This window comes from Nelumbo nucifera, chromosome 4, assembly GCF_055504915.1.
Source record: "Nelumbo nucifera cultivar China Antique chromosome 4, China Antique-T2T, whole genome shotgun sequence".
NCBI lineage: Eukaryota > Viridiplantae > Streptophyta > Magnoliopsida > Proteales > Nelumbonaceae > Nelumbo > Nelumbo nucifera.
Genome location: NC_142652.1, coordinates 3,831,692 through 3,903,780, shown reverse-complemented (window position 1 = coordinate 3,903,780; position 72,089 = coordinate 3,831,692). Strand labels below are relative to the sequence as shown.

The window sequence follows — 72,089 nt, the reverse complement described above, 5'->3', positions numbered from 1 at the left end:
TGCTTCTCAAGAGTTCCTTCAGGGAATTGGAGAAAGTGCCTCCTGAATATTGGTGCTTGGCCTCCAGTAAAATCCGAAGCATGCTGCCAGAGAGTATGCTTTCGAGGCTGAGGATTTGTTTCCTTGAAGAAGAGTGGGGGATGATTCAACTCAATTTCTAGAACCCCGGGCTGTTTCTCGCGAAAGACTGCTTTGATCATAGAAATCTCCGCCCATTGGATCTCAATCTTGCTCTTTACCCCATTTTCCAACACTTCCCACACCAATTTTCGTTTTCCATAGTAACGTTTCGCTACCAAGTCACCTTTGTATTTTGACTTTCTCTCCCAATTGCCAATTCTAATAAAGGATGCTGGGAAATTTGAAGCCTTCATTTTTTCTGCAACTAGTTGGGTAACAAGTTGATCTGTAATCGTCCTTGTATCCTTAGAGCATATGGTTATATTCAAAGTGGTAGTGGATATAGCAGAATTGCACTTTGCTGATACAGTCTTACTCTGTAGAGGTTCTTTTTTCTGATTAACTGCCATTGTTACAAGGTCTAATAATGATGCAGTCTTGCCCAGTCTCAATCCAAGAGGGCTAACTTGGTGAGAAACATTCGACAGGTCAAGTGATCCACGCTGTTGTTGGTTGTATTCCGTTAATTTAATACACTTCGGATCAGTTCCTAAAGATTTCAACCCATCAATAGCATCGCCTATATCAACATTTAATAGACTTTGGATGAAAGATGCATTAATTGGGACAGGTGTCACACAGTTATTAGATGCTTACTCATTGTGCTTACCTAACGTGCCTAATACATCCGGACCCTTTTTTTTACCCTATGTTATGCCACTTCATCCAATTTAAGGTGGGGCCGATTTGATGAGGAGAATAAAAAATAGTAGAAAAGTTCATTGGGAACAATGGTCATTTATGAGTAGAAATAAATAGAATGGGGGGCTTAAATTATGGGACCCCCATTGCTTTAATCTTGCTTTCCTTGCAAAGCACGCTTAGAGGCTTATTTCAGGGGGAGAAAATATGTGGGTAAAGATCATACAAGCAATGTATATCAAAGGAAAGGGTTTTTTTGCCAAAAAAAGGGTCCTTGGATTGGCAAAGTCTATCGTGCGAGAGAGATTCTGAGGGAGGGTGCTTGTTGGGTTGTGAATTTAGGCACAAAAGTCAGAATTTAGGATAGTGGGCGCATAGACCAAGTAGTCCAGGTTTGATATGGGTTAAGGATTTATTTAATGCTGCAGGGGGAAGGGAATGGAAGGAAAGTCTCATTAAAGAAAACTTTGAGGAGCCAATTACAAACAACATCCTAAGTATTAATCTAGCTATGGGTCCTTGGGAAGATAAATTGTTGTGGAATCTAACACCAAATGGGAGATATTCAATGTTAAATCAGCCTATTTTGTAGTTAAAGCTCAATTTGGAAGGAGTACAAATATAAATCTTGTATTTTGTATGTATTTACACTGTACATATTTGTATTTGTACTCCTTCCAAACTGAGCCTAAAAGACTCCAACAACTGGAGTGTAATCCTTGAACAAGCATTGTGGCATGGACTACTTTGAATAAATAATAGTGGAGAGAAATTTGAAAAGTTAAAATTGACCCAAATATCAAGAACTTTGTGGGGAGGTTAGTTGAAAGTGGTGTGTGCCCCAATTTGTAATAAAGCTCCAAAACCAATCATGCATTATGCATTGCTTGTTCATTTGTAGTTTTGCCAAAGCAATCTGGTTTGGAAGCCACTTGACTTGTCATCCAGCAATGATTGCAAATGTTTCCTCATTCTTTGAGTGACTAGCATGGTTTGTAGAATGTGGAGGGAGAGGATGAAGACTTTCCCAAAAAAATGGCAAAATTCTTTACCAGCTCTTAAACTGAAGAAGTTTCTACTATTTTTTTGGGAGTGCCTCCCTAGAATTTTCTCAAGCTAAATGTTGACGGAAGCTTTAAGGGTTCAGGTTTGAGAGGTTTTGGCGTTGTTGTTAGAAATAGCTTAGGCTCTGTTGTCGCAACAAGTTTTGGGTCTTTAAAAGGTTCATCTCCAATTCAAGTAGCTAGGAGCCTTGGCCCTGTACAGGGGACTGATTTTTGGTTAAGGACATGAACTTCTCGAATCGGATTGCCTTCCTCTAATCCAAGCGGTGTTTAGCAAAAAATATGAGCTAGTTACGGGTGTTATGTTATTTTGCAAGGATATAATTGATTTGACAAACTCTCTTAAGTGTCTCCTTTGTTCATATTAGCAGGTTGGGTAATCAGGTTGCCCATTTGTTGGCAAATAGAGGTCTAAAAAGAGTCTATCCTGTTTGTGGGTTGGAGAATGAAGTGGCTTCAAGCTTGGGGGGACCAAGACTCATATAAATCCACAGCTGATGGCTTTGTGTAATCTCTATGTGTTGGAGACTCTCAGCTTACGTATCAGGTATCACTTGGGTAATCAACCAAAGATCTAATGTTGTTATTGTTAACAACAAGATAATCACTAGCTGTAACTATCTTATATAGATACAAGGCCTACACAACTCTGGCACTTATGTATATATTCAACTATGAATCAATGTGAATTATCGCTTTTACTCATCCCATTAAAATTATCTTGGTATCAAAGCCCAAAGAAAATGGCATCCCCCATCTCTTTGACTTCTTCATCTTCCCCAATTCAAACTCCCTTTGGAAACCTCTCCAATCTGATTTGTTAAGCTCGACAAACATAACTTCCTACTTTGGCGAGCACAATACCAACCTCTATAGGGCCTTCATCTTTTTGAGTATCTAGATGGGTCTATCCCCTATCCGCCCATGAAAATCACTACTGGCACAGATAATGCAACCACCACTGTCACAAATCCAGATTACCTCTCATGGCGTACTCAAGGTAAGCTACTTCTCAGCTGGCTTCTTGCCACACTGAAAGAAGAAGCCCTGGCCCAAGTTGTAGGTTGCAACACTTCACATGATGCCTGATGAGGGCGGATTTGGCCCTCCAGTGAAATTATGACACCTGGCACCTCATGCCAACTAAGTGCAGCCTCTTGACAACTAGACAGCTCGAGCTAGCTACAGGCAGCTCGTCACTCACAGGTAGTTCGCCACTTACAAGTAGCTTGGCATAGGCAGCTCGCCACTTACAGGCAACTCGGCATAGGCAGCTAGACACAGGTAGCTCGCCTCCTATTAGGCCACGAAGACCTACCTCGGCACATTACCAGCAGCTCGATGAAAAGTAGCTCGGTGCAAGGTAGCTCGTTGCAGAGCAGCTCGACGTATCGCAGGAAGACTTCCTACCTGACAACCGTACCTGCCAAATCTGGAGACCTGCACTCATGTCTCTCATTGTGCCTACCAGCCTTGAGAGGTGTCCCTTGTCTGGCAAGGTTGTACTCTGCAACGGTTACCTGCGCCCACCAGCTCAGCCCTGGCAAGTAACGACTGCGGCAAAGAATCAGAGGCGGTTACGCCAGATCTGTCAGAACACCGCTATATAAGAGCTCTGACACCCCAGGGGGGAGGAGGAGGAAGAATGGAGGTAACCCCTGCTCTCAAGCTCTCTCATTTCTCTAATATCATCTTCAAGCTCTCTACTATCAGAGTGCTAACTTAGCCATCGGAGTGGCCCTGCCGGGTAAACACCCCCGTGTCCTCTGATTCAGTTCTCACAGGTTCCTCAGCTCCCGCCATCTACAAAGAGGAGCAGATCATCTCATGCAAAGAGCAGTCGGGTTACACTACACCGTGAAGCTCACCACCAAGCCAGCGCACCCAACAGCTCATCAAGTTAGCTCACCACCAGGGAGCTCGCCACCAAGTAGCTCATCACCAGGAAGTTCGCCACCAGGGAGCTCCATCATCCTCTGAGTCACAGGCCACCTGGGAGCAGGTCAAATGACGAGGTACTTAGCCAAAAAATTGATACATCACAAAAAATTGGTGTGTGACCGGAAACGGTCGCATCAATTGGCGTCGTCTTTGGGAACACGCTACAAAAAGCTAAGTTTTCATCCTACAAAAAGCTGTCCTCTCCTCCCAAAAAGCTAAGCCCTCACTTTTTAGAAACTGAAGCTCTCGCTTTATAATTTCCATTTTGTATGAACTCAAAGACTATGCAGGGAGGTAACAGGCTAAGCAGCTCTACCAACTTTACTTTCAATTCAGATAAAACCTCATCAGTCATCTTTGTGAGGTCCCCTCTACTAAGATGAGCTCTTCGTGGCTTCCGCGGGAGTTGGCGGCCATAGACTGCATGGGCGCCCTTGCTGGTCGAGCCTTCCAAGGCTCCCGTGTGAGCTGGCGACCTAAAGTTAGTAGTGTTGCCCCCGAAGGTCGAGCTCCTAGTAGCTTCTTGTAGGAGTGGGTGACCGGCATTACGAGGCTGATGCAGCGCAATCATAGCTCTAAGGCACCCACCCGGTCAACCTGACACCTCACAGGTAGCTTGGCACCCGGTTAGCCCGACACCTCACAGGCAGCTCGACACCTGGTTAGCTCAGCACCTCACAGGTAGCTCGGCACCTGGTCAGCTCGACACCTCACAGGTAGCTCGACACCTGGTCAGCTCGACACCTCATAGGTAGCTCGGCACCCGGTCAGCCCGACACCTCACAAGCAGCTCGGCACCTGGTCAACTCGACACCTCACAGGTAGCTCGGCACCCGTCAGCTCAACACCTCACAGGCAAAGACCTCGGGACCACATAAGTCCCAGTCGCCTCTACGGCATGGGCAAAGTCAAGAAGAGTGGACTACAAGTCGCTCCCAAAGCCTATGGGCAACATTACTGCTGAAAAACCCAGTCGCCTCTACGGCATGGGTAACACAACTACTTAAGACCCAGTCGCCTCTTCGGCATGGGCAAAGTCAAGAAGAGTGGACTACAAGTTGCTCTCAAAGCCTACGGGCAACATTACTGCTGAAAAACCCAGTCGCCTCTACGGCATGGGTAACACAACTGCTTAAGAACCAGTCGCCTCTTCGCATGGGCAAAATCAGCAAAAGTGGACTATAAGTTGCCCCTAGAGCCTAAGGGCTACAGCACTGAACTGGCGAAGACCTCCTCACCTTATAGGCAGTTCGCCACTTACAGGCAGCTCCCAGAGCCTAAGAAATTGGATCAACGCTTACTAGCTCATCGACTTACGGGCCAAAAGGAGAAATCTACTCCCTTCGCCGAGTTACTCTCAACTCGGGAGTGGGGGGCAAATGATGAGGGCGGATTGGCCCTCTAGTGAAATTATGACACCCGGCACCTCATGCCAACTAAGTGCAGCCTCTTGACAAATAGACAGCTCGAGCTAGCTACAGGCAGCTCGTCACCTACAGGCTGCTCGCCACTCACAGGCAGCTCGTCACCTACAGGCTGCTCACCACTCACAGGCAGCTCACCACTTACAGGCAGCTCGTCACCTACAGGCTGCTCACCACTCACAGGCAGCTCGCCAGTTACAGGTAGCTCGGCATAGGCAGCTCGCCACTTACAGGCAGCTCGCCACTTACAGGTAGCTCGCCATAGGCAACTCGCCACAGGTAGCTCGCCTCCTATTAGGCCACGAAGACCTGCCTCGGGTAGAAGCACCTCGGCACATTACCGACAGCTCGGTGAAAAGTAGCTCGGTGCAAGGTAGCTCGTTGTAGAGCAGCTCGGCGTATCGCAGGAAGATTTCCCACCTGACAACCGTACCTGCCAAATCTGGAGACCTGCACTCACGTTTCTCATCGTGCCTGCCAGCCCTGAGAGGTGTCCCTTGTCTGGCAAGGTCGTACTCTGCAATGGTTACCTGCGCCCACAAGCTCAGCCCTAGCAAGTAACGGCTACGGAAGAGAATCAGAGGCGGTTACGCCAGATCTGTCAGAACACCGCTATATAAGAGCTCCGACCCCCTAGAGGGGAGGAGGAGGAGGTAACCCCTGCTCTCTAGCTCTCTCATTTCTCTAATATCATCTTCAAGCTCTCTACTACCAGAGTGCTAACTTAGCCATTGGAGTGGCCCCGCCGGGTAAACACCCCCAGGTCCTCTGATTCAGTTCTCGCAGGTTCCTCAGCTCCCGCCGTCTACAAAGAGGAGCAGATCATCTCATGCAGAGAGCGGTCGGGTTACACTACACCGGGAAGCTCGCCACCAAGGCAGCGCACCCAGCAGCTCATCAAGGTAGCTCACCACCAGGGAGCTTGCCACCAAGTAGCTCACCACCAGGTAGTTCGCCACTAGGGAGCTCCATCATCCTCTGAGTCACAGGCCACCTGAGAGCAAGTCAAATGACGAGATACTTAGCCAAAAAATCGATACATCACAAAAAATTGGTACGTGGCCAGAAACGATTACATCAATGCCTGAACCACTTTGTGTCGAATTTATGCTTCTCCTCTCGTGCCCGTCTCATGCAAATCAAGCATGATCTGCACCACTTGCAAAAAGGCTCCAAATCCATAGCTAAATATTTACATAAAGAAAAGAATCTCACTGACTCTCTTGCAACAACCGGTCATCCTCTCTCCATTGACGATATTATTTATATACCATTGGAGGTTTGGGTTTCGATTATGACTCCATAGTCACTGCTATCACCACCAAATCTGATGAAATCACCATCGACGAACTACATGGCCTTCTTCTTCGATATGAGCATCGTCTCGAACGATAACATGCCACACGTCCTGTTGTCTCCATGCAAGCAAATGTAGCTGTCCACAAATCTAAACATCAGATTTCTGGTGGTAATCGTGGTCGCACCTCTGTTTCTTCCTCCTCCGCTCCCAAGGTTACTTATCAAGCATGTGGTAAGGACAAAGCTCAGAAGACACCCCTGTTTTCTGGGCAAATTAAGGATGGCCTATATCACCCCACTTCAGCTTCTTTAGGATCTAATAAGGCTCCCAATAATGGACTTGTGGCCATGTTGGGCAAACACACTACTCTTGATCATTGGCATTCTAGACTTGGGCACCTTCATGAAGGTATTCTTCATCAGTTGGCTCGAGATGGACTCATTCATGTCACCTCTAATGGTAGATTATCGTTTTACTTTTCTTGTACCCGTGGCAAAGCACACAATCTTCCTTATCAACTATCTCCTACTGTTATTAATGAGCCATTACAGTTAATTTATTTAGACATTTGGGGACTAGTCCCTCTTCTTTCAAGTGTTGGACATCGATATTATATTATTTTTATTGATGCCTTTAGTCGCTTCACTTGGCTTTATCCAATTGTTGCTAAATCTGATGCTCTTCCTATATTTATCTCATTTTTGCACTATGATTGAAAAATTATTGGGCTGTCCCATTAAGATCCTTCAAACTGATGAAGGTGGGTGGTGAGTACAAAAAGTTCAAATCCTATCTTGTATCTTATTGATGCTGGCATCGTTCACCGCTTCAGCTGCTCCCACACTCATGCCCATAATGGGGTCGTTGAACGGAAACATCACCATAGTGTGGATTCTGCACTTACATCACTTGATCATGCTCAATTGTCCCATCACTTCTGGCATGAAGCAGTTTCCACCGCTACTTATTTAATAAATCTCTCGCCCTCAAAAACATTAAGCCACAAGTCTCCATTTGAAGTTCTCTTTGGCCGTCGCCCAAATTATGATTTTCTTCATGTTTTAGGTGTGATTGTTACCCAAAGCTAAATTTGAATTTCGCGCTAGTTTATGCACCTTTATTGGCTATAGTCCATTTCATAAAGGTTATAGATGTCTTCATGTACCCATTGGAGGAATCTTCATGTCTCGTGATGTTGTTGTTTTCAATGAGAGTTCTTTCTCTTACCCTGAACAGGTGCTTCCTTCACCTTCTCATAGCACATCACCTGCTCTCATGGGCCCATCTCCATGCCTGTATCCTGTTTAGCCCACGTTTGATACGTCCGATCATCATATAACTTCTGGCGCCTCTACTGAACTTGCTAACAGGTGTGCCTTTGACTCTGCACTCACTAATAGGCCCGCTACTGGCCCACCTGAATGCACGACCACACTTACTATTGGACCTATTACTACTGCGCCTTCAACCATTCCTACAACTTCTGATGGGCCCTCCACTGTGAATGCTGAACCTACAACTACTATTGCACTTGTTCACCATATGCAAACTAGGAGTAAGTTAGGGATTGTTCGCCCCAATCCTCGCAATGCATTGACTACCACCCCACTACCTGAAGAGGAGCCTAGGTCCTACACTATTGCTTCACGGGATCCCCAATGGCGTGCTGCCATGAACTCTAAGTTTCATGCCTTATTATCAACTGGCACATGGTCTCTTGTGCCTCTTCCTCCTAGCAAAACTGTTATTCCTTGCAAATGGGTTTTCAAAATAAAACGAAAAGCGGATGGCTTGGTTAAGCGATTCAAAGCTCGATTGGTGGCTAAGGGATTTCATCAATAGGATGGCGTGGATTTTGATGAAATGTTTAGCCCCGTAGTAAAGCCTTCAACTATTCAGATAGCTTTATCCTTGGCTATTTTTCATGATTGGACCATGAATCAACTTGACATCAGCAATGCGTTCCTTCATGATACGCTCTTTGAAGAAGTCTACATATTCCAACCACCTGGATTTCTTGATCTCTCTAGGCCATCTCATGTTTGCAAGCTTGTATGGGCTTAAACAAGCCCCACATGCTTGATTTCAACGCTTCTCTCTGTTTGTCATACACCATCCAATATTAATTGTGTTCATTTTGGGGTATGTCGATGACATTATTGTTACCGGTTCCAGTCAAAGTGAAGTTTCTGCTGTGATTGCTCATCTTTCTGCACACTTCTCTCTCCGTGACCTCAGTATCCTTCACTACTTCCTTTGTATTGAATATCATCTTACTTCTCATGGCCTACATCTTTCTCAAGAAAACTATGCTCTTGAGCTTCTCAAACGAACCAACATGCTGGATGTTAAGCCTTGCTCCACTCCCATGGCTACAACCACTAAGCTGTAGATGGATTCTACCGATTTGTTCCATGATCCCTCTTTGATGGAGGACCAGCTCACCAACCGACGCCAGTTCATGCCTCTCACGTCTAGAGACCTTACGTGATCCAACAACCATAGGATAATGGTGACAGCTCCATGCATTGATAAACATTGGAAGATGGTGGCTATCGGATGGTGGATATCAAAGGCAGATTTCGAAGATGTCTAGAAGTGTAGTTCCCAATTGTTTTAGTTGTTTTACAAGTTTAACTCTCCTAGTTACTCTACAAGTCTATCATATGTATTATAAATAATCATGTTCTGAGTTAATAAACACACACAAGAATTTTCGCCAACTTTTCTCTCTCTTCCAAGGCATATGCCTAGTTACAACAGGCTTCACGAACGAAGCCTCGTGTTCATCCGGTGCTTGCGTAGTCAGCCCGATTTATTGCTTCCACGCTGCATCACTCTTTATATCGCCAGGTAGTGGGCGCTCTCCAATACCTCACTGTGACCAGGCCCGATCTCTCATTCTCCATTAACAAGGTGTCTCGGTTCATGGCCAGCCCATATTTTACACTACGTTAAACACATTGTTTCTCTTGGTATCACATTCAAACGCTCCTCTTATCATCAGCTTCATGCTTTTAGTGATTCCGATTGGACTGGAAATTATGATGATAGGAGATCACATGGGGGATTTTTTGTCTACCTTGGCGAGAATCTTGTTTCCTGGTCCTCCAAGAAACACTCTACCTTGTCTCGTTTCAGCACCGAAGTGGAATACCGCTCTCTCGCCATCTTGGCAGCTGAACTTACTTGGATTCAAATGTTGTTCACCGAAATTGGGTTTCCTCCAACCTCTTCTCTAGTTATCTCTATGTACTTTGGTTTCCTGGTTTTAATACACATATTGGGGTCACAACAATACATCTTGGGAGCTGTCGCTGTGGTCAGGGCTACTCCAACGGGCATAGCTAAATTATGAGAAATTGAGATTTGGATGTGCAGTTAAACTTGATTCGTTGATTAAAAGAAGACAATGATGAGCTTGTTGCACAAGGTACAGAAAAACACATTTGCTCCATTTATTAAAATCAATCAAATAGATTGAAATGCAAAATAGACACCTATCGGAAAAGTTAATAAATAGGTGGCTACTCCAATTTTAAATCTTCTCTCCCACCAAAAACAAAGTGAAGTTGCAAAATGAACAACAATACAGGAGAAATCACATTTCTAATAGTATCTTACATGGGCTTTCACTGAAAATAATAAAGAGAAAAAGAAAACCTAAAACTTATTGCCACCTTTCTTCAAAAAATAAAAAATAAAAAATAAAAGAAAAGAAAAGAAAAATACTAATATTTTCAATTTTCCCCAACCTTCTTCTGCAACAGGTTTTGACAACCTCCACTATCAATGTGGCAATTCTAATTCCTAAAAGCTTGTTGAACTCCTTTCTTATTACAAGCTATAAGTCTTGGCAAAATATAATTATCTTTTGCCATATGTCCATATTAGGGTATTCAAGTTAAATAAAGAGAAATAGGCTGGAACACAGTCACCATGTGACATGCTCTTTAGCTACGAGCAATCTTTCTTTTCTTTCAACAGAATTGCAAACTTGCCTTTGAAATCTTGAGCCTTTGGCTTTCCTCTCCAACCATTTGTGGAAGCTGTTAGAATTCATCCTCAAAGAATCGTAGCTGTGGATACTTAATTTATTAGTAAGTGATTATATTGTGTTTTAATTTATTGATATTGGTTTTTGGGGAAAGCAAATTGATATTTTTATTTTGGATAAATTGAAAGGTGTTTACCTTCTTTACCTTCTGTCTAGCTTATACCAAAGTAAGTGGAAAATATCCCATTATTGATGTTAAAGAGAGGAAAAGATACTGAGAAGTTGCAATCAAGCTATTAATACCTACGTGATTTGTATTAATTGCCTAATGTGTTTTTAGGGCCCCATTTTCATTAACAGGAATAGGGGTTTGGAATCGGAATCAAAATGAGCTATTTCGATTTCAATTGTTTGATTGGGTGGAATTGAAATCTCATTCCCATTTCTGCTGGATTGGCATTCCCTGCCTCTCCCCTGGGAATGAAATTTCATTCTTGTTGATTTTAATTTTCATTCCTATTCCTATCTGAACCAAACAGACTATGGGAATAGAGTATTCCAATTCCAATTCTGACTGTGGACCAAACGGACCCTAAGTGTTATTCCTTATGCAATCACTTAAATGATAAGTACCACAAGAGTATCAATAGTAGGGTGATCATTTCCGGCCCGCAATATATTATTCACATGTTAAATATATACTTATATACATGTCTATATTATATACATATTAAATATATTATTCTCATGATAAGATGCACAATGGGCTTTATTATCCACCATTAAGAGGAGCATTCCCTCCTTTCTAGAAGGAGTAAATATGAACTTAATTTTCTACTTTGAAAAGCATATAAAGAAGTAGCAAGAAACACAAAAACACAAAACCCAAAACCAATTTCTGTGCAAATGTATAACCAAACCACCAAACACAATCTCTGTATATGTACATAAAATTGTGATGCACTTTTGGTCAAATTCTCAAACTTATCCTCAGGATTACCTGTTTTTCAGTTTGGTCAAATGCCTAGCCTGCCCGGCGTAACTTACAATATATTTATATATTACATACATAGATATATATGTACATATGAACATAATATATTGTATATCATATAAAATAAAATAAAACACACACATACATATATATATATATATATATTATAAGTATTACAAAATGACACCTATTATATAAAATATTTTATTATTCATAATAAATTAAAGCATATATTATGGCATATAATAATAGTTTATTTTATATATATATATTATTAAATATAATGTACTTAATACCATAGGCCCAAAACTTAGGTCTGCATAGATCCAAGCCCAGGCTATACTCCTAATCATATGTGCTAAGCCTGGCCTGCCCTGGTCCATGATCACCCCTAACTCCACCCCTCCTTTAACATTAGGGGTGTTCATGGTCCCGTTTGGTTTGATTTAGAGAAAATCTCAGACCAAACTAGTAAATTATGATTTGAAAAATTCTAAAACCAAACGAATAGTATATAAACCAAACTAGATCAAACCATTCTATTACGACTTGAACTGGTTTCAAATACAATTTGGGCCATTCTACTGGGCATAACCCAATTAGAAAGCCCAAATAACATGCATACTTAAAGGTCAGTTTGGAAGAAGTACAAATACAAATATGTAGAGTGCAAAATCTTGTATTTTATATTATTTTGTATGTATTTGTACTGCACACATTTGTATTTGTGCTCCTTCTTTCAAACTGAGCCTAAATAACAAATGAATTCAAATATCAAGTTGAAATGATAACAAGTGTCACTTAATACTATTATATAAATTACATTCACACTTTCTCAAACATAAATAACTCATTGGGTATCAAATTATAAGTTAAAAATTGAAACAAAAACAATAATGTATGGAATGTTAAATGGATATATATACAGAATATGCTTAAATATATATTATATATTATATGCATTAATAAATAATTAATAATTCAGTGTAATATGGTTTACGGTTTGGTCTGATTTCTAAACTTTAGAAACCAAAAATTATAATTTGAAGAATTTTTAGACCAAACCAAACCATTGTAAGTCCAAACCAAACCGAAATGTCAATTAAGGTTTGATTCTGTGCGGTTTCATGATTACACCCCTATCTAACATGCCCCCACTTTCAGTGATAAAAGTGCTAACTTTACATCTAAAGCTTTTCAAATTAAACACCATTTATCTTTTCTTTTAGCATCTTGGAACAAATTCAGGAAAATTTAAAATAAAACAAAATTTGAGATGCTAAAACTGTTTTTAGTGTTTGTAAACATGGGCATTTTTAACTATCTCAAAATATATATTTTAGAGATACATTAATATTTTATCATTAAAAGTATAATTCCACCATCTCTTCATTAACAAACCCTTACGTATTATTAAGCAAACCGAGGGGCGGTACAAGTATTAGACCAAAACATACTAGCTCTTGGAAATTATACTTTACAAAACTACTTACACATGCAGTACAAAAATGCATTTTTTTTGCTTTTAAATTTACAAAAAAAAAAAAAAGCATGCATGCATTTGCTTTTAAATTAAACAAAACGCAAAAAGTAAAGGCAAATTGAAAGTTGAAACAAACTCGGCCTAGATTTGGTTAATTTAATGAATAACGTAAGGACACCCAAAAACGAAGCAGATGAGGAAAAATAGAAATAAGAAAAGCTCACCACGTCTCATGTAGTGTTGCTGTTCCATTGATCACGTCATCTCCTCTTCACCATTGATGACGGATTCCCTTCGAACAACTCATTAATGTAGGTCTCAACATCTTCAGGTCCAAACTTTATATACTTCTCAGTCTGCCTACCGGGGGAAAAGTATTGTGAGTACCTCCCTATGAAGGATCGATATGCCGGAATCATAATCGCTGATATGGAGACCCTTAGCTCCGATTGAAGCTGTTCATCGCTTACTACCCACGAGGCCTGTGTCTTGTGTATCTCTTCGAACATGGCGTTGAAGCTCTTGAACCTCTCCTTTAGCACTGGTTTCATTACTTTCCCATTCACCTGCAATCCCTCGTCTCTAAGACATCCCAAGACTTTATTCCACGTTTCTCTTTGGTAATTCTTATGATACTGTCGAAGATCATAGGATCTTTTCCGACACCATGTGTCGGCAATCAAGTGATATATCTCAGTGGATCCCTTGATCTTCTGCATGATGTACCGCCCGTTGTTCATCAAGAAAATGTAGCTTAAAGAGAGGTCCTTGTAGAGTTTGGATTTTGCATCAAGATTGGAGGTCAGAAGATCCAGAACCTTCACTAGTTGTGCTGCAAACGGTGATGGCTTTTCCGTCTGATCAGCGGAGTTTGGTGTCTCTCTATCCGCATTATCTGACCCAGTTGATGCGTCGGATTGCTCCATCTTCTGGTGTTCTCGAAATACCTGTTCCAAGGTATCCTTATAATCGCAGATGTATTTGATATAATTCATGGTGTAGCGTGTTAATGGATGAATCGCACCACCAGGAACCGGAGTTTTCACGTTATCGCTCCTGATTGAGTTCTCAAGGTCGAAAAAAATGCTAACCGCCAATACACCGAGTCGACACCGAATATCTGAAGTATCACTTAAGAACTCATCGGAGAGTAAGCCATCCATGCATGGAGCTAAATCGCGAAAAGTTTCGTACATGTCCAGGAACTTGAATAACTTTTCCGTCGACCTCTTCGTTACTGTTACAGCATCGGCGAATGTAAGGAGCTGTATGAGAACACCACGCGTGAGGTTGGTAAAGAGGCTGTCGGCAATGGAGGGATTGCAGGAAAATACTGACTCGCAGAGCTTCCTTTCACCAGGGAAATAGACCGTATTGCATTGCTTGAAGGCCTTTATCCACGTGGGTATTTCTCTTTCGAGCGTTTCCCATTGCATCTTCTGTACATCGTCAATGCTCATCTTCTCCAATCCCAGCTTGCTCAATTTCTCCTCAAAAGTATTTTGCCTCGCGATGATATAGGCTTGAAGGCATTCGGCCTCATAACCTACTGAGATCATTGCCGTCGCAATCCTATTCAAATTGAACAAAGCATACGGCGTGTAGCCCGGGAAGTTGTCGTTTCTAGCGGAGTCGGGCTCGGGAGGGACAGAACTCGAAGTATCTTGATTATTAGCAGTACTGTTTGTGTTAAAGCTGCCAGACGTTTGCCTTAAACTTGTACTTCTCAACTCCATCGCATCCGAAGTGCATGCTTTAGAATCTTCAAGAAAGCAACGAAATTCCTCCTCCAAGGATGACACTGCTCGATGTAAAACCATGCTAGTAAGGTTGATAGATGAAGTATATTTCGCGTCAGGTGGGAATTCGCTGAGGGCGTTTGTTAGCTTTGAGATTCTATCAACAGCTTCAATCAGAGGAGACGGGCCTTCACCAGGATCCTGGCTCCACTTGGAGAAAGAGCCGCCTGACTCATTGATCTCTTCTTCAACGAGCTTCGCGAGCTTCTCCACAGAGCTGGGAACTTCTGGCGGATTGGGGGCAGATTTAGAATCAAGGAGAAGGGAGATGAATCGATCAACGTCTTGAGTGAGTTTGGCGAGACAAGAGGAATCGAGATCAGAAGAAGATTCGTCCTTGTTCTCGCACACCTCCTCTTCCTTCTTAATTCCGTTCTCGGTGTCGGGACCCTCTGGATTCACATCAACATTCATGGATTCTGAATCCGGAGAACAGTCAATCTTGCCAGAACGGCAGGAAAAGCTGCCGGACTTTTTAGGAGAATCTTTCTCCATCCGGTGCGTCTCTAAACCTTTTTTTCTTTCTTTTTCCTCTTTGTCTCTGTTTTGATTTTCTCTTACAAGGAGAAGAGGGTTTGAAGAAGTGAGGAGGGAGATGTTAAGGCATGCACGGCAATGAAGGAGGATTATTCAATTTTCTTTTTATGTATTTATTTGGAGGGGATTGAAATGGTCTTCATCTGCGTTTGGAAGTGAGAAGAGAGAGGAGAGAGAAGAGAGAAAGAGAGATGAGGGTGGGACGTAGGGACGAGGATAGACGGAGCTTTGTCCATTATCGGTTTTTTTGGGGATTGGGAGATTTGACGGTTGACCGGTTTAAAACTAGGCTAAATTACTTATTCCTCTTCTTGGGTTTTCTTAAATACTAAAACCTCCCCTCAGCGGCTCGGCCCTCGGGTTTACCTATTAACTCGCTCATCCTTTTTGATAGGAGGTTATAGTTTTTTGTTCCACACTCCACTATTAATGAATGTGTTAATTAATTGGGTAACATGTAAAATTTTTTCCAAGTTTCTTTTGTCTTAATTAGCCATCTTAGGGGCAAAAAAATGTACTCATTTATATGTTTTGAAGGGACAAACCTTTTCCACCTTGGCTTTAGGGTGTAGTGTTAACAAAATTTGAAAGCTAGGTTAAAAAATAAAATAAAAAGTTGATGTGATAAAATAATATTTAATGTTTATAATGAGAGTATTTTTATTAATCCTATAATAAAAAATAATTATATGTTGAAGGGAAGTTAATACTTTTGTTGTTAACAGCAATTTACTAAAAATACCAATTTTCATCTTTAATTCTCTCCTTTATTGAGAAATCCCGTATACTTTTGTATAAGTAATTCCGTTCATTTTTGGATTTTGATTGGGGAAAATCGTAAATGGGATTTTGGTTTTCATTGACTAAGATATTGGGCTTCATGAAAATTTTATTTTCTTTGGGGGTAAGTGATACCATCTCCCAACCTATGTGGGTTGTCAATACTTACTTAAATGGAAAAAAATGACGTTTTTAATAATATTTTTTATGGCTAAAATGGTTACTGTCTTATTTAATTAGGAAATAAAAGAGCATTGATAAATGCACTATTTGGGTGATTGCCGAACTGGCCTAAGGGTGTCATGTAGTAGACTCCGTGACCGCCCTCTTTGGGCTGCGTCAGCATCAGCTGCATAACAGAAGATAATGACCAGGAAGGAGTGTCCACGCAGACAAGGAAGCAGACTTTGTCGACAAAGAGGGAACCCCTTGAAGACTTTGGCAGACAACCTCATCCCAACAACCCCAAAAGCCCTATCCGATCAAAACATGGATATTCAACTATAAATAGGCATTCCCCACTCGATGTAAGGGACTTTGTCTCAACCTGCTCGTCCTAACCAACCCTTTTTAACCTATTGACTTAAGTGTCAAAGTGCCTACCTAGGGAATAACTCTTCGAGCCTCTAACTCTTCTTATGGTTGCAAATCTCGATGTGTGACTTCGTCCTTCCACCTCGGCCTTGGTAGGATTATCTAACTTCGCCCTCGGTTTGGACAATATTAGATTTGTGTTATTTGTGGGAACCATACAAAAATTCAGTTCCCTAACCTCTTATTTTACACCAAACGCAACCATGCCAAGGAACACATCCAACTGCTTTGCAACTCAGTTCACTCCACATCTCGAGGATCCCATTCATTCCATACGTATCCACCTTGAGAACTTGATTAGCCATAGACAACAATCGGCCCTGCCCAGTTTTAAGCCATGCAGTAGAAGGTCAATTGTATCCTAACGATGATGGAGACATTAGGACAGCCACTCACCCTGTCATGTAGGCGCCTACCACGGCTGATCCACAAACTGAGGACCACAAAAAGGCACCACACAGATCGACAAAGGACCCAATCAGATCGCGCACATCCCCAGCCATCCCAGAAGTCTAGTTCGCAGTCACGACATCACACACACGACACCCGTAGTAGATCCTGCCACTCCGGTGTTAGGATTTCGGCCCGAGAACAGCTTGGTGAGCGCTTGCAGCAACCCCCAATATTGATAGCCATATCTAGCTCGATTCGAGACCATCATGCGTCTCCAAAAGAAGAGAAGAGCATGAATGCAATGCCAACGGACCGGGAATCCAAGATCCAGGATCTACGAGAAAGGCTGGCCAAATTGGAACATAGCCAAGCAGACCGCAATGCGACTCCTTCGACAACTAGACCAGCAGAACCATGTCACGACCAACATCTCACCAAAGAGCCCATCTTCGTGTAGGAAATCGAAAACAAGCCCCCATCTAGATGGTGGCCACCTCAGTTCGAGAAGTATGACGGGACATCAGACCCCAATAACCACCTCAAAGGGTTCAAGACAATAATGATGTTGCACGGCTTGTCTGTAGGTCTCATGTGCAAGGCCTTAGTCACAACCCTATACAGTGTCACCAGAACCTAGTACGCTTCGCTCCCACCATGATCCATAGCCCCCTAGGAGCAGATGGGGACACAATTCCTAGTACAGTTCACTGTTCACCACCAGCCAGAGACACTGAAAGACCTCAGCCAGCCTCATGCAAGTGCACTAAAAGAGAGGAGAGACTCTACGGGACTATTTGGCGAGATTCAATGTCAAAGCCCTTCAAGTCTGATCCCTAAACCATGTCATATCCGCCATCATGAATGGGATGCACTTGTCAATGTTCAACTTTTCTTTGTAGAAGAATCCTCTGCCCATTCTGACCACACTCATGTAGTATGCGCATAAATATATGAACGCCGAATAAGCTCAAGCGTTGTGCAAGGAGGTGGAGGACCAGCACGGCCGGAAGCGGAGAGACCACGACAGCCGAAAGCTAGACTGAGAAGGTAAGAGACAAGACAGTTGAGATGACTGCAGGCCAAGAACCCTGTTGCCGATCTATCGTAACTTCACTCCACTCAACGCATCACGGGCCGAGATATTGATACAAATCCACAACCATAGCTTCGTCAAGTGGCCTGAAAAGATGAAAACTCAAGCCAACAAGAGGGGTTGGGCAAATACTACAAATTCCACCAGGACTACGACCACGAAACCAAAAACTGTCACGACCTTCACCACCACCACCAAGAAGACCTCATCCGACGTAAATACCTCTGTGGGTTCATCGACATCAAAGAGCATAAGCCCAGAGAAGAGTCACACTGCGTTGATGCGCCCCTAACCTGAACTCCCCCTGTCGGGGTCATCACTGCCATCTCGGTTGGGATGGCCTATGGGAAAAAGAACATCTAGGCACGGATGACCCGCACCCAGGAGTTGGAACGACTAGAACTTAGAAATGCATTGGCAACAACCCGCGCCGAGCTCTAATTGTGATTGAATAGCATTTTATAAACTCAAAATAAAAAAAAAAGATTTTCTTCGAAGAACAAGCAAATGCCTCCACACAATCCGACCAAATTATAAACGACTGGGAACACCAATCTATTGCACATGCGCGCCAGCACGACCGAGATCCAATGGTCGAGGCCAATGACCCACTACACGCACGGTCGAGTCTAGGACAAGCCCTCAATGGGCACTATAGGAATGACGTCCCCGCCACATAATGGTAAGAGAACGACCATCGAACTCCGTGCACCCAACCAACTGGCAAGCGGAACAGAGCTAGCCGAGGACTATGGCTAGCCCAATCAAAGAGCGTGAAGCTCTCCAATACTAGGTGCCACTGAACTCCCCGGCAACATTGAGAGTTAAAAAGCACCTCGGCCAGCATAACACTGAGGCCACAAAGCCGAAGACCATGATCATTTAGTGTCAAGACTGAGACATCAGTCAACATGAGACAAAAACCATGAAGCCGAGAGCCCAACTAACCTAAGAGCAAGTCCACAATGACCATGGCCTCGACCACCAAGACCGAGACCTCACCCCACCCAAGGACTTCCCAACCATGAAGACTGACACCGAGGAGGTAGAGCCCCTCAGCGATCGAGCCCAAAAACACTTTGACGATCGACCTGCCAAACAACAAGTCCATAGGACGGTCTCCGGTCGGTGTGGACGTGTGGTACTTTTGAAAAACTGGACCCTACACTTTTTTTTTGCGAAGACACATTTGAATTTGTACTCTGTAATATTGCAGATTTATCATCGTCAAATTAGCATCTGTTTGTGAGACAACCATGGTTTAAAGTTTAACGTTTTTTTTTTTTTTGGTAAAAAAAGTTTACAAGTTTAAACTGCTTTTTTTTTCTAATTTGGAAAGAAAAATGCATTTATTTTTAAAAGAGGCGACCTTTATTTATGTTTCTGAATTGGTTAATATAGGTCTGTCAACACCTTTTGCATCTATCTCTTTTCAAAACTACGTAAAAACAAAAATAACCTCTCAACTACCACCATAGCGCTAGCGGGTTATATCTGGGCTGACGATCCATTTGTCTCACTTCAAAGAATTTCAATTACATTATGCTCAGGTTAGGCTTTAAGCTTGGGCTCATTCAAAATTTAACATTTGTTCAACCAGCCCAAATTGCACTCTTACCGTCTTATCCCCCACTCCTAATTTCCGAACATTCACCTCTCATATGAGTTGCATGTATGGTTCAATGTGGTTGTGATCCAGTCATCCAACCAACTTAGACCCTAAAGAGAGAGAAAGAGCGATCTTTTGATTATTAACAATTTACTCAGGATGATCTGGAGACAAAATAATGTACACCTGGTTGAATTATTTATCACGGTTGAATACATCAGTGCTCACTGTGGATTTCATCTGGGATCCAGCTGTACTGAATACGGGCTTGTTCAACCGTGATAGGTAGTTCAGCCGGGTGTGTATGTTTTTGTCTCCAACTAATCCGCTCCCCAAGTTACTATATTTCTATCTAAAGTTTAAATCTTACTTTTTTTATACTAAAAGCTTTTCAACTTTCTAGCTTTTCAGTCTATTTCTATGCTAAGGAGCTTATTGTTCAATCTTAAAGTGATAATCTCGTCCTACTTTATAACTTAATCTATACTACCTATAAAAGAGTGAATGCCCATTCTTTCTGGAATTTTCATTGGACATTTTCTATCCCCTTGTCTAAACATATAATAGGCATAAAGATGGCATATATGTTCTTTATTCTCATTTTAGAAACTGTCCACTTATAACTGTTCAGAAACTATCCATGAATTTATAAATAATTTTATCTTAGATATACTTTATACATAAAAGAAACCATATGTATATATGCTTTAGATTTTTCTCAAAATATATAAGTTAGAAGAATATTCCAGAATATATAATTAAGGCTCGGTTTGGAAGGAGTGTCAATACAAATATGTATCGTATAAATACAAATATGCAGAATGCAAAACCTTGTATATTATATTATTTTATATGTATTTGTAATATACATATTTGTATTTGTATGCTTTCCAAACAGAGCCCAAGGGAAAACACCCCACTATATTGGGTGCAAGAGTGATAGATGTCCTTTAATAAAAATATTTTCATAAAAGTGCTTTTATAAAAACACTTTATTGAAAGTACTTCAGAAAAGTGCTTTTGTAAAAGTACTTTTTCGAAAAGTACTTCCATAGACTTTTATAAAAGTACTTTTGTAGAAGTGCTTTTGTAAAAGTACTTTCGTAAAAGTATGTTTATAAAAGTACTTTCATAGAAGTGTTTTTATAAAAGTACTTTTATAAAAGTGCTTTCGTAAAAGTTCTTTCATAAAAGTGGTTTTCTAAAAGTGCTTCCATAAAATTGCTTTCGTAATAGTGCTTTTATAAAAGTACTTCTATAAAAGTATTTTCATAAAAGTGCTTCTGTAAAAGTTTTTTTGTAAAAGTGATTTCATAAAAGTGTTTTCGTGTAAAAGTACTTTTGTAAAAGTGCTTTTATTAAAGTGATTTTGTAAAAGTCCTTTTATAAAACTTCTGTAAAAGTGTTTTCATAAAAGTACTTTTGTAAAAATGCTTCTGTAAAAGTATTTCCATAAAAGTGCTTTCGTAAAAATACTTTTCATAAAAGTACTTTTATAAAAGTGTTTTTATAAAAATGTTTTCGTAAAAATGCTTTCGTAAAAGTACTTTCATAAAAGTGATTTTATGTTGTTTTCAGTTTTGATTGATTTCAAATTGGACAAGGGTTTGGCCTTATGATCAAATTATTGGAAATTTGGTTTAGGTCTAATTCAAACCAATAAAAATATGAACCGAATTTATTTTGGATCGATCCAATCCAATAATTATAATGGACCGTCCAAATCCGATTTGATAAGGTTTGGATCTATTGAATCCAAACCAAAATCGACCGATTAACACCCTTAATTGTAGCAGAGACTTGGGATCAATTCTTGGCGACACCAAGGTTAGGAGGATTATGGGTATGGGAGATATACTACTTCCAAACACAAAAAAAAAGGAGAATCCACTGCTGTTATCCGAGTTCAGATCTCCTACCCACATGATATTAGGTAGGGTTCTTGTGGGTATGAGATCCCAACTCCTGCTATCCTCTATGTCTTCACAACAATTTCTGTGGGTGGCCAAGTAACTATCTAATATAACTCTATGTACTCACAACCATGTTTATATATACTCATGAATGAAGCTGCTGTACTTTTTTTTCCAAAAGAAAACATTTCTCTGTACGGAAATTTTGCAAAACCAGATTTACCTTAATGATGTACCAACCTTGATTGGGCCAAGTTCTCCACAGGTGACCTATTTAGAAAATAAGCCCAGGGGTGACAATTTCTGACTCTATCCACTCACTTAAAACCTATTTAAGCAAGTCCACCCATTTGGGGGCTGTTTGGTGGTGTTGGTGTTTTTTGCAAAAACTGGGCCCTTTACGTTTCCCTTTTAAGGTCTTTTTCTTCTAGACCCATTTGAACCATGATAGAGTGTTGGTTGTGAGACCTCCGTGGTTTAAACTGCCTTTTTTTTATAATTTCAAAAAATAAATTTATTTTTTTTTAAAGAGGAAACCTGATAAATATAGGTTTGTCAATAACTTTTGCATCTTTCTCTTTTCAAAACTCTTTGGAAAAATAAAGGAACCTCTCAACTAAACATCACCTAGTGGGTTATGCATTATCTATAAAAAAAAAAAAATCATTTATATGAGTTTAAGTGGATATGGGTTAAGCAGTGGATAGCTATTGGGTGGGTTACACAAGGTGTGAGTTGGGTGCGAACCAGGTTCTCTGGTTCGAAGAATTTAAATTACGCTGGGCTCAGGTTCAGGCTTGGCCCATTCAAAATTTAACAATGTTCAACTTAGTCCAACTTGTACCCAAATAGGATAAGGCGGTGAGTAATTCGATCCAGCTTTAAAACGAGGCGAAGTCTAATCATATATTCATGTGTGTGAAATGCAAATTATGTACAGTACATACATATGCACCAAAAGTTCTAAATTCAAGGGCTGAGATTTTTTAGTGTGACATAATCATAACACTTGTAAAGCAGCATAAATTTGTCCCCGAATATATGGATAATGCTAAAGCTAACCCAAGAAAGGTAACCCTTAATGCCAAGTGAAAACATTTTTCTAGAACAAAAATAAGTGAAAGTATTATCGCAACCTGAACCCAAACTGTATATGGTTTGTAATTCACTGAACTTGTTAATTTTATCAACTCCTTGGCGTCGTTATAGCAAACCCCCAAAATTAATTCTATTATTCTAACCATCCCACGTTCATGGAAGATAATAAGAATAGGGTAAATTGCTGAAATTTCCCCTGAAGATTTTAACCATTGCTGAAATCTACCTGAATTTTGGTAATTGCAGACTTGCAGTCACTTCCCTTGAACTTTCTGGCATAGTTGCAAGTAAATTCTCTTTTAAGAGGTATGGAAATATCTAAAATATTCGTGCAGTTATTCTTGAATAAAATGTTTATTTTTCTAAATTTGCCCTTTATATCAATCACTAAACCAGTCTCAATAATTGTATGGGTATTTTAGACATATTCAAGCATCTTTTTAGAGGATATTAACAAAGGGGGTCTACGTGCAAATATGTCATAAAGTTCAGGGGAGATTTCTACAATTTACCCTAAAAAACAATCCTGGTGGTAAATATTGTTTGTAGGGTAATTATTGTGGAATCGTTAAGGCTCAGTTTAGAAGAAGTACAATATGTACAATGCAAATATATGCAAAACAATAGAAAACATAAGGTTTTGCTGTGACCGGGATATGCCAGTGTTTCGTATATATGAAATCCATATTAATATTGATGACTTGTGATTGGTCATGGGTAGATGCATAACGGTGCGAGCAGTATGATGTTTTCAATACGAAAACGGGTGCCATATCAGATACAATTGTTTTTCTTTTCAAGATTTCACTACTTTGTATTTCCTTGATTTCATCTCTTAATTTCTTTCATTTGTACCACCAAAGCTGATGCACGACATACATCATAAATTGTTGGACATTAATTCGCGTCTATCATACTTATATATATATATTGATTACATGAGAGAGAACAGTAAATTAAGGGTGGAATAAACTTTGAGTGGAGACTCTGAACTAGGATTTACTTTAGATATGTGTGTAAATAATGAGACGGAGCAGGGAGGGAATTATAAACGATGGATCGTCATGATACTTTGGTGCGAGCTCAACTTCAATTTTCACTTTTTAACTCAATTAATTGTGCTGGTTCTGGGCTTCATTTGGCGCTCCTCCTCCCAGTCCATGGTCAAGGTCATGGTCAGTTTGTTCATGCTCCTTATTCCCCAGGCCCAGATTACTTACGTCCACAATCTTTGTCAACTCGACGGGACATACCTCCGGGCTTGCCACCGAGTTTAGCTTAATGACATCGATGACATGCTCATTCACCTTCTGCTGCTGTTCCTCTATATTACTTCTGTTGGCGTCCTTGTATATTGCATATAGCACCATCTGAGCGACCCCGAAGATGAATCCCAAGATGTTCGGGAGCTATATCATCACCAAATTAAAGTTAATTAACGAAGGAATTTGTTAACAACATTGAATATGAATTCAAGTTATTGCCAGAGAGAGTCTTAATTTACTTACAGCAATGTAGAAGTCTTTAAGTAGAAAGCCGTAGGAGAACCACATAACAGCGCTCAAAGTGAGGAAGAAGGAGAGCGAAAACGGCATGAATTCAACGCTCTTGCTACGTATAACAAGTCTCTGCGGGTAGAATAAACAAGCATATATAATATGAAAAATGTTGCCAAATGAAAGGATTCTCCAATGCTGGCAATGGTTGGTTTGCTTTTAATTTATAGCCAATAACCCATAAAAGAATTAATTAATATCTAAGCACTTAATTACCCAAAAAAATATATCTATATCTATATCTATATATATATATATATATATATATATATCTATCTGCAATTCGGCAGTCCACAGTCCTGACTTGCTTGGGGTTAAATACCATGCGTAGCAGTAAATATATATATATCAACATGGAAAGCCAAAACGAAAAAAAAAAAAAAAAGTAGTTGTTGCGCCTTTCAAATATGCATGCGTCTCGAATTGGGTTGGCATGCACTTGGACATATATACACTTTTACCTAATGTTCAAATCTTTCTTTTCTTTATACTGAAAGCTTTTCTACTCCTTGGCTTTCTAGCCAATTAATAATAAATCATATACACCTCCCTCTGTTAAGGAGCTTTCACTTACGGGTGGCAATTTCTGAACCAGCCTTCTTTTCCCACCCAACCCAACCCATCCATCTAGTTAATGGGTTGTACATGGGTTGACAACCCATTGGGTCAAAGCTTCAGTGGATGGATATGGTCAGTCAAACTTAAGTGGATGGGCATTGTTGGGTGATGGTTACTAACTTGTCTTCTTATGGTTTAGGTAAGACCTAACTATAAGAATCGATATTTAAGCCTATCTGGGTGTAGCATTTGTCCACTATTTAATTAAGCAGTAGTGTCTATTAACTCGTGTTCTTGAACCAATGCAAAATACACAAAATCAATGATTGCAGAGGCTGCCATACGTTAAACAAAAAATCAATGATTAAAAGAACCAAAGAGATTTTTGTTCCTAATCCTATAATTAAGAAAGGGAAGAAAAGAGTAAAACCAGACTTTGATCCGGACATGGCCATCTATCTGTCTTTGGCCTTTCATTCCAAGGCTAATGATATGCGAGAAAAGGCTTTAATTTGTTAATGATTATCAACTTTTGTTAAAGAAACCATTGGACTGACATTCACTTTACACCTCCATCCCCATGACATATATACTACAGTACTTTTATTTGAATGATGGGAAGAAATACTCCAATTAATTCAACGTTACATCAACAGATTCAAGTAACCACTTATCGTTTTGGGGATCAATGCCTCACCCCATAGGAGGTGTTGGATTCATCAAAGCAGAGTAGGTTGAATGTAAAGAAAACTGCCACGTATTTACTAATGGCTTGGGATCATTCTTTGTTGTGTCTAAAAACAAATATATAAATTCAATATTGTTTTTCAGCATTATAAGCCATTTATTGTGGTTGATTGAGGATGAATCAGCGGGTTGGGTTGGGTTAAAGTGGACATGAATGGGTTATCAGTTATCACCCATTTAGGCTCTATGCAGATGGGTCATAAATTGATTGATGGTTTCGATGGGTGGCTTGTAGCTCAACCCATTCACATCTATCTAATTGCCACCCCTACTTTCAATTCAATCTTAAACTGATGAATAACCTTATCCTACTTTATGCAATAACTTAATTTATCCCACCATAATTTTATTATTAGTAGTAGTAATAGTAATAGTATAATATAACCACGGCAATTAAGCAACCACCAAATGTGAAGATAATTAATAATCAAACATTGGAAGTTTCTTGAATGAAGTACACAATAGAGAATCATTTTATTTCTATGATGCTGCAAAAGCATGCCCTTATAATAAAGTATGTCATCAGTGTGGTGGTCTCACCATAATGCTTAATGGCGCTGCGAAGACACTCACAGAGAAGGCAACACAAATGGATCCAAGAACCCTGACACGGTTTGAACCTTTTGCTAGAAACAGAGTGAAGAGAAGGATCGAACAAAATGTCCCAACGTTCAACAATAGCAGTAGCTTGATGGCTAGGACCTGCAAAATTTTGATTATTAAATACCAAACACAGAAACCTCCATTAATTAATTGCAGTGTATACTGGAACTATTAGAAAGCTATATGTGTGTATAGTTTAGCTAGCTAATACCAAACACAGAAATCTCCATTAATTGCAGGGTATACTAGAATTATTAGAAAGCTATACATTTTAGCTTAGCTAATTAAGACGGTTATGGAGAAGAAAAAGTAAAATAACAGTCTCATTATTATACCCTAGCTTTCTTTGGCGCGTACACCATGAACATGGTAATGTAACTGGTCTCTATAACACATCCAACTGAGTTAATGGTGATGAGAAGGTGAGCATCAGGTTTCAGTAATCCATAGTATATCCAAAGCATGGCACTGAATAGTGCAACCACGTATGGAACCGATTGAAAGCCTTCTGTTGATTTCTTCTTGTAAATTCGAATAAATGTTGGCCTGAATTTTTTGAGTACAAACAAATTAAGCTGTGAAGATCATATCCATCGATATATTACTATTTACTAAAACTATGTATGTATTAGATACATATATAACATTTGAAGCAAATTAAAGAAGAAGAAAAGCATCAACAACACTTACACTGGAGCAAGGTAAACCATCAAGGAGATGATATTACCTGTACAAAACAAACAACATCATCTATCAACAATGACAAAGGAAACGTCTTATATATACTCTAGCTAGAACGACGGACTTGTAATATTTATTATTATTTTCACAATATTAACACAGCACTAAATAACTCAAAGCTAATCAACAAGAAAACCAGGTGGAAAGGTGCTTCACAAGAAGAGTACTGCGTTTAAACACTAGAATGAGAATTACTTATATAAAATGTGACAAGCGTTTATTGTTTACGTTACTTTTAATAAGAGCCGGAGCACCCTTTAGTAGGTAAATAACGGTGTGAATCTGTACAAGCTTATCATCTAAAGAAGCACAACAAATTACCCAGATATATTATTGTATAAATAAAGTAAAAGAAGAAGAACCTCTCTGCTTATGAACAGAGCTACAAAGAAACCAAAAACAGTGGAAAGATATAGAAGAAAGATAAATATGCAATTAATTAATGAAGTAGGTGATGATGAATAATGTCTATTTATCTCTACCTAAGAGACCGAAGGCAAAAGTCCATGGATGATGGACGTCGAACATCGCCATCTCCTGATCTGTATAAAAGAAATCCAAACACACGCACAAAATGGCAGGCAGAGAATGCCTCTGACGCTCTGACTCTTAAGTCTCAAGATGAAGAAAGATTAACGTCTATCTCTATCTCTTCCTTCTTACTACACTCTGATCTCTCTAGCTAGCTCGGTTAGGGAAGTGGCAATGGTGGTGTAACTGATGCTCATGTGGTGTGTGGTGTGACATGCTCGTTAAATAGAGCGCCCGGAAGGGGGTAGAGCAGGGGTGCGCATTGTACGTACGCATACAATTAGCGTGACAACTGGAGGTTTAGTAGGTGGCGCACCATAAAACCAACCATTCACCCAACACGTACATCCCACACATATAGTTAGCACTAGCGAGTAGCGGCGACGGAATTTTACGTTACCCCTCTCTCACCCGGTCACCCCCCCCACCAAGTAATCTCGCGCCAAACCCACTTCTCGTGAGTCGTGACTCACCCCTCTTGACCTTTTTCCAACCGTTTCTCTCCATCCAGATGGAATCATGGAAACACCCCCTCACCACGTCAGCCCTAATGAGTTGTCACTTGTCTCTCTCTCTCTTTTGTTGATTTTCTTTATCTTCTCCCAACAAAAATTATTCCAACAGAATTCGCATAGGCGCCCCCCACAGTACAAAGAGATATTCCCATGACCCAGTCTCATGTCGCGGGGCACCAATGTAAATTCATGGCAACATGCTGTGCTGTATTCATAAGCACATTTCATAACATAAAAGACGGGTACCCATCATGCATGAGATGTTTGGACGCTAATCATGTCGGAACGTGTTGGAATGGCTTTTTGTTACAAAATTAAAAAGATCCGGATTCCCCCTAGTCGGGTTTTCCTTAGTTATGTTGTAGAGTAATCTATGTGCGGAGGGATGATTTTCTTCTCCTCCAAGCATGTGTATTCATAGTTACACAAGGATTAATGAGTATTAATCATAATGTAGTTACTGCTTAATTACTATTAATAGGCATGGGTTGGTTTAGAGATGGAAAGTAGAAAGCAAAAACAAACATAATTACATATAAAGTAAAAGAAAAAGAAAGATTAGCAGGGCCGAGCATTTATGATTAATATTAGTTTAAAAACACGTCTCCTTACAACTTACAAGGTAGGGACTTCCAATTTTCCATTCCTGGCTAGTTTAGGTTGTGCTAGCTTTATTATATGCGCCCAAAGTATATACATCTTATGCTATGTTTGGTTTGACAGAAATAAGAGAGAATTGTAAAATTTCCTCAACTTTTCTTCTGCTCCTCTCTTATTTTCTTCCAAACCAAACGTAGACTTTTTTAATTTTTGGCCAACGCGTATGTTCGGTTTTACGTGAAGCCGTCTTTCCGAAGTTGATTAGGTTATGATGGTAGAGATATGGATTTACAGCAAAACCAGCGTAACGACTTTTGTCTTTTGCTTAGTGGTATTTTACTAACCAGTAACCACAACAATTTCTTTGCGCGCTCATCTGTTTTATTTACTTATTCTTTAGGTGCGAGAATATTTTTCTCTTGGTCATGGTTCATGGAGCAGGCGAGCAGCTGTTGTCGATAATGTATTGTAATGTGACTGCATCGATTGAATCAAACGGAAGCGGCCTTTCAGAAGCTGGCATGCATTTCCTCGCTTCATCTTTTTAAGTTTTCTCAATGTAGAAAAAGGGAGAAGATATCGATTTAATCCATCCCGATTTCTTATGCCAAATGAGATAAAGTCAATCTCTGCTTTAGCTTAAAACAAGAAAGGGCCTGAACCATGAGAGTCGCAATAATTCAAAGAGCTGCTGGTTCAATTCCTTGTATTTGGAAATATCCTGTCAAGGCAAAGCCTTTCTTTAACTGGGGGTTCACATGGTGAACTGAGATTGAGTGTGAGTCTGACCATGAAATACATTGTTTGAAAGACGGGAGCTGTACACCTCATTCGCGCAACAAGATTCTCACGAATCCAAGTGACGAACCAAACCAGAGTGGTGGACATGTGGTTCTTGGTAAATTTGGTAAGGTAATGGTCTTAATCGGGTCACAACTCACACGGCGACAAGTGAGAAGCGGAGTCCACGCAAGATGATGATCATACACCACCTTCATGCAAGAGTAAATTTGGCAACAGGAATCAATCCCCAAACAATGGAACTACCCAACCTCTCTACTCTCTCCAATGGAGGGTGCATGCATGCATGGTGCACATATTCATTTTTTCAAGATTCTCTTCTTTTTTCCTATTTTGATTGTTAGGTATTTGGAAGCCAACTAGACCAGAGTAATGGATTTTATTTCGGCTTCTTACTGCAATCCAGGCCATTTCTTTATCATACCCAACCCCAACCCCAAATAGCTGGGATCAAGGCTTGAGTTGAGTTTGACTTGAGTAATTGGGTTCAGTTTGTATCCTCATCAAGTAAACCACCCGTTTTTTTCATTTTTCCCCTACTTACATCTAAAAGACTCAATTCGTATTTTCTTTTTCTCTACTTTCTTGAAATAATTTATAATGCTTGACTGGGAGTAATAGTAAGAGTTAGATATATATATATATATATATATATATATATATATATATATATATATATATATCCAAAAATAACAAATTAAATGGAATTGAATGATGATAGATCTGGATTATGATGAGTCCTAGGAATATTACAAACAATTAATATTAATACAGTGGTATGTAGTTTGTGCATCAATGGAGCGTATAGGTGGCCTGCAATTTCCAGAGTCTTCAGTATTTGTGGTACAAGGAGATATCAACAGGTTTGGAAACAAGCAACTATCCTGTGTGCTAGCTTTTTATGGAATGTGGGAACTTGGGAAGCTTAAACTCGATATGAATTGAAAGATGCTAAATTAAGTAATCAGAAAAATGCATGATTGATTCCTAGGGGAAACCTTTGCAAAAGCTCGAAGGCTTCAAAATTCTATCCCAGCCCAGCTAATGAATTGTAACTTTCGTGCATGGAAGTGCATTACTTGTTTAGGTGGGAGATGGAATATAAACATTAGAAGAAGTCTGGAAGGGTTGTTGTTGGAAGAAGGTGGAGTGTCAGTATATTTCAACTTAGGAAGGAAAAAAAGAAATACCACTACTTTTGACAACAAAAATCCTAGCTATAATGTGCAGCGGATATATATTATTTAGCGCTCTAGAGTCTAAGAGTTTACGCTTTTGAATCCAGCCATCTATGAGACCCTTTACAAAATTCCTTCCTTTTTATTAATGTATGAACAAAAACTTGTCGGGATTCGAATATTAGATCGCTTTAATTAGCACTTTACCAGTCATGGCCCATGGCATGATGATACGATCTAACGTGATCCTCTCCCCATTCAACATTTGTATTTGATTTATTTGTTAAATCGAGAAAAATAATAATAGAATCATTTATTGACAATTAGGTATCACTAGGCACCATATATTAAATAACTAACTAAGGAAGCATTAAAATGAATATTTCTCTTATGTACATAAATCAATGCCAGATTTTACAAGTCTTTACGTGTATAGATTATAATGGGCTAAATGTTGAAATGGTACCAATATGATAGTCTTTATTGAAAAAATGCTCATAATTCCAACACAATTTAAATAAAATAAGATAAAAAGAAGACGAAGTGTAGAAGTCAAATGTGCGGAGTGCACTGATGTCTGAGTGATGGTGCATTATGGGCCGGGTTTAGTTCCAACAAAAAGAGAATTTACTATTTGACTGTTTCAAAAGTCTGAATGAATCTCATTTGACTGATCCGTTGTGTAGGCAAAGGGGTTCCACAGAAGAAAGATCAGTAATTTAATAGTGCAAGAAATCTGACGAAGGAGGCGAGGAGAGAGAGATGTCAGTTCGGCAGAGGCAAGTTTCCTGCCTAATGGGAAACGTTATCTACTTTTAATCTTTTAACTGTAACACCTGCATCCTAACATCCAGGTGTTCAACTCCTACGTACAAAGGTTGGATCTCCCAAGTCCCGTCCAGGGGGGAGCTGGTCAGCAGTCACTAGCATCATTTAATTTAAGGAATAGGTAGAGGTAGGAAGTAGGGTGAACTGAATCTTGCCCGTGAATTGATATTAAATTCATGGGCAAGAGTAAAATGCGATTTATAGGGGGCTACTAATAGACCAGGAAGGGATTGCAGTCCAAAAAGCCCTTTAATTTAAGGACTTCCAAATTAAATTTACTTGGGCCCGGCCTATCATCGCCCACTCTTGAAAGAAAAGGCGGGCAAAATAGCTAGAATCTTTTTATTGGGGATGTACATCTTTAATCCTTTCGTTCCAAAAACAATCTATTCAACATATGGAGCACGATAGTATGTGCCAATTTAGGGTTATATCATAAATATGACATGTCACGTGAAGTAATGATGCAACAGATCCAAACCGTTGTTTATCAGATAGGGATCCTTAAGGATTATGGAACAAATATTGACTACTCCTGTCCACATTAGCCCTATAACTTCCCACCAATACTGACCCTTTGAACTCTTTATTTTTTACCTTCTTAACATAAATTTTGCTTTTGTAGCCTTGATTTCCTAAAAGCAAAAAAGCATGTGAATACAATGTTTTCAAAATCGGACAAGATCCGATTGGACGGTCGGACTGAAAAAATCAGGAACAGGTTATTTGACTGGTTTCAATTTACCCTAGAACCCTCTTTTGCCTGAAAACCATTGATTTAGTCAACAAATCACTGATCCAAGCAGTCAAACTGTTTGAATCATCCAATGCTTTTGGCTGTTTTTTTTTATTTTTTTATTTCTTTTGTTAGAATGGAACATCCATTCGTTTCGAACGATCAGACTATTCTACTCAAAAACTAAACCCCTGAACGATTCATTGTCCAATTCAATTTTAAAAACCTTGTATGGTTATGCTGAGAGCAGCTGTATGCCTGTATCATATTGTGTGGGCGGTATATCCAAACTATAGTATTGGCCGGTCAGATGAATGTATGAATAGCTGTAACATCTTGTTCTTATTTCTCTCCTCATAGCTACCTGCCTGTTTGAAGAAGCCTTTCTCCGAATTAAATTAAAATGGTCATTCATTGTGACTAGGTTGATTTCGACTTGGAGAGGCATATATGATCAATCTAGATACTTCTAGGTTTGCTATAACAAGTTGTGAACAATGGGCTATACTCATGATTAAGTTGCGCTGGTGCATCTGATAACAGTATGGATCTAATGTGTTTATTCCTTATTAAGTTCCCTAGCCCATTGTACACCTCTTGTGTCTAGTAGATGGAAATTCAATAACATAGTTCCCTGAAACCGAAAAAAGAGTAACGATTTTCTAATCAGGTAAAGCAGAGAAGCTCCCTAGTCAATCTCGCTTATTTCTACATGTTATGAAATAAATCCAGACTGTGATTAGAGAGAGGCTTCTTTGGATCGGGCATATATGTTTACCTTAGTGGAGTGATCATTCTTAGTTTGGCCAGCTGGCTTGTCTTCCAAGTTTTCGGGCTTGGGCTCAGGTTTGTGTTTTAGGCCTAAGGCAGAATTATATAAGCACTTTTCGTAGTTGTTAAATTTAGCTCAGAACGAGTTTCATAATCACCCTAATGTTGACAAGTCTATATAATAATAAAATAGAAAATAATTAATATAATAATTAGGGCAGATATAAAAGGTTGCATATGTTTTATGTTTTGGATTCTTGATTGATGCATGATATTTATGCATCCCATTATATTAGTTATAAATTTTTTTTTCATGCGCACCATTAAAATATGCATTTCCTATGTATTTATACATTATTTATGACTAACTGACTTTAAATTTAATATTATGTATTTATAGAATTTGTATGATTTTTCCTAATATATCAAAACATTTTTACATTTTTATCTGTATTGTTATGTTTCCAAAACATATCTGTATCCAAATTATCCAATACAATACACAATACTCATAATTTGATCCTTGATTAATGGATAATTGAGATGTACTAATGGTTGGGACTGCTAGCATAACATCAGCTTATGTTGATAACTATATTGAACATTGGCATATCTTATGATAGTTTTTAGTGTTTTTGGAGTCTTACACTGGCATTTTGGACAAATTAATGCGAGAACTAGTCTCAACGAGTTAATACAAAATACTAGAACCCAGCCCGGCTCAATTAAATTGATTCTGTTGCCATTCCATGTTTAATTTCCAATAACTAGTTTTATTTGTATATTGGACATTAATGACATCTTGGTGATCCACGTATAATTTTCCTTGACTCTCTCTCTCCTTTCCCATTTCCACCCTCCCATTAAGCTATGTCATCATTCCCAGCCCAACTACCTAAAAATATTCCTAGAATCTCTCTCCCAACCATATATCTACTCTAAGACATTAAGAACTATCATGTTATCCCACTCCTCTATCAATTTCTAAAATCTCTCTCCCCAATCAATATCTACTCTCTCTCATTTAAAATATTAATATTAATTAATAAATAGTTAAATATGATTAATATTTAATCCAATCCATATTCAATGAGTATTAAATAGCGTTATTACTAAAAGTTAATAAATACGGTAAGTAAATTACCAAAAATTAATAAATATTATTATTAATTAACTCATTATGACATTTTAAAGTATTTTGCTTAAATAATGTTATATTCATGTTAATTAACAACATTTTATAGAAATTGAAAACCCTTTAACTAATTTCTATAAAATTGAGAATTATATTTAACAATTATCAAAAAGTATAAAATTTTAGTTATTGCTATTATTATAGTTAATAACTGAATCCATATGGGGGAATAAAATATTATAATGTTGGAAAATGAAATTATTAATTAATTTATATTGGAAAATAAAAGATAAGTTGGTGTATTTTTGTTAGTAAACTACCTAATAAAAATAAATATTTAATAACAATTTATAATAATTTTCAATAAATCTCCATAATTACACAGATGTAAAAAAAATTCAAAATTTTGCATAAAACTAAATTTTCGTAAAATAACATTTTAGAAATCAAAAATTATAAAATTTTTGAAAGTTTATTTAAATGTATTAAATAATTATTGAAATTTATTGGGACATTTGGAAATTTTAGGAAAATTTCTTACGTTTGATAGGTTTTTGAAAAAACTATTGAAAATTTATGTAATTTTCATTGTAAATTATTGAAAATTGATGAAGGAAGATTTGGCCCGACCTCGCGAATCATGGCACGTGGCAAAAAAGCAAGTAGCTCGGCACTTAAAACAGCGTACCAAGGGTACAAACGCCAAAGGGAAGAGACCAGCGGTCCGAACTCTCTAGCAAAGTGCCCGAACTCCCTACTTAGCGGTCGAACTCCCTGCAAGGTGCCCGAACTCCCTACTTAGTGGTCGAACTCCCTACGAGGAGCCCGAACTCTCCCTTTGACCCTGAGTCACACAAAGCAGAGACCTGAACTGGCCCGTCTTATGACAGTTCGGGGCCCCCTTATCCCGAACTCAAGACTTCGCCTCACGCACCGCTCCAAGCACTTTGCTTCCGGAGCATTGAACTGGACGAACCGCGCCGTACCTGACACTGAAGGAGTCCGTATCCAGGGGCGACGCACCTGACTGACTTGGGATCTGACGCTTGACGGCCGCATTTCAAATGGCCACCTGCCACCGTCACCTGTCACCACTGCCTCCAGTTACAGAGACGGCTCTGACAAAAGGAACAGTGACGGTTCTGCCCCAGCAGAGGCGATGACGCCCGAACTAGCAGAAGCACGAAAATACTCATTCCCGACCTGACAGGAGTCTAGGAGTGAGTGCGCGAGGTGGTTACAAAAGGCTCTCCACCCCCAAAGAGGAGGTATGCAAACTTTGCGCTATCTGGTTTATCTTGCCTTTGAAGGATTCTAACTTAAGCTTCGGAGCCTTTACACCGGGGTCTCCCCGGAGCTTCCTCATCTCCTCCGTCTCAGGCTCTCTGCTACTCGGTTCAGAGGCAAGATCGCTGACAGCTAAGACCGGCCGGATTGCGCATCATCAAAAATTATTAGAGATAAATGAGCATGGGAAAGGAAAATTGTAATTTGAACCAATAATTACACAAATTATTAAGATAAATTAGTATAATATTAGAAAAAGGAAATTATTGATTAATTTATATTAGAAAATATAAGATAAATTAGTGTAACTCTGTAAGTAAAACATTTAAAATGAAATAAATTATTTAATAATAATTTAAAAATAAATTTGAATAAAATTTCAAAATTATACAAATGGAGTAAATTTTCATAAAATTACATTTTTGAAAATTATAGACAATTTAGTGTACTTTTAGAAATTTACCATGTGACTGATACTTAGTATATCATTTTGATCATTTTTGTCATCAAATTGAATATTGGGTTGACAGGGAGTGAGTGTCTTGCCTAGAACCTATCCGACACTAAAGATGGGGCAAGGAAAATTCGAGGACTCCCCATCCTTGATGTGGAGTGTGGTCTCTTGCCCCGAACTCGCCAGACACTAAGGACAAAGTGAGGAAATTCATGGATTCCCCGTCCCTAAGGGGGAGTGGGTGCCTTGCCTTGAACTAGCTTGGCACTGGGGACGGGACCGGGATGGGGTGGAGTGTCTTGACTATGGGGCAAGGGCAAGGATGGGGTGCCCCGCTCCGTTTCCATTCCTATATAATTGTTAATTATTAGTAAATTAATAAAAATGTTAGCTTTTGCAATTATTTTTATTTATTTGAAGTCAATCAAAATTTCATTTAAAAATAATGAAAATAATAACCATCTTATATATCTATATTAACACGATTGGGATGCTCTCTCCGTGTAGCAAGTAGATTCCCACATGAGAGCATTCGCTTTCTATTGCGAGGTCAATAATTACATACTTAACCCTATCCAAGCTTGCAAGATACATGTGTTCACACTAATTTTTTGAAATGCCACGTGTTCAAACTAATTTTTTGAAATGCCATGTGTTCCCACTAATTTTTTGAAATGCCATGTGTTCCCACTAATTTTTTGAAATGCCATGTGTTCGAACTAATTTTTTGAAATGCCATGTGTTCCCACTTATAATTAATGACAATATTATTTTTGTATTATTTTATACAACTCTCTTTAACCTTGGATGGTTTCTATCCAATTTGAGAGTATTCTGGCATTTCTCTCCCACTTTTTCCCTGCAATCTTTCTTTCCTCGAGAATGCCTGACGTCCCTCACGTATATCATTTCTCTCTCATCTCTTCCTCTCTTAACCCTCATCTCTCTCATTTTAGAAGAATCCCTAGGCTTTTTTTTTCCTTATTATTTGCAATGATTTGGATAATCTATTGTTTGAATTAGTTATGTGGTTTATTTGATTTGCTTTTCATTGTAACCACACTAATGTTTCCATTTCTTTTTTTTTTTCAGGTTTTCATTCTTTTTAGGGTGCTCCTTGAAGTATTTTTCAGGTTTGGGTTACAATGGTGGTTTGATTTGAGTTTAGGGTTTTAGTTGTTTTTCATTCTATTTGTCTTTTTATCATCTAACTTGATCTCCTTTGCTATTTGTTTTGTCTTTTTTTTCTGTTCACATGCTTCTTTGTCTAATTTGCAGGTTTTCCTTTTGTTCATTCTATGTTTACAAGATTCCCTTTCATTCACTGGTACAAATGGAGTTCAAGGGTGGCTCTTGTGACATAGAGCATGTAGGTAATTTCTTCATTCTATGTTTATAATTCAAGTTCATATGTTTGTGTGATTTAAGATTGTCGATTAGGATAGATGGCTTTTCGTCTATTATTTTTCTTTTCCAAATTACTTTGTTTTTCCCCTAATGTGATCTATTTCTCCTTCTTTATGTTTATTATTTTACAAGATTTGACTCCTTTTGTTTTGCAATTTAAGTATTATTGACTATTGAGGTTGTCTTCATTGTGCCTACTCTACTGTACTTGTGTATTTTCATTTTCCTTTTTATTTTGATGGTTTCTAGAGGTGTTGAGGTTTGATCATGTTTCTTATATATTTGTTTGCAGTTGGAATGGAGATTGGTGTGAGATAGTGGTGCTCTTCTCTATTTTATTTTTTATTTAGAATACAAGGAGTAACTAGTTGGGAGGGAGAACCAGAACTCTCCTTTATCTATTGGTCTGTTCTCCTTCAATTTTTATCTTGATTTCTCAACTTTTCTTCCCACAAGAATTACAACATGATGGACGAACTACGAAGACTGCAACTAGAGTCTAAGGATGATATGTAGAAATGGACACGTTTGACCAAAGGGAAGACTTTGCAAAATTAGTTGGTTTCTTTCTTAACAATCATATTCTATTGGGTGTAGGTTGTAGCATGGTGGGGACTTGAGGTCAGTGGGGTGGACATTATTTTCTTATTTGGGAAGAGTGAGATACACTTCGGATCTAATGCGTTTGGACTCGAAGGGATTTTCTCTTCGAGTCCAATCACATTTCAACACGTCACTAGGTGCTTAATTGGAGTAAATCTGAGTTGGATCCTGACTGTGGACTGTTAGTGCACCTTTATTTGTATGGCATTGCTATTTTTAAATGTATAATTAACTTTACTTGTTGTCATTCAAATATTTTATCTGTAAATAAAAATTAGTAAATGAAAAATGAGTGAAAATAGTTTTGACTACAAAGTTGGATCATTTTTATCATTTTATTGAAACTATTAATTTTTTTTCCCTTTTAAAGCAAATAGTTTACATTCGACTTTCAGAATTCCACTAGCCCTATAAATAAAAATTAATAAATGAAAAATGAGTTAAAATAGTTTTCACTACAAAGATAGTGATAAAAACTTAGATCATTTTTATCATTTTACTGAAACTATTAATTTTTTTTCATTATTACAAACGATTAATAAAATTAAATTTATCAAAAAATATTTATTCATATTAAATTAACAATAATTATTTTCTATAGATCAATATTAAATGAAAATGCAATTATTAAAATTTTAAATGTTAACAATAACTTTGAATACTTTTAATTAATTAACAGCAAACTTTGATTATTAATTTACCAATTAATTAACAATAAGTAAATCACACGGGTCCCCACCAGTACTAATATATGGCTGAATCAAGCCAATTATGTTTAGGTTTTAACCAAAAGATGTATTATTACTTTATTATTGTTGTATATTCCATTGAAAAAATAATAATAAAGTGCCACGCCTATTATTCTTTATGCTACACACGGCAACAGGCCACCAGTTGAGGCCTATTCATTGCTCATGTGGGAAAAACTTGGGCTGGATTTTGAGCTCCAGTATAAATGGGCCAGGCCCAGGCAATTGTCATCCTCTACAATGCTCACCCTCTCATTTGCCGCAAAATTGACGTCCAAGTATTAATCCTCTCCTATCAAAAAAATGTATTAACCCTCAAGCTTCCTCCTAGAAGAGATTATTATTATTTAAAAAGCTCGAAGGCAAATTCATTCCATTCATCCGTTTCAGTTGCATCATGATCATAAATAAGATGAAGAAAATCTGGAGTAGTGGACCAGATCTGTAAATAAATAGAAGTAGGGGCAAATCTAAGCTAATTTATGCACCAGCTCTATTGGAAGACCTCTTGTTGTGTGGGTAACTGAGTAAGATGACGGATCATCTTATTACCTATGAGTGTACGGGCACACTATGAGTGTACGGACACTCCAAGGAAGTTTAGAGGAATCCTCCCGCACGAACTTAAATCAAAACAACGGCATCATCTTATTACCTGCCAACAAAATATATTCCAACACCGTATATCTTGTTGATGACGGATCTCCCTTTTATGGTGTGCCCCAATTTCATAGTGAGATATGTTAGTAGAATGTTGAAAAATGTATTATTGGCAGAAGATCTCAACTCTATCTTCAACGATGGCAGAGGAAACTCTAACAGAGATAGCGAAGCCAAGGCTTTAATTCCAAGAATGCAACTGCTTCCATGCACAAGACTGATTAAGCGGCTATAGGAATGGCTCAAAGCATAAACTGGAGAACCATGATGGTCATCAATGATGGAGGTGTTTGGCTTCAACACCGTTGCTTCAGAAAACAGCTCCATGTTTGTGCTACATCAGAAAGAAACGGTGTGCTAAGAAACACAGCCTTGTTCTGGAAAATGTCTATGCATTGAAATTCGAGAAAGCATGGCTTGAGAAAATGTCAAATTTCATGTTTTCTCATTTTCATTTTCAGAACCCTTACTGCCAATTGTACCATAACATGGCATCATGTAAACCATTGGATATGTGGACCAATGCTGAAAACAATTATAGAGTATTGATACCAAATAAAACCCGTGCCTTTCCCCAGAAAATATCCTATGTGGCAGCATGGATGCCAAACAATAAAAAGAAGCCATTTTCTCAGAGAAGATAATGGCTCTGAAGCAACACATTTGTGCCAAACACCAGCCATAATTCCAAGTTTCCAATACTAGACGTCATCTTAGAAGAGAAAATTACAAGGTTTGTAAAAGTTTTCCTACCTTTTCCTTCTTTTCCCCACTCTTTCCTTCAAACCAAACACAGCCTAGAGGCTCGGTTAGTTAGTGGAGATGCATGTTTGATTTGTTATCTACGGATGTCAAGTGGACTGGATTTGGTCCAACCTGATCCAGTCCAATGTGAATCCACTACAAATGGACAATGTCCAATCTAATCCAATAAATATTTTAGATCATTTTGGACCAATCCAATTCAATCTGTTTAAATTAGTTTTAATTTAGATTGGTTTCAACCCAAAGCCAGTCCATTGACACTAATATAATTATATTGGTATCTTATATCAATGGATCACATATAAATTCCTTAAGAATGGTCCAGATCCATCCATCCAATAAGTATTTTAGGCGATTACGTTTGGATTAATCCAATTCAATATATCCTATTGGTTTATCCAATCCTTTCAAATTGATTTTGGTTTTAATGGCTCCCATCCAATACCGATCCATTAACACCCTTACTGTTATCAAACGCCCTTCCATATCTCAACCTGGTAGAATCTCTTGCAAACGTCCGTTTTGTATCGGTGGAGATGCATTTAATTTAACAAAAGCTCAAATTAAAAAGAATACAAATATATACAATATAAATACATATAAAATAATACAAAACACACATATTTGTATATTTGTATTTATACTCATTCCAAACCGAACGAAAATTCAATAAAGATTCCGTTCAAATATAAAAAAATAAATAAAATCATCACCTACTACTCTAAAACAAATAAAACCGAAACCCATAAACTTGACTAATTCCATAAACCCTTGCTTTGACATTATTAATTATTTATTGATCAGCGAGATGACAACGCCGAATTACCAAATTGCATTTATCCAAAAAAAAAAAGCAAATTACAAAATGAGAGATCGATAAATGTTAATACTTATATTAGGGATTCAGTTACCTCTGCCACTGCCACCTTCTTTTGATAACGTATTAACAATTAATTGCAACTTGCGTGATTATGGGTCCGTTTGGGAGGGAGGGCTCAGCTGAAAATTCATCTATATTTTTGGTAGAAAATTCATCTATTTTGAAGCGCTCCAAATAAATTATTTAAGGCCCATTTAAGAGGGTTCAGGCGTTAGTTGAACTACTTTGGAGAAGCCACTGAAAGAAGTTTTCAACATTTATTTTTGAATATTTGGAGTTTTCACCAAACAAGACTTACAAGCTACCCACGTGGGACCCCACCTCGTTGCCTGAAAGCCCTTCACGATGCAGAAAACTTTCTTCATCCATGATCCACCAATGCGAGAGCAACACGTCATGTAGGGATTTTAAGACTAACGGAGTCCAGACTTAACGGGCGTCTGAGCTCCAAAGTCTTTTAAATTTTGTTAAAATGTAAAACCCGCCCTATCCCTGTTCCCCCCTATCCTTTTTCTCGCTCTCTCTCGACCTGTCACCAGTTGCGCCACCACTGCAACCTCCGACGCCCCTGTAACTGGCGATCGAAGCCCATCGTTTCTGCCACCTCCTTTGCAAGTGTGCTTAGTTTGAAAACTCTCAGAGAGAGAGAGAGAGAATGGCACGAAGAGGAGATTTCGGTTCATTTCGACCCAGCATTCCAGCTTACAACGATCTTTCGTTTAACGGAAGTATATAGTCTTTGTATCCTAATAATCCGACGTAGTTTCTAAATTAAGCTCGCCTTGTATTTTTAGTTCTGGGTTGTAGAGGTAGATCCTTGCTTTGTTTAGTAGGTGTTAGTGTAGCTTGTTTAGATAGTAGCGGGTAGAGTAAGTCTTTCTGTAGAGTCCAGTTTACTTTCCCTACGTTATTCGTTCCTCCTGGCTCTATTTTCAATTGTTTTGCTGTTAAAAGTTCTTAAGAAGAGGCAATTCTGAGAATGGGCATTAATTCAAGGTAACAAGAAGAAACGTGTCCTCAAAGAGAAGAGGAAGCTGCTTTGGGCAATTGATCAAACTAGCGATCCCTCACTACGTGGCAAATGGGTGGGTTGGGGGTTGGGTGAGGGTTGAGTACCAATCCACCCATATTGACCTACTAACCCATCTCCCACTCATGGTGGGTCAAACCCTAACCCATCCATTTGACCCTCTAATTCAAAGCAAAATCTTAACCTTTTAATTGCATAAATATATAGAACTATATATTTTAAGTAAAAAATAAAAAGTTTCAATTTTTTAAAATAAAAATTTATAAAAATACAAAAAATGTAAAAAAAAATATTTCATGTTAAAATCATTGAAAATTGCAAAAAAATATATATATAGGAAAGATGTAAGAAAATTCAGAAAATGCAAAAGTGTGAAGAAATTACAGAAAAATGTAAAATATACACATATATGTTTTAACTAAAAAGCATGAAAAAGGAAAACAAGTTCAAAAAATATTTTCAAATATAAAATACATAAAAACAAAGAAATTGCAAAAAATACCAAAAATTATAGAATTTCAAACATAATAAAATTTTCAAAAACAAAAGAAAATATAAATTATATAAACTGCAGAAATTGCATAACATAAAAAATCAGAAAATAAAATTTGTAGAAAACACCAAAAATTATATAAAAACAAAGAAATTGCGAATAAATAACGAAAAAAATACAGAAAATGTATAGATCTTAGAAAATAAAAAATGTAAAAAAATGAATTATAAAAAACAATGGAAATTATAGCAAAAAATAAAAAAGAAAAATACAAGAAAATTGAAAAAGACAAAAAATCGGATAAATATAAAGATGGGATAAAAGCAGAAATTGAAAAAATACATAAAATGATAAAATTCAAAAATTATATATTATAGAAAAAAAGTAAAAAAATTGCAGATAAACTAATAAAATGATAAAATTTTTCAAAAAAAAATCAAACAAAAATGGACATTACATCCACCGAATATTGAAGCAAATTTTCCAAAAATATTTCTAAGATAAAAATTTACAAAAATATTTTCGCATAAATTTTTAGCACCCTTGATGGGATTTACATTTCAAGTTGCAAGAAGAGACACTACAGCAACAGGAAGATTTGAGTGAGACGAAAATGGTTGGTCGGAGGGAGGGAGAGAGAGAGAGAGAATTTTGGGAGAAAAACCTAATTTCCCTAAAGAGAGGGTCAAGGGTCAAAGAGAAATTAGGTTAACCTCCCCAAGGGAACAAGCTAGCTCTCCCAAACAAGATAAAGGAAGGAAAATCTTGTTTAACAGCAATATCAAATATTAGAAATCCATAGAATGCTTTCCAAGTCTAGAAACTATCAAATGGGAAAAGAATAAACCCTGTGAAAAGCAAAAAGAAAAGAAATGGAAGAATAATGTATAGTGGTGACCCACCTACATAAACATGGTAGTAAGAATGAGAGAAAACAATGCAAGGATAACTGGGAGTGATTAAGCATGCAAAAAGAGGTGGATTATAATGCCGGAAAAGAATACTTGAATCTCAAAGCTCAGTTTGAACCCTTATGGGATAATTTGAAACCATCAATGGTCGACTAATGATGAATCAAAACTCAGTTTGAATACTTGCACCTCAAATCAGAAAATTCTTGACAATTTTACAAGACAAAGGCTAATAAGACGGGTATTAACGAAGATCGGAGAAAACCATCAAATACCACCAAAAAGGCCTTAATAGTTAACTCCATCAGTAATGAAGGGTTGCTAAATAAAACAGTGGGTGGTTGGGAAAAATCCATGAAGAACAATAATCGAGAGAAGAAGAGGTTCTAAAGAAATGAACCCTACAAGACTCGAGGATTAAAAGGCTTCCAAAGTCTGGACTTAACGGGCATCTGAAGTTGCAGCGGTGGCACAGCTAGCTTGGTGTCAATTGGACTGGATTTGGTTTAATCCGGTCCAGTCTAATGTGAGTCCATTTCAAATGGACATGATCCAATCCAGTCCAAGGAATATTATGATCCATTTTGGACTGGTCCAGAGACTGTCTAATCTGTTCAAATTCCTGTTAATTTAGATTGGTTTTAACTTAAATCTGGTTCATTGACACCTATGTTCTTATCTTCTACAAATGGACCAGATATTGGCTCAATCTAATATAAATTCTTTATAGATGAACCAGGTCCGATCCAATATGTCATATTAGTCCATCCAATTCATCCAAATTTAATATGTCTTATTGGTTCGTCTAATCTATTCAGATAAATTTTAATTTGAATGGAACCCAGCCCAAAACCGGTCCATTGACACCCCTAAGCACAGACAATGAGAAGTCAAGAGAGAGAGAGAGAGGAGGCAGGGAGTTAGGGAGAGACCGAGGAAGGGATAGGGGAATGGGGATTGGGCGGGTTTTACATTTTAACAAAATTTAAGACTTTGGAGTCCAGATGCCCATTAAGTCTGGACTCCGTTAGTCTTGAAATCCCTACCGCCCTACGTGACGTATTGTTCTCACGTTCGCGGATGCAGACCAAAACTTTTTGCATCCCGGATGCAGATGATGTGACTCCCTTTCAAATGAGTTTGGAGATTCTGACCATAATATATTGTTGACCGTATTGGATCTTCTAACCAAATATATTGTTGACCCTGTTCACCGTTTACCTGGCGATACATTGGAAACATTGATTGTACTTTACATCGTTGATATTCCTGATATGCAATTGGCTGAACGTGGCCAACATATCTGGACTCTTCGCAAATGGGCACTTAAAAGCTGAAGTAGACACCCCACAAATGGACTAATTGACAGCCAATTTAACTCTTTGGATCCTTTATTTTTTTTCCCACCAAAAGCAACTTATAAGCTGTTTGTGTGGGCAATCGACAATCAGACTTGGAATAAATCCAAATTTGCTCTTCGTAGAGCACTCCTCAAACCATACTCAGCACATCACATCCATGCATGAAAAACATCTCCCGTGGAAAACAAAATATGTATCTATCTAATCTAATATGTTTAGGCTATGTTTGGTTTGAAGGAAAAAGTAAAGAAAGGAAAGGAAAAAATGAAACTTTTACAAACATTGTATAAGTTTTGATACATTTTTCTTTATTTCCCTGCTTTTTCCTTCAAACCAAACATAGCTTAAAAGAATATGGTTAGGCTTAAGGGTGTCAATGGACCAGTTTTGGATTGGACCCTGTCCAGTCCAAACTCAATTTGGATGGATTGAACGGACAAACAAGACATATTGGATTGGACCAATCCAATCCAAAATATTAATTAGATTGGATTGGACCTGGTCCGTCCGTAATAAATTTATATTGGATTGGGTTGGATTAAGCCAATATCTAGTCCATTGTTATAAGATAAGAATATATGTGTTAATGGATCGGATTTGAGTTGAAACCAATCTAAACCAAAATAAATTTGAACAGATTGGATGGTCCAAGCATTGAAATGGACCAGTCCAAATTGGTCCAAAATATTCATTGGATTGGATTGGACCTGGTCCATTTATAATGGACAAACATTGGACTGGATCGGATTGGACCAAATCCAGTCCAATTGACACCTTTAGTTAGGCTATAGTCTGATAGTCTACCCCTTTCACACACGTGACATTCCAATTTTGTTGGAAATAACATTCCATTTTTATAATTCAACTTGAGTAGTTTTTCAGTCACATTTAGTTTATTATGTGTGGATAAGCCCATGTTGCATAATTTTCAAAAAAAAAAAAAAACTCAATAGTTAATTTTATTTTAATTTCAAAAATATTTGTTCCAACCAACTCATAAGCACCCCCTACATCCAAACTGCAACCGAGAAACTTCTATATAACCGCTAGTGGTCGGGAGGGACATAGCAAGTAGCAATAGTCAGGCCTTGTTAAAGCCAAAATCGTCACTTGAGAAGATAGGGCCCTCTAAGAAGAAAACCAAATGTTTTTGTTTTTACGACCGACGACCACCAACTGCTATTATAATGTATATGAGATTGTCGACTGCCAATGATCAGTTATGGGTTGCCGCTGGTGGCCGAAAGGGTCATATGAAGGTAGAAAACGGTAGCTCTGTTTACTGTTATTGCAAATCCATGCCCGAGAAGAAGATAGAATACAAGCCTTTTTTTTTTAAATACAGGTGAATACTAGTTGTTCTTGAATGTTAGATGAGATCATCGACCATCATCAATCACTTACGGGTGGTTGCCAGTGGCCGGGAAGTTCATATGACTAGTGTATAGGAAGCGAGATACAGGGTGTGTTTTTTTTTTTAAATACAGGAGACCACCGACTCTTCTTTAAGGTTAGATGAGATCGCTTACCATTGGCAATCATTTATGGGTGGAGGCCGGTGGCCGGGAAGGTCATACCATCATTGTTGATGACGCCCTCGGTGGTCGACTAGAATACTAGGTCCCACTACTTCTTTTGTATGCAATAATTAATAATCAATATTTATAAACAATAATTAATAATATTAATAGTAATCATTAATGGCTATTCATAAATGCAAAATAATAATTAACAAATAAAAGAAATAATAATTATACTCTATTGGAAATCAATTTGCTTTTGATTAGAATTGTTCTTATAATAATAATAATATTCTTTAAATAATTAATTAAGTCAATATTTTAAAAGGAATAATCTTTAAATAAATAAATAATTTTACTAAAATAGATTAAAAATTCATAAACGTGCTTAAACCATAAAAAAATTATTAAATAATGGAATGGATTAAAATGATTAAAAAATAATAAATGAATAAAAACAATAAAAATGACTAAACAATTAATGCTAATGTTGGAAATCAAACTTGAATGAATTTTTCCGTAATTAGTATATATGGGGTCATTCACTAGCTAAATCTTAGTAATTCAATTTGTTAATTCAAATATAAGTATAATTACTAGATAAAATAGTGAAACTCAAATAAAACAATATTACTATGAAAAACAAATAAAAGTAAAAACCAAAATGATACATACGTCTGACTGCCCTGTAACGGGGTCACACGCTAGATAAAATATGATAAGTTTCTTAAGTCAAATAAAAATCTATCAAAAAATCAAATGAAAAATCCAACCTAAAATTCTTAATATAAATTATTTAAAAAATATTGAAAATTTAAAATAGTTCATATTAGTACTGGGTCATGCCTAGTAGTGACTAGTGAGATATAATCACAATGCATGATTGAATGTGTTGTGAGGAATAAATATGGTCTCTAATGCCCCGTTTGGCATTATTCCTGCCTATTTATGTTCCTAAGGAAATTATACTCCATAACAGAAATTCTATTTCTGGTTCCGAAGGAATAACTGAGGCGTTTGACAGTTTGTTCTTCTACAACAAATTTCTATTTTATAGAAACAGAAACAATGTTTGTATAGCACAATTGAATCTTTAGGCTAGTGATTCAAATATATGTATATAAAATGTTGAGTTCAATGTAGTCGAAACAAGTCTGACAAATTGTAATAGACCAGATGTAATCCTTTACAGAAGGCCTTGACCCTCTATTTAGAACAAGACTATCAATCAAGAAGCTGTCATTCTAAATTACACGTTTAGATAGACCCCAATATAAGCTAATTATTAAAACTCACTGGCAAGGGAAGGGATGCAGAACATCAACATTTATCTTTGGTTAAACAGAGATACAACCCAAGGCATCCCTTTTAGGTCAACCAAGTAAGCCCCATGTTATCTTCGGTTTTATTTTTGAACAAGTACTTTTTGGTGCCGATTTAAGATTCTTATTATAAGAATCTTTTGCCAATTTAGGATTCTAATTATAAGAGGGTTTTTTTTTTTGTCAATTTGGGATTCTTAGCATATTAATTATTTTTTTATTCGTATTTCTAACATTACATGGAGACACCAATGCTCTGCATTATGACTTTTTGAGCTTTGATCCAATAAAACTAATTGATGTTGTTTGATCCGAGGTGTCTCAAATCAAGATCGTAGTTAAATAATCATTGCCAACTGGGTGAAACTGAGGTAGAAGGATGAAGTCGAGCACCAGGATTTGAAATTAAGAAAGAATGTTAGAGGCCCGATGAATTATTCCCTGGATAGACACTCTAACACTCAATTCAATGAAACGAAGGGTATGAGGTCGGACCGAATAGGTAAGAATAGCACTGATCCGAGTAGAAGAGGCAAACTATAGTTATCAGAAGTCCAAAAGTCCCTTACCTTGAGCGCGGATTACCTATTATCGGGATGAGATTGCTTGTCGAGGTCTTTGGGATGACTCGTCTTCCCTGACGGAGTTACTTTCCTTGTCCATGCAGAACTCTTCTTTTTTGCTACGTTTATCTGTTCCACGTAGTGCCGGCATGACTAGGGAGATAAGATGGTCGCAGAGGCTACCGTGTGGTATCTATGAGCAGCTCAACCATAACCCAGACACTAACATTGCATTTCCTATTAAAAGCTAAAACGAACTCAAACCAATAATAAATGAAAGGGGAAGAGTGAGATTTCTAAGTTATGAGTTTTGATCCTGACCTCAATTTGACACTTCGACACTATATGTGGTTAACGATCTCGTCCAGCACCAGCAGGTACCAAAAAAATTGCAAAATTTTAAAAGAACAAATCGTGAAAAAAAAAGAAAGTAGATTAGATACTTCAAAGAGCAAATTTGGAAGGGGATGCTTAGAGGATGAAATCATGGCTGGTGAATGATGTTAACAGAGATTTGGAAGAAGGAAGTCATGAAAAAGAAATAGAAGTAAATCATGGAGAAAAATAGAAGCAAAAGGAGAGGAGTCTATGGAAACGATCCTTAACAATAAAACCACCGATCCTGGTTATAATTAGCTCTCCCCCTCTGGTCGATGTCACAGTGAGTAGAAGAAGAAGATGTTAGGGCTATTCCCTCGCGTGTTTTAATGACGAATGGAAAACAGTGCTCGTCAGGAACTGCTCTTTAGAAATGACGATTTCCTCATTTATAACGAATGACATTTTTGAAGAGTTCGCATCTCCGATCCACCCCCTGTCGCCCAATACAACGTGCGACCATGGTTTTCAAAACCGGACTGAACCGGACCGGACGGTCCGATTGAAAAAACCGGGAACAGGTCAGGTCCGTTTTTCCCAAAAATCGGTCAGCGAACCATTGAATCGGGTGGTTAATCGTCCGAATCATTCAAACGGTTTTGGCCGTTTTTTTTTTTGAATTTTTGTCAAAACTGGCCGAGTAACTGGACCCCTAACCGGCTTGGTCATCAGGCCGGTTTTAAAAACCATGTATGCGACTGCCATAGTGCCATATGTCTAGTCGCACACAGTGGGACGTTCCCGCGTGCGAGGCTAATGGGACAGTCGTTAGCTGGTCCCGTTAGCCCCAAAAGGAGCCCAAACTTCATTTTTTCCATACAACTTTTTAAAAAATGACTTGGAAACAAAATTGTTTTGGCCATTGGTTTCTGGGTCGATGGTCCGACCATTCAATTTGAACAGATGGCCCATTTTGACAAATAAATTAAAAATAAAAAATGGTCAAAAATCATTGAACGGATCAACAATTCAATCGCCCGTGTCAACGGGTTGTTAACTTTTTCAACGGCTTTTGGCCAAATATCGGGTTTAGGGTAAAATGAAACCCGTTGCCTAGACGATTCCCAGGCCAAATGGTCCGACTGTTCAGGTCAACAACGGTTCAAAAACCTTGCTCTCATATTTTCGCCCCCTCAACGTCAAATCATGTCCGACCCCCGTTCTACTCTCTTTCGCCTGAGCTCAGATCCAACTCCATCTCCAACACTGGCGATCGCTTTGGCCAGTTCATTGTCACCAAGTATGCTCTAACCCTCATATTTTGTTTAGATATTTGATTTTTTTCATTTCAAATTAGAGAAACCCTCGTTTGATATTTTGTTTTTCATTTCAAACCAGAGAAACTTGTTTTCCCTCTTCCAACTCCTTCTTCGACACCGACAATCATTCCAACCAGTTCATCGTCACCAGGTACTCTCCAAACTAGAGAAACAAGGCACTCCCTTGATTTGGAATGAAGAAACCAAATATCAAAACAAAATACGAGGATTGGAGAGTACCTGGTGACGGTGAGCTAGTTGAAGCGATTGTCGGTGCCAAAGAGGGAGTTGGAAGAGGGGGAAAAAGTTTATCTGGTTTGAAATGAAAAACAAAATGTCAAACGAGGGTTTCTCTGATTTGAAATGAAAAAACCAAATATCAAAACAAAATTCGAGGGTTGGAGCGTACCTGGTAACAGTGAACTGGCCAGTGAACTGGCCGAAACGATCACTGTTGCCACAAATGGAGTTGGATCTGAGCTCGGGCAGAGGGGAGTAGAATGGGGGTCAGACATGATTTGAGGCAAGGTTTTTGAATTGCCATTGACCTGGATGGTTGGATTGTTCAGCTCGGGAACTGTCCAAGCAACCGGTTCCATTGACTCAAGTAGTTGAACCGTCAACTAGTCAACTTGTTCAACGATTTTTGACCTATTTTATTTTTAATTATTTTTTAATTTATTTGTCAGAATGACCTATTCGTTCGAATTGGATGATCAGACCATAAACCCAAAAAATAATGGCCGAAACGGTTCTATTTTCGAGTCATTTTTTAAAAGGTTGATGTGAGTTTGAGGGGTAGGAATATGGGAGATATGAGGTTTGGGCTCGTCCCGCGTGCGACGCACACTGTATAGGGCGTTCGTGGGGCGGAGATGGCAAGTCATTTTTGAAGCCTGTTCCTACTCACTATGGAGCATGTCATTTCTCAAGAAAAAACCATCCCAAATTTTATCAAAAAAAGAAAAAAAACCCGTCCCAAACGTGTTCCTATTCGTTAGGAACGTCCGGAACACGAGAATCACTTCCGTGGAACGATGCCAAACGGGACCTAATTGGACACCCACGTCAACTTTAATCTTTTTTGTTGGTAAAAGTCCACTTTAATCTAATCCTTTGAATACTAATGTAAGGGGAACATGTTATGCGTATCTGCAAATAAATGGTAGTAATGATATAAAACGACATGTATCATCAAATGAAGGCATGTATAGGATTTATAACAGGATTTTTTTGGATAAAATAGAATTGTTGAGTTAGGACTAGACAAATTTCAAGATAGAGGGCTTCTTCGTAATATATGGAACAACTAAGGCTTACTATGTAAAGTGACTGCAGCTATCAGCTATGACCATTGTCCATTGGCCCGGCCCCGTCAAGTGTGGTGTGTGGAGGTGCCGGTGCCGGTGCCTTCATAGTTAGTAGTGAATCGATCAAATCCAACTTGGAGGCTGGCTTTTCCCGGTAAATTACATTATTCCGTGAGGTCATTTCCCTACTCTCTCTCTCTCTCTCTGTCCCTGTTTTTTGTTATTATTTTATTATTATAATTATAACAAAAGGAAAGAAAAAGTAGACCAAAAAACTGTAGCTTGCAACTCAGACTTCCAATAGGATGCAGCCACGTCAGTCTCATTTCCTGTAAAGCTTCATGACAGAGAAAGAGAAAGAGGGTTTGCCTCCGTCATTAACAGAGAAGATAACTTCTTTCTCCTCACAATCACATGACCTCTGGACGACAAAAGTAAACCATTGGAACGCCGTCCATACGGAGCCAAATCCTAGTTTTCTTCCTTCCATGTCCGCTCGGCGGTAATTGCCGGAATCTGAAGCATCGTAGCAGTTGACCGACCTCCATGGCGGGAAAGTTAAAGCCCTGACGCAGTTGCCTCCTTTCCTTCTCTTCTTGGGGCACCATACAATTAGATTGTTATTTTCTTTTCTCAAGTTAAAATAGAGAGAGGATTAGAAAGATAGGTAGAAAGTGATATGTACGTCGTTCCTCCTCCTCAGAGTTCCGATGCAAATGCAGCCGCTGGAGGTGCCGTTGGGCCGCCACCGCCTAGGACTTACCGGACCTGGAAAGGCAGTAATGTAAGTGGAGCTTTCTTTTCCCTGTTTTCCTTCTCTCGTTTTTCTTGACTCGCCAATTTCAGTTAATAAATTGGGGTTTTCGAGGATACGAAGTTAGGGTTTGTTATTATTATTATTATTATTTTTTCTAGCAGCAGATTAGTGGTGGAATTGAGATGAGACTTGGAGGGTATTTCCTTTCTTTTTGTAAAAGTAATGCTTTTCTATTCCCCCACCCCCTTTTCAGTCGCAATAAGGAAACAAAAAAAATATGGAGATGACGGTTTTAAGATCTCTTCATACGTAGCCTAACACTTGTTTTGTTTCGGCCCTGGTTACAGGAAATGGTTTTAATTTGTTATAACCATGTTAATTTCGTTTCCCTTTTCTATTCTGTTTTAGGATTTGTAGGAATATTTGGATTTTGATTGTTGCAAAATGTGTGAAGAATGACCGGAAATTAGTAGTCAAACCTAATATGTCAGAGATACATCCTGTTTTTTGTAATCTTATGGTTTCCAAGCTTTGGGCTTGTTCCTCTCTTTCCAAGCATCTCGTATATGGGCCAGTTTCCTTCTTCCAACACCATTCATGAAATACTTGTGAAAAACGAAATTCCTATAATCTGTGAATGATAATTGATAAAAAAAAAATCTGTGAATGATACTCTACTCATACGCCTTGAATTTAGTGAGTTACCAGGAATAAGTAGTTGATTATGGCTTATTTCAGAGACAATTTGCCAATTTGGTAAGTTCAACCCACGTTATGTTTGCTGAAAATTTTACATCTATGAGTCCTTTTTGTAATTAACACTCAACAAAACTTGAAACGGACTTTCTAATGACTAATGAGAAGGTATTAAGCATATCATATGGAGTGAAAGTTTGACAATCATTTTTCGATAGTAACTACTTGGTAACTTATCCCTGGAGTGATTCTCCTTTTGACCTTCTTCCTAGATATCATTGATTGCATTTCCTATCTGAGATTTGCACACATGTTTCAGGTTTAAAGTTCTGGTGTCTAGGGTGCATTGACATAGGAATAACCCAAATGCTAGGGCATTAGGTGATGAGGTGTGTTGGTACAATTGATGCCTATTTATATAAATTAAGAAAAAGTTAACTTATTAATTATGTTTGTATATGTGGGTTACATAAAGCATTTTGGTTTAGGAGTTGTTTGGAAGAAACCAAATGAAAATATAATTTTCCTATTTTTCCTTATTTTTATCACACTGGATGGGATATTCTTCCTTCTTACCTCTGCTTCTTATTTTTCTGTTTTTGATTTTTGATTGAGGAACGGTACATTGTTTGATCTCTGCTTTTCTTCAAAAGGAAAAAAAAAAATTGAGCATGATTTAACATGGTTGTTTTCATGTTTGTTATGCATGCCTTTATAATTAGATCTTTGGTCTTTCTGCTTGTTTTGTGATTTGATGCAATCAGTGTTTTAAAAGCGCAAGGTGCAAAAATACAAAAAAATAAAAAAGCCAGAAAATAAAAAAAAAGCCAAAAAAGTTCAAAAAAATATTAAACATAATATTAATAAAAAATATAAACTTAAATTTTAAAATAATGTTTTAAAAAACCTATTGTCTAAAATTAAAATACATAAGCATAAGATGTAAAGCATATTCAAATGAGAATTTAAAAATAAAATCAAACATATAAAACATTTTCAAGCATGTAAAACCTCTAATCTCTTTTTTCACTCAATTGCATTACTTCAAGTAGCTAATGTAATGTAAAACATATTACATTCCCGATTCTACGAGCCGCCTTTGTGCCATGCCCAGTGTTTTAAAAGCGCAAGGGCCAATTTGCGCTTGAGGCACAAGGCGAGGCGCACGCCTTTTTAAGAAAGTGCAAAATTACAAAAAAAAAACTAAAAAATAAAAAAAGTCAAAAAATTCAAAAAAATGCCAAAAAATTTTAAAAAATGCAAAAATATTAAACATAATGTTAATAAAAATATAAAATTAAATTTTAAAATAAATGTTTTAAAAAATCTATTATCTAAAATTAAAATACATAAACATAACATGTAAAGAGTATTCAAATGAAAATTTAAAAATAAAAGCAAACATATAAAGCATTTTCAAGCATGTAAAACCCACAATCACTTTTTCTCCTTAATTGCATTGCTTTAAGTAGCTAATGTGATGTAAAACATATTGCATTCTTGATTCTATGAGTCGCCTTTGTACCACACCCCTCAAGGCAAGCCCGGATGAGTCTATGTTAGGGTCTGAAATTCTTATTTATCACATAAAAAATAATGATTTTATAACTTTCATTGCCTTTTAAATATTTTATTGCAATGAATGTTGTTCATTCATTCATTGCAATAAAATATCTTCTTAAAAGGCAATGAAAGTTATAAAATCATTATTTTTTATGTGAAAAATAAGAATTTCAGACCCTAACATAGACTTGCTCGGGCTTGCCTCGAGGGGCGTGGTCGAGGGCGGCTCAGCCGTTAGACTCAAAAAATAGCAAAAAAGAGCAAAAGTTTAAAAAGGCGCACGCCTAGGCTGAGGCGCAAGGTGCACTAGGCGTGCGCCTTTTGAAAGGGGTGCGCCTAGGACCTGGGTGAGGCGCATACCCCAAAATGCGCCTCGCGTGCGCCTAGGCGCGCCTTTTAAATCACTGGCCACACCCTTCGAGGCAAGCCCAAACGAGTCCACATTAGGTCTTAAATTCTTAGTTTTCACACAAAAATAATGATTTTATAGTTTTAATTGCTTTTTAAGAAGACATTTTATTAGGATGAATGAATGAACAACATTACCAAATTGGGGGTAATGCTTGGGCTTGCCTCGAGGGGTGTGGCATGGGGGTCCGGGGGGCGGAGCCCCCGGTCCAGCCGCTATTTTCAAAAAAAGCAAAAAAGTGTCAAATTTTCAAAAGGCGCACCAGGCGTGTGCCTTTTGAAAGGGCTGTGCCTAGGACCTAGGCGAGGTGCATACCCTGAAATGCGCCTTGCCTGTGCGCTTGGGCACGCCTTTTAAATCACTGGATGCAATGTTTAACGTGGAGGCATGATGCGAGGCATTCCACTACCTAGAGGTGTAAGGTGTAGTTCAGAATGTAAGAGGCATAAGCCTCCTGAACACAAGGAGGTGTAAGCCTCCTTAAGTGGAGGGGGCTGAGGAGGAAGAAGAGAGAGGAGGGGAATGAGCAAGGAGAGGAAGGAGGATCTCATTTTTCTTTATTTTTAATAAAATTCTTTTATATTAAGAATGAAGATGCATAAACTAGCTGAAAGGGGGGGGGGGGGGTTCTTGTTGAAGAATCTCTATTTGTTTGTCAATTTTCTTTAGGGCATTCTTCACTTGTAAAGAATCTCTATTTGTTTGTCATTTTTCTGCACTCTTAACATCATATACCTATTAAGAAGGTCATGCATAAATGCATTCTATAGGAGAATTTGGAATTTGTTATGCGTGCTAGATATTCATTTATGTCAAATGGAAAAGGAAAAAGAGTCCTTGGTTGGATCAATCTTTAGTTCAGGTTAGTTGGATTATACTGCAGCTTATTTTGATTGCAAAGGATATAAGGCATCCTGCATTTTCCTTCCTCCCTGCATGCAGTTGTGACTACCTTTTTTAGATGGTAATACTGAGTGCACTGCTGCACAAATTTTACTACATCTGAGCTGGACCACCTGAAGCTGTTCCACTTGTTCATGCGTTTACTGTTGGAACTTAACTGGGGCTGCTACCATTTACCTAGGCTTGTCTGAGATTGTAAAGTGCTGCTTTTTTTATGGGAACTTACTGTATTGGCTTTTGAAACAAAGTTTCTTTCAATGTGGTTTTGCAAAGTATCAGCATTAAACTACATGTTCTTGTCATTTGAATTTTAGAATCCGTTTAGTGCATATTGGTTATTGACACAAATACTTAGTAAATATTCAATTTTTTGATATTAGAAAAGTAGGGATAAAACAACCGAGAATCAATGAACTGTTATGCTTGAAAAACCTTATTTTAGCATTGACATAAACCATACATAAACCATTGAGATTATCAGTTTCATTTGTTGCTGCTTGGAGTTTTCCCTGTCAAAACCATTAAATACATGTGCCCTTGAATCCTGATTTCCATTTCGTTCTGTTAAATGTCATATCCATTGTTAAATTATTAGTTGAGTGCTTAAATCGTTTATTACTACTTCAATCCATGCCCTTATCTCTTCTAGCTCCTTTACCTTGTAACATTTCACTTATAGATGCTGTAGGTGGTCTTCTATGCATCTGCCAAACCATCTTAGCCTACTTTCTCTCACCTTATCACCTATTGGAGCTACTCCCAAGTTCCTTAAAATGATTTTACTTCTGGCCTCCTTTCTAGTTTTTCCACTTGTCCATTTTTTTGGTAATAAGTAAAATAGAAATCTATTGAAAAAAGAGAAGGTGACAAGATATCACCTTCAACAAAGGAGGAGAAACTTAACCCCCCCCCCCCCTGCAAAAAAAAAAAAACCAAAATTCTCAAGACCCTTGAAATAGAAACATTCTTTCCTTTTCTTCATCCCATAAATATCAAAGCATTCCTGCTGCCAACAACCCAATCCCCCCTACCTCTACTAATTAGACTTATGCATTGGCATTTTCTTCACTCATTGGATGCCTCTTCTCTGATTCCCAGAACAATTTTCTTGTTGCCGCTTTCCCTCCTAAAACAAATTGCACCAACAATTTGCACACTTGGACTTAAGTTTCCACGATCTGTTCCAGATCCATCTTTTTTTTTTCCTACTTTTCTAACTCGACCAACAATTTTTTCCTCATCTTCCTCTTCCCCTTCTTAAGACTCTTCTTCTAATTCACCCTCCACCCCCTTTGCAGCCTTCTCTTTTACCACAACACTCTGCTCCATACAGCAAAGCTGGGCTTACAACTGTTTTATAGAATTTTCCCTTCTAATATAAGTGGTATTCGCCTATCACATAAGACTCCAGATACACCTTCCGTCTTGCCCAACATGATTTAATTCTATGGGTGATATCCTCCTCAATCTCTCTCTCTTGTTACGAATTATCAAACCAATGTTTCAGAAAAGGTCACATTTGAGTTTTCTCTTGGTCTGCAGTCCTATGTTTACCCTGATTTGCACTCCCATTATTGTTATTGTTGTTGTTGTTGTTGTTGTTGTTATTATTATTATTAAGTTTATATAGCATATATTCTATTTTAGTCCTACATATTTTAAAACCTCTTGTTTCTAAGATATCAAGAGCTTTATTATGGGAATTGAGAGCTTTACTATTGAGAATACAAATGCTGGTCCGGTTGCTCCATATGTCTACCACCAGAGTAAGGGCAGGGATTTTGTCTCTTCTTTCTAGAGACATGTATGTATGCTTGTTTGTTTATCTGGCTTTCTTCTCCTTTCTGCTCATGTTGAATTACCGCAACTGGACGTCTGGACTGTAACTAGATATTTAATTATTCCAAGATCTTCTGAATATAAGATATGTTCATGAGAATTGTATACTATCTGAAGCTGTATGCTCATAGTGGTTAAAATATCATTTGAGGAGGTTTTGAGTATTTGTTAATGACATGGTTGTTTTCTGTTATGCAGATATTTTTTCTTCAAGGGAGATTTATTTTTGGACCAGATGTGAGATCGTTATTTCTAACTATATTCCTTATCACTGCTCCAGTCTCAATTTTCTGTGTCTTTGTTGCCAGAAAATTGATTGATGATTTTTCTCACCATTTGGGAATCTCAATAATGGTTGTTGCTGTTGCATTAACATTATATGTGAGTTTTATGTCTTTTGCATCCCTTAAAATATTTAACTGTCTTTTGCAACTCTTTCTATGGATCTCTTTCATGTTTAATAAGATGCCATACACAACAAAAATTAGTGCTTTAGCATTGAATAATTAATGATTTTTGAGGTTTCGATTTGCGTAAACTCTCCTGTTGCCACTTCTTGGATGCTTTTTTTTGTGGTTGAATATTTCATTAATTGATAATTCTTGGAGGTCATGTTACAATTCTGTTAATCCATGTTGCAAAGTTCTGAACCTAGCTGTGCTCTCCTGAGTAGGTATTGGTTATTGTTGGTTTGCTTTGTTGTTATTGTTTTTTTTTTTACTTGCTTTTTTTTTTATCTTTCTTTGTTTCCCTTTGATGCCTTTTCTATCAAAAAGAAAAAGATCCATGTTAGACAGATTCCTCTTTTTGATTGAGTGGGAAGATATGTGGGGGATCTTGGCCTCTAGAGCCTTGCCTAGAGGATTGTCCCATTTGTATTGACAAAGAATCTTCTTTTGGAGGTCCCTTGCTATTTAGATTTGAGGAGGAAAATTGTAAGTTTCTCTAGGAAACCAAAAACGCTGAAAGAGGAAATAAAAGTGTGGAACAAATAACAATTTGGAAGATTAGAAGAAGCTCAAGAAACTATTTGCTCAAGGATTGAAGTTTTGGATGCACAAGAAGCTCAAGGTTTGTTGTTAGAGGAGAATAGAGAGGAAAGATGGGGTCTGAAGTTAAATCTAGAAGAGATTTAGAGGAAAGAAGAAATTAGTTGGAGACAGGAATCCAGATGTAAATGGCTATTAGAAAGGGATGGTGATTCTAATTTTTTTCAACCTCATGGGGGACAACTTCAACTCTCCCGGATTTGGAATGGGACAGAATTTCAGCAGAGCAATCTCAGATTTTACAAAGAAAATTTTCTATTGAGGAGGTTAAGAAAGCATTTTTTTTTTCAATGGAGAGGTCCAAAGCCCCTGGGCCAGATGGTTTTCCATGGGTTTTTACCAAGAATGTTGGGTGATTTTGAAAGAAGAACTTCTTGTAGTGCCTGGGGAATTCTATTTCAAAGGGGAGAATCTCTCCTAGGGCAAATGCCACTTTTATTTCCTTGGTGCCAAAGGAGTAAAAAGCCCCAAAGGAATATAAGCCAATAAGTTTGATTAGGAGCCTCTATAAGATTATCTCAAAGGTTCTGTCTGAAAGACTGAAAATTGTCTTACCCTCAGTGATCTCTCCTTTTCAAGGTGCCTTTGTTGAAGGAAGACAAATTATTGACCAAATCTTGGTGGCCAATGAGAGTGTTATAGAGAAATGAAGGGGTGGTGAGAAGGTTCTGGTGTGTAAATTGGACCTAGAAAAGGTTTATGATTTAGTTGGTTGGAATTTCCTCTTAGAGGTTCTATCTAGAATTGGTTTTGGTGTAAGATGGTGGCTGTGGATTAAAGGTTGTGTTAGCTTTGTGAACTATTCAATTCTAATCAATGGAGTTGCAAGAGATTTATTTCCTATCAAGAGGAGGATTAGGCAGGGAGACCCATTGTCCCCCTTCCCTTTTTACTTTGATTACAGAGGCCTTAAGTAGAATGATTGTTAAGGCGGATTTGCAAGGTTTATTTAGAGGCTGGAGGATTGGTAGGAACCAGATTGTTGTCTCCCATCTCCAATTTGCTGATGGCACAATCTTGTTTTGTGAAGGTGATGAACCAGAAGCTGTAAAGAACTTGAAGGGTTTGATTGATAACTTTTAGCAGGTCTCTAATCTATAAGGTCCCAGCTAGAATTGTAGGGCAACTAGAGAAATTTATGAGGGACTTATTGTGGGAGTTGAGGGAGGAAAAAAGGATCATTTAGTTAAATGCTTACAAGTTTGCAAACCCAAGGAAAAAGGTAGTTTAGGATTAGGGAACCTATCTCTTAGAGACACTGCTCTGCTAGGTAAATGGTTGTGGAGGTTCCCTTTTAAAAGAGATAGGTTGTGGCACAAGGTCATTGAATGCATTCACGGGATGGAAGAAAACGGCTGGAATGCAAAGCTAGACCCCCCCCCCCCCCCCCAATGCAACCTTAGCTTCTCCTTGGAAAGCCATTCATGAGGTCTACCCAACTTTCTTCAATTCCATTTGTTCTGATGTGGGAAAGGATAACAAAATCCGGTTTTGGGAAGACCTTTGGCTAGGGGAAACACCACTTAAAACACAGTTTCATGAACTTTCTGCCCCTTCTAATCTCAAAGAAGAAACTATCTCTAGAATGGGAACTTTTCTCCTCAAGGATTAAATTGGGATTTAGGCTTCAGAAGGGTACTAAGTGAGACTGAATGTGATTCTCTTATCCACCTACTTGATCTCTTAGAGAATGTGTTTTTAGATGAAAACCTTGAGGACTCTAGAATTTAGTCAGCCTTTCTTGATGGTCTCTTCACTTGCTCTTGTTTTTTCACTTTCCTCTTCTGTAGGGGGCAGGCTTTCCCGGTGTAAGAGATTTGGTGTAAGCCTATTCCGCCTAAAATTCAAGCCTTCTATTGGGAAATTTTCCTGGGAATGATTAATTATTGTGATATACTGCAGAGAAGAAGGCCTAATACTTACCTTTCTCCTCATATGTGCTTTTTATGCAAGGCCAGTGGTGAAATTCTTTCTCATTTATTAATCTTTTGTTCTTTTGTGCATTGCATTTGGGAGTTTTTTTGTTCTCTTTTTGGTTGGGTGGTCTGGGAAGAGAGGAATGGAAGAATCTTCATTGGATAGAGTAGATCTTTGGAGGAGATAGTGGACAACATTAAAATAAAGGTTGCACACTGGGTAAAAACCTTGGAAAGCTTTTAAGTTTTCTCTGCCAATGATATCCTTAGAGATTGGACAGAGGTGACACAGTCATCTAGAGAAAAAGAAAGGAAAGAAAAGATAAGGATGGAATTGAAACCTCCAGAAGTCAACAAAGTAAAGCTGAACTTCGATGGCAGCTCCTTTGGAAATCCAGGTATGGCAGGAATAGGTGGTCTGATCATGTATTCTTAAAGCAGAATACTAGCTCTATATTCAGGACCTATTGGAATGGCGAACTCCTTGAAAGCTGTGAATTATTGGCTTTGCTGCAAGGTCTTCAGTTAGCAAAACAATTGGGGTACAGACAGGTGGAGGTGGAAGGAGATTCAAAGCTAACTGTTTCATGGGCTAAGTGGTAGCAGTCAGACTTCGTGGACTGTTAGACATGCTTTTAGGGAAGTGGAAAGTATTGCATAGGACATAATTGCTGAATTTAAATGGGTGAGGACCGCAAATGGGTTAGCTGATTCCCTTGTTAAGCATGTAGTTATGAGGCAGTATTTGTTTTGGGCTGCTATGTAATACAAATGTACTTTGGGCTGGCAGTCCTATCTCTTTTGTTAACTTTATCCTCAATTATTATAATACAATTTTCTCTTTGCTGATCAAGAAAAAGATCCATGTTGTAAGTACAGTTTGTTTTCGAAGAAAGATAGTTACTCTGCATGCACATATAGTGAGCTATGTCTGAACCTTTGGGTTTTCACAATCCACCTCCGTGGACATCTTGGGGCTCCCAGGGGGATTACTCCAAGAAAGGCAATCCATGTTCTCAGAGAACCATTCAACGTAAAAGCTTAAGCTGTTAAGTGAGGTCCTTGAATATGTTTTATTCTCTAACATGCCCCCTCACACGAAAGCCCATTGGGCTTGAAGCGTGGACAGCACATGCCCACCCATACCTTGTGCTGAAAATTAATTACAGTGGGGGTGACAATAATCGAACACTAGACCACTTGGTCAAAGTGGCTATGGTACCATCTCAGAGAACCATTCAACCTAAAAGCTTAAGCTGTTAAGTGAGGTCCTTGAATAGCTTTTATTCTCTAACACATGTTAACAGGATGTTGACAGCTGCTATGGCTTTGTCATGCTTCTGAGGAACTGGTGCACATTTAGGTGCAGGTCCTATGCTCTCAGCCCATTCAAAGAGTTGAGCTAAGGGAATTTGGGGCAGATGCTTGATATAACATAAGTGGGTAGTCGGACATGGTCATGTTACCTAGTTAGAAGGCATGAGTTAGAAGATCTTTATTGGAGGTTAGGCCCGTGCTTTGATGTTTGCCAGTCACATATTGAACTGGGATGGTTTGACCAAACTTTGGTGTCTTGAAGCCATAGATTACAATCATGGTGCACGGTTGTATTGGCACATCATCTTGAAATGGTGGTTGGTTTGCTTTCTCAAGGCAGAAATTATGTCCAGTTGATAGCAGAAACTGATACAAGACAGTTTGGAATTGAGACGTTTGAGAGTTCTTCCATATTCCGTATGTGTTCGATTGAGTCCATTGCTTTGCTTGCTTGCATTTGCCTCCACCAAAACCTGGAATGATATAATGAATGCCATTGACGGCTATAGAAGCCCGTGGCACTGATGTCTACATGGTTACTAATCTTGGGACTCTTCTTCCCTTCTATAAATTGGATAGGTTGAAATCACTTCCAATTCATGTTACAAAGACCACTCACCACTTAATGCCAAAGCTGTTGTTCTTGTGAACTAATGGAAGGTGCATGTATACACACACAAAACCAAACTTTCATTCATCGAATCAACTCTTCTAGTTTCAACTTCAATGGTTCCATTTGTAGGCTCATTGGCTCAACACTAGGACTTTGATCTCCCTTTACAAACTCCAGTTTCAACTAAGAAATTGATCACAAACAACTTCTTATTTGCATTATAAACAAGACACCTAAATACCTTGATGCTCATATATGGATATCGGCATGGACATAGATACGAGAATGAGGATATAACTCTATTTCCTAAAATTCTAGAATCTAGACATGGGTATGAGTATGGATCCCATATGGTATGCTAATATCATTTTTTATATATTTTTTGAAGCCAAGTGTTAGTTTAGCAAGATTTATGTCTTGCCAATAATTAATTAAATCAATAACATATACAGAAACTTTTATAGAATGATATTTCAAAACAAATCATTATACATATTTTAAAAGTATCAAGTATGTTTAGAAGTGTCCATGCAGTATTTGGTGTCATCCAAAAAAATGGGTATGTCTCCTGTCCAACAATGGTATGCTAGGCATGTAGAGGTTTTGGTATCGAAGCCTATATATAACCTACAAGGACACTCAAAGTCTCAAACATGGAACACCTAGAGCAACTCTAACAACTGACTATTACTCCTAAAAAAACTAAGCAATGAAAGCTATATCTCTCACTTAGGCAGATTCACCTTTGCTCACCCTTGGAAAGGTATATCTCTCACTATTAATTTATCTCCTTTCCTTAGATACTGTTTTGGTAATGGTTTTCTTATTAAGTTTTGGACTGATCTACGGTGGTATCTTACTCCTCTCAGCTTGGCCTTCCCTATACTCTTTAGACTGGTCCTTGACAATCAGGTCTGTGTTTTTTCCACCCTTGTTAGGAGCAGTGAAGGTCTGTCTTTCAATTTCAACCTCTGTAGAACCCTAACGGAACCTGAGGTGTCTGAAATCTCTTCCCTTACCCTTTAGCTCTCCAACGTTTGCCTCTCTCCCTCTAATCTGGACATGTTTATTTGGTCCCTGGCAACCAATGGGTCCTTCACCATCAAATCCTACTTTAATTGGCTGGTTGCTGGGCCCAGTCCCCCTCCCTTCCTGGCAAAGAGAATATGGAGCTCTTCAATTCCTCTCAGAATTACTTTCTTCATTCGGGAGGCAGCTATTGATCATATCAACACTTGCGAGTTATCCAAAGGAAAAGGAAAGGTATGCTTCATGTCTCTTCCCATGTTTATGTTATGTGCCTGCAAGGCAATGAATCAGTTGGGCACGTGCTCATAAACTGTAAGGTAACTCGTTCCTTGTGGCAATTCTTCCAAGATCTGACCCATGGCAGCAACTATTTTTGGGTCCCTCCAAATTCAGCGAGTAACTTCATTTTCCAATGGAAAGGTAGAAAGATGTGGAAGTGGGGAAGCATCTTCTGGAAAACTGTGATTAATGCAGTCATGTGGTGCATCTGGGAAGAACAAAAAAAATTGACCACAAAGTGTCTTCTAATTTATCAAAAAAAAAGTGTGTTCTATGTGAAAAGGCATGCTGTGAATCTGATCTTCTCTTGGATGCTGGCCAACAAAGCATTCTCTTGGATCAGTTATGGTGACTTGGACAGAAACCTACTGGAATTTCTTTGCTCCTCTCCCTTTATTCCTCAGCCCACTCTTCCACTCTCCCCTAGACCCAATAGCAGCTTTATCCTTAAGCTTGATGGCAGTTTTAGAGGACCAGTAGAACCCCCCCCATCTGCTGCAGACATTGGAGGAGTTATCTTGAATACTGTAGGGAGATTGCAGTGCGCCTTCAGTGGTCCTATTTCAGCAGCTGATGCCTCTGAAGATCAGATCCAAGCGCTTCTCATGGCTCGTGTACTGTCCTCTCTGTTCATGCTACCTCTATTTTGGTGGAAGGTGACTCCAGGAATGCAATTGGGTGGACGAAAAACAAAGGAACTTGTCCTTGGAGGCTTGAACACTTCCTCTATGAAATCTATGAGCTGTCAGCTTCTTTAAATTGCATTTATGGATGGATCCCTAGAGAATCAAACCAATCTGCAGATTGTTTAGCCAAATCTGGTTCAGGCAGGGATTGCTTGTACAGAGCAAATGTATTGTCTGCATCTTGAAAGAGCTGTTTTTTGCCCTGCTTTTGTACATCTCATGTACATCCCTCCTATGAATGAATGAAAGTTACCCTTCAAAAAAAAAAAAAAAAAGATAGACACTAATTAAGAACTTCCTAATCCTGTCATAGATTAGAGGAATTCACATCGGCACCCACAACACCCCACAGCACATCCTAACTGTGTATTGGGAGCATCTCCCAGTGGCATGTACGGGAGAGATGTTCCCAGTGCACACTGAGATGTGTATGTGGGGCGCTGATGTGATCTCAGACTAGAGATCTTCCAGCCTTCTACCTTCAGAGAAGTGACATCTTATTTGCTCAAGAAAGAGCATCTCAAAAGTGGTTATTCCCACTTTCAAGCAAATGCTTCCTTAGAAATGTGTCCACTCTCAAGCAAATGCTTTCTTCCTTAGAAATGTGTCCACTCTCAAAAAAGCAAAAACTCATTTCAAATGATGTAGGATCCATAAAGTGGGTTATTTAGAAATAAAACTTGATTTAATCTCTTAAATTAAACAACAAATCTATACATAAAAAATCAAATACAATAATAACAACCTAAGTTTACAACATAAATTGGTGTCAAACAAAACCTATTAACATCCGTAAATAATGGCCCCATACTTAGTATGGGGGGTCATTCTCTTGTTGGATGGGTGATTAGAAAAGCTATATAATGAAACCAAAATCATGGAAAAGGACCAGTTTTGACCCCTGAAATTAGGATGAAAGATAATGTGTGATTACAACCACAACTCTACCTACTCTCTAAAAAAGGGTGCTTAAACTATTATAATCTTCAAGATGATTATCTCTATTTACTAAAACACTAATAAATCTGGAAAAGATAAACTCCTAAAGGACTAACATTGACAAAATTCAAATAAGCTAAAAACTACATAATTGCCACTGGTGTAAGAATTTGAAAAAACTCGATTTCTTCCATGATATTTGTTGAGTTGTGTGCTTAGCTTCCATATCAAAACCTGTGATTTTTAATCCCATTTTGAATTTATATTCCACTCTTACTTTATTGTTGTACAAATTACTCTATAGTGGTTGTTATGAATCTTATCTTGATAAATTTGATAAAGAGTATGAGCTATTCAAGGTTTTTTAATCATAAATGACGGGTGTGGTTGGTTGCTCAGATTTTAGTTCTTCTTCTGTTAACCTCTGGAAGAGATCCTGGTATTATACCTCGTAATGCACATCCTCCAGAGCCAGAGGGCTATGATGGGAGTTCTGAAGTTGGTGGTCAAACTCCACAGTTACGTTTGCCTCGCATGAAGGATGTTGTTGTCAATGGGATCACTGTGAAAATCAAGTACTGTGATACTTGCATGCTTTATAGACCTCCTCGCTGTTCACACTGTTCGATCTGCAATAACTGCGTGGAACGGTTTGATCACCATTGTCCCTGGGTCGGCCAGTGTATTGGTTTGGTAAGTGATGATATTAATGTGAATCTTATGGAACATTGTTTGTTATCTGATGGAATGGCATTCACATTTTATTTTCTTCCCCTCTTCTGTGTTCTTGATTCATTCAAACCTAAACTTTAAATGGAATTGGGTCACACTTTTTTTTTTTTTTTTTTTAAAAAAAAGACACATCACCTGCTTGGCTGTTTATTGTGGATTATTACAAGTTCTAGCCAGCATCATATATGGTATATATATTTACAGAAAAAAAAAAGAATCATATATGATATAGATCATGATAACCCCTTAAGGTTGACTTCGAAATGGTATTCATCAACTTGCAAATGGAACTGTGCTAAGCAAATGAAGATGTTGATAAGCTTTCTGGTGGACCTCAAAATGTTGCTCAAAGCAGTTCTTGATTTCTAGCAATAAAAAGGGCAGTCTTTGATTTATTGATATATGCCCCTCTGAATTCTGAACAATATTTATGACCATGTGCAGCGAAATTATCGGTTCTTCTTCATGTTTGTCTTCTCAACAACTCTTCTTTGCATATATGTGTTTGGATTCTGCTGGGTCTACATCACGAGGATCATGGATGCTGAGGAGACCACAATTTGGAAGGCAATGACCAAAACACCTGCCTCCATTGTGTTGATTATTTACACATTCATTTCAGTTTGGTTTGTAGGTGGCCTCACTGTTTTTCATTTATATCTCATCAGTACAAACCAGGTAAGATAAGGTTTTTCTGTATATCATCCATGCAAGTTGAAATCTTGAAGATTCTTAAGTTTTTGAGACATTGAGATTTTTGTTTCATGACAGACTACCTATGAGAACTTTAGATACCGATATGATCGACGAGCCAATCCATACAACAAAGGAGTGGCAGAGAACTTCAAGGAGATATTCTGCACCAGCATTCCATTATCCAAAAACAAATTCAGGGCAAGGGTGCAACGGGAGCCTGTGTTACCACCTCGTACTGTGGGTGGTGGTTTTATTAGCCCCAACATGGGAAAAGCTGTGGGAGACATAGAAATGGGTAGAAAGCCTACATGGGGTGAGGCTGGGGCTGAGTCAGGTGACTTTGAAGGGCAGCATAGCAATGATGATGGCGGAGACAACAAGGATGGTGGGTTCGATGATGCCTCACCAGATTTAAGCAGGGCATATCCTGCAGATGGTACCAAAGGGCGTGCAGGAGTACATCCTAGGCGCTCAAGTTGGGGACGGAAAAGCGGGAGCTGGGAAATATCTCCAGAAGAAGTTCTTGCAATGGCGGCTGGAGTTGGTGAATCAAATCGGGTTGGAAGTGGGAGTGGTGCCAGCGCGACAACAGGCAACCAAGATTCTCAGTCAGACTCTAGGCTATAGAAACCAAACTGAACAGGGTAAAATTATTGCAATTAGTATGGAGTGGGATGTTTGGACCCTGACGCCTCCCCTTGGCAGCTGATCATCGAGGAAATTAACTGGGTTTATGACAGCAGGATAGCCAGAATGACAATATCAGTTGGGCACTCGAACTCTACGCTGTAAAAAGAAATAAGAGCGCGTTAAGAGGAAATGGGCATGGTAGGTTGCAATTTGGGTGGTTTGGGGCATGACGCTTTGCTGGTCATCTTCCACGTTATTGCTGTGTTTACTTTCGTATGGTATGGGGCTTGTTTGGTTGGTTGAACTTGAAGGGGGCATGATATTTGGGTCATTGTATATCTAGGAGGAATAGTGTGCCTTTATGAGTTTTATTTTTTTCGCTTCTGTTTTTCCTCTCTTCTAAGCCTTGGTTATGACGCAGTTTGTGGAATAGGTATTTGTCTTGTTATTGCTTTCTGTTTCTGAAGATCAATGTTTCCACGTCTCTAATATATGAATCTTTGGTGAAGACGTTTCCTGCCGAGCAGCGGCAGCCAACAAGACCTTACTGCTGGGGCCTGTGAGTACAGAGCTTTTATTAATATTCATGTACAGCTGCTGCGTGCTATTACTTTGCATTTGTTATTTTTGTGGGATGAAGGAACAGATCAGCCGGATTATTCAATCATCTTCGAATTGGTAGGACATGCAACCGGATCAAAAAGGATCGAGGCTGGATTTAAGGGCAAAGATTGATGAGAATGGATTTTAGTGAAAAGGGTTGAATTTGATTCTTCCCTTCTCCTATAGTCATGGGAGTATTCTTTTTTTTTTTTAATGAAAATATAAAAAAAATCATGCATGACGGGGGTATCTTTTCTGTGGTTATCGGTTATTTTAGTAGCTTTTTAATTAAAAAAATTAGGAAAAATTCCACTTTAGTTCCCTGAAGTTTGGGGGTAGTGTCAAGTTAGTACTCAGACTTTAAACGTGTCACTGCAGTATCTAAACTTTCAAAAAGTGTCAAGTTGGTTTTTGTCATTAACTGATCATCAGTTATCTATTGAAAATGTCAAAACTACCCTTCAAAAGAAATAATAACTGAAGGTAAAAAAATAACTAGACAAGAATGTGTTTTAGATGTAAAGGTAAAGACAATGACTTCATTAGTTTAGAATGTCAAATACTTCAATCGGTTCGGTTTCAAGGTAGAAGACAATGAACAGTGTCTTCTTTTGAAGGATAGTTTTGACGTTTTCAACGGATTATTAATAGTGTAGTCTCATTCACCCATGTATTTTCACTCCAAAGTTAGGTGGGAAAACATTTGAGCAATTTCGTTTGCACATAGGCCTATTGGCAAGGAGACCCTCTATCTCCATACCTATTACATGAAGCTACAACACTTGATCAAATACAGGGCATCCACCTAGAACAGCTCTCTGATAAGCAAGTAAAAGAGCTTAATCAAGTCCACTGTTTTACAGATTTCTGGACAGAAATCAAATCCTAGCAAATCATTAGTGGCTTACATCACCGCACCACAGGAAAATAATTAGCCAAGTCCTCAGAGTGAAACAACCATTAGTGGGGAATAATTATTTTGGAGTGAGACTAACGTGAAAGACAGAAGCTAGCACACAGAAGGAACTCCAACAGAGAATAATAACAAAAATTAAAACTTGGAGTTCAAATCTACCGTCTCAAGCGGGCAAATCTACGCTTGTCAAGTCGGTTCTGCAGTCAATCCCTCAATATCAGATGACAACAACAATTTTACCCCAAAAATTCCATCAAGCAGTAGACAGATTGTCACGTGACTTCCGGTGGAACTCCCAAAAGAGACATACAGTCTCGTGGAATAAGCTGTGCCATCCCAAAGTTGTGGTGGATTAGGTCTCAGGCAAAGTGCAAGGATGAATAAAGCTTTATTCAGCAAACAGGAGTGGAGGCTGTTAGCCTTCCCAAACAGCTTGTGGAGCTCACAAATTAAACAGAAATACTTCCCCAATTCCAATCTGTTCAATGCAAGAAAACCAAGAAGTAATAGTTCTCCATGGTGGAGACAAACCCAAAAGCTCCTGTCCACTCTAAAACTAAACACCTTGTGGATGATCAAGAACGGTGAAAACATACAGGCATTCCAAGACTCTTGGGTCCCCACGATTCCGAAGCCAGCTCCAAATACTCATCAAAACCCGAGTATAAAAGTGAGTGATCTCCTAAGTTCAGAGGGAGCATGGAACCAGGCAGAGATGCTCCGGTTAGTGGACCAGCAATCAATCTCCCACATAATGAGCATTACAAAAAACAATGAGTTAGAGAGAGACACACCTGTTTGGAAATTAACCAAATCAGGGAGATTCACAGTAAGCTCAGTTTATCACTTCCTTTCTTCTGAAGTAAGCTCATCATCATCAACATTCTTTGACTGGAAGCTACTTTGGAAGATGAGTATTCCATACCGATTCCAACTTTTTGTTTAGAAAATGCTATGGAAAGGTATACCCACGAAAGACAAAAGCCACCATTGGCTAGGTCAGTCGGATTCATTATGTGTGTGGTGCTTAAATGAGGTAGAGACTTTTCATCACCTTTTCTTTCATTGTCATTTTGCACGAGCTGTATCGTGTTCAGTCCAGGTTGGACTAAACCCAGAAGCAATATCAGACCAGCCGGCCCATATAATCCTCTCAAATTGGCACCAAAAACTCAGGTCAGCACATGCAAAGGAAGTGGCAATAGAGATCATGGGAAGGGGGTGTATGTTGCTTTATCTTATATGGAATGCAAGGAACAAAAAACAATTTGAAAATGTCACATATATCCCACAGGAAATCATAAAGAAATAGAGAACCTACATACCACTAGAAAGAATGGAAAGACTCGGGCAGTTGTGCTAATGTACAGTTTCCAGAAAACCCACTTAGGGGAGTAGCTACCATGCAAATTGATGGTTCTTATGATCCTATTACAGGAAGTGCAGGACGAGCTTTCATCCTCCAACAGTCAACAAGAGAAGAAACCATATATGAAGGAGCGCCATGCTGGGCAGTCAGCCCTTATGATGCAGAGTTAAAGGCACTAATTTCAGGATTAGAGGCAGCACACAGACAGAAATTATCTTCGATAGTAGTATACAGTGACTCCATGCAACTGAAGTCTTTTTTGCAGGGCATCACAAAACCAAAGCTCTGGGTTGAAAAACTTCATCAGCCACGGTTAGCTAAACTTCTGGAAGCTTTTACTAGTTTTTTTTTTTGTTATACATAAATAGAACAAACAATCAGGCCACGCACATCCTAGCATATACAGCCTGTAAATCAGCGATATCTATAGTTCCTTCTAAAAACAGAAGGATGGGTATAACCTTAAGTTACATAAATGAATGAAGCAGCCTCTTAGCACGTCTGGTCTTTTTATTAAGGATTAAGGGGATTGGCTGTGATTATTACCGTGACACATTGGTAATTGGTAGCTGCTACGAGGGATTTACTTTTTAATTTGAGAGATGTAATCTTACATCACGACTTTAACTTTTCATTTTATGTTTCAGCATCAAGCACGTAGATGCAATGCAATCAATCTGTATGCAAAATTGGATGGGTTCTTAAATCCTAATCCTAACTGCTTAAGTGGAAAATGGCTTTTTGTTTTTTTTTTTTTTTTTTTTTTTGGCTGCGGGCGTTTATGCAACTCTTACTGTAGAACTTTGCCCTACGGACAAGGTGGGATCCACTGATATAAGACAAAGTTGACCCAACCCCGCTACCCTTTCATGCATCATGGACGTATCACGTATGACGGAAGAACTGTTGACGATAAAACCGTGTTACTTCATGACAAGCTTGACTCTACTCTTCAGTAGTCTGGATCTGCCATTTACAAAAATAGCTAGGCACGTAGTAGTTTTTTGCCACCTGTTATCGACACATGAGTTTTATAAAAAAACTGTCTATGTGTGAAGGACAGGTGGCATCAAATGGTGATGTGCAGATCCAGACTCTACTCTTCATTGGTGTATACCGAAAAACTTTTTTATTTGGCAGACTGAAAACTAATGGTGCTTTGACTTTGGACAAAAGAATCTTTTCCGGTCATCCACATTTAAGTCCTCCATGTTTATGACATATGACTTATGACTCTCATATTATATATAGGCAATTCAGGCTAGGAATGGTTTTGTTTAAAGTTTAGAAAACCCAGAATACAGAAAAGATGGTTTACGAAACGAAGCCATAAATGCTCTCATTAATGGCTGGGGCTGTGGGGACTTGGAAATGGCTGCTCTTTGGCTCCTCAGCTTTGGAAAAACCGTGCTGTATTTGGAAAGTGTGCGTTAAACACAGACAGTCAAGGAATTCAACCCCATCTTGGGTAAATCAAGAGAGACTTTGAGACAGAGCCCCACCCAACCTTTAACCTTAGCTTTGGATCGACATTTTAGCGTTATTCACTTTTTGTATTTCTTTTTCACTCTTTACAGATCTCAATCTCAAATCAGGTGCTTGTTTCCCGGAAAAAAAAGATATACATGCTCATGCGGTAGTGAAGAGGCTTTGCTGCGTTCATTTTCTTCAGACTGATTTAGAAGGTTGGTTTCTCTTCTTGTACTTGCATGTTCTTGTGTTTTTGGCCCTTCTGGATGAAAGGCTAGCTCCACTGATGCAGTTTTCTATTTCTATTCAAATTGTTTTCTGGTTTAGACAATGGATCTCTTTTGGGTTATGTGATCAATAACGGGTTTGTTAATGGCAGGTATGTATAAAAACCAGCTGCAAGAACTGGCACAGAGGAGCTGTTTTAATCTCCCTTCTTATGCATGTATCAGAGAAGGGCCTGATCATGCTCCTAGATTCAAGGCCTCCGTCAATTTCAATGGTGAAATCTTTGAAGGACCCAGCTATTGCACGACACTAAGACAGGCAGAACATGCAGCAGCCGAAGTAGCGCTCAACACTCTC

The 72,089-nt window shown here is 38.4% G+C and overlaps 4 protein-coding genes and 1 pseudogene across 7 annotated transcripts in view; 2 read left to right on the top strand and 3 right to left on the bottom strand.

Annotated features, from left to right (window-relative positions):
• Positions 1–530, bottom strand: part of LOC148791973 (uncharacterized) — a 618-nt gene extending 88 nt beyond the window's left edge. Inside the window, exon 1 of the mRNA XM_088903039.1 lies at positions 1–530. This exon is cut by the window's left edge and continues 88 nt beyond it. Coding sequence (XP_088759165.1) covers positions 1–530 — 530 coding nt within the window.
• A 9,601-nt stretch (positions 531–10,131) lies between these two features.
• On the bottom strand, positions 10,132–15,453 carry LOC104592005 (exocyst complex component EXO70C1 pseudogene; annotated as a pseudogene). The gene is made up of 2 exons (XR_016085129.1): positions 13,250–15,453; positions 10,132–10,630 (listed from the first exon to the last, which is right to left on the bottom strand). The product of XR_016085129.1 is annotated as an exocyst complex component EXO70C1 pseudogene (transcript).
• An 8,275-nt stretch (positions 15,454–23,728) lies between these two features.
• LOC104592007 (bidirectional sugar transporter SWEET12) lies at positions 23,729–27,774 on the bottom strand. Its single transcript, XM_010251151.2, has 6 exons — positions 27,529–27,774; positions 26,996–27,032; positions 26,641–26,851; positions 26,243–26,404; positions 24,350–24,469; positions 23,729–24,250 (listed from the first exon to the last, which is right to left on the bottom strand). The coding sequence occupies exons 1-6, from the start codon at positions 27,578–27,580 to the stop codon at positions 23,954–23,956; spliced, it is 879 nt and encodes a 292-aa protein (XP_010249453.1). The 5' UTR covers positions 27,581–27,774; the 3' UTR covers positions 23,729–23,953.
• Positions 27,775–51,452: 23,678 nt separating this feature from the next.
• Positions 51,453–67,612, top strand: LOC104591795 (putative protein S-acyltransferase 7). The gene is made up of 5 exons (XM_010250824.2): positions 51,453–51,877; positions 57,459–57,641; positions 65,488–65,781; positions 66,265–66,498; positions 66,592–67,612. The coding sequence occupies exons 1-5, from the start codon at positions 51,773–51,775 to the stop codon at positions 67,141–67,143; spliced, it is 1,368 nt and encodes a 455-aa protein (XP_010249126.1). The 5' UTR covers positions 51,453–51,772; the 3' UTR covers positions 67,144–67,612.
• Positions 67,613–71,320: 3,708 nt separating this feature from the next.
• LOC104591796 (uncharacterized) overlaps positions 71,321–72,089 on the top strand; it is a 2,407-nt gene continuing 1,638 nt past the window's right edge. The window contains exons 1-3 of one of the 3 annotated variants that reach the window (XM_010250827.3): positions 71,321–71,502; positions 71,612–71,719; positions 71,884–72,089. The exon at positions 71,884–72,089 is cut by the window's right edge and continues 42 nt beyond it. In XM_010250827.3, coding sequence (XP_010249129.1) covers positions 71,886–72,089 — 204 coding nt within the window. In that variant the 5' untranslated portion in view covers positions 71,321–71,502; positions 71,612–71,719; positions 71,884–71,885. The other 2 variants (XM_010250826.2, XM_019196801.2) reach the window with 2 other exon arrangements.

Bases quoted from the DNA above. Each gene is read 5' to 3' on its own strand.
- LOC104592007 (XM_010251151.2), bottom strand. From the start codon at position 27,580: ATGGCGATGTTCGACGTCCATCATCCATGGACTTTTGCCTTCGGTCTC. The intron at 27,033-27,528 runs GTAGAGATAAAT...TGTTTTGTACAG, and splicing joins TTTTGCCTTCGGTCTCTTAG to GTAATATCATCTCCTTGATG. The intron at 24,470-26,242 runs GTGAGACCACCA...TTCTACCCGCAG, and splicing joins CAGCGCCATTAAGCATTATG to AGACTTGTTATACGTAGCAA.
- LOC104591795 (XM_010250824.2), top strand. From the start codon at position 51,773: ATGTACGTCGTTCCTCCTCCTCAGAGTTCCGATGCAAATGCAGCCGCT. The intron at 65,782-66,264 runs GTAAGTGATGAT...GACCATGTGCAG, and splicing joins TCGGCCAGTGTATTGGTTTG to CGAAATTATCGGTTCTTCTT. The intron at 66,499-66,591 runs GTAAGATAAGGT...GTTTCATGACAG, and splicing joins ATCTCATCAGTACAAACCAG to ACTACCTATGAGAACTTTAG.